This window comes from Anarhichas minor, unplaced genomic scaffold (assembly GCF_050575085.1).
Source record: "Anarhichas minor isolate MPS153535 unplaced genomic scaffold, ASM5057508v1 ptg000003l, whole genome shotgun sequence".
In the NCBI taxonomy this organism is placed as follows: domain Eukaryota; kingdom Metazoa; phylum Chordata; class Actinopteri; order Perciformes; family Anarhichadidae; genus Anarhichas; species Anarhichas minor.
Genome location: NW_027466449.1, coordinates 1,613,433 through 1,685,521, shown reverse-complemented (window position 1 = coordinate 1,685,521; position 72,089 = coordinate 1,613,433). Strand labels below are relative to the sequence as shown.

The 72,089-nt window shown below is 42.6% G+C and overlaps 1 protein-coding gene across 1 annotated transcript; it reads right to left on the bottom strand.

Moving 5' to 3' along the window:
• Window positions 1-42,614: 42,614 nt before the first annotated feature.
• ajap1 (adherens junctions associated protein 1) lies at window positions 42,615-69,589 on the bottom strand. The gene is made up of 5 exons (XM_076102093.1): window positions 69,471-69,589; window positions 58,899-59,662; window positions 44,871-44,958; window positions 44,490-44,732; window positions 42,615-42,687 (listed from the first exon to the last, which is right to left on the bottom strand). The coding sequence occupies exons 1-5, from the start codon at window positions 69,587-69,589 to the stop codon at window positions 42,615-42,617; spliced, it is 1,287 nt and encodes a 428-aa protein (XP_075958208.1).
• Window positions 69,590-72,089: the final 2,500 nt, after the last annotated feature.

Here is a 72,089-nt window from a genome sequence, read left to right as displayed (position 1 = left end):
GCTTTTCATCCTTAAGCATGTGTAACCTCCTCATGACCCAATTATTTAAAGGTCCATTAATTACGCCTAGATCCCAGGTAAAGACTTCACTCCATAATTGCAGCCTAGGTCCTTTTCTCACCTTGCTGTGCTAAGGGCTCCCGGCAAAATGGCACCCTTGTACAGAATGTCATATGTGATGTTCTATGTAACGGCGCAAACACGGACCAATTAAGAATTTATTGCATTGCAGCTGCCCAGCAATTACTGTATTTTGCTCTGCTTGCACTTAACGCGCAAGGAATTAAAACAACCAATCGTTTTCATCACTCTGGGATCTTAAGCATCTTAAAGTAAGTAATGAGTCCCTTGGTTATTTATATGTTGCTGTGTGTTCAAAATGTCAACATTTGTTTGCTTTATAATGAGAGGTTTGGGCCAGAGCAGGAGCAGTTTAATCCATTGCAGATGGATTAAACATACTGTAGGCAACATACTGTACCTTCTACAAAGCCTTCAAAGCTTGTGCTTTAAAATGACTCTGCATCGTCCATTGTTACTGAGTTCAGAGGCATTATATTTAGCTCTCAAGTAGCCCATGGAGTTGCAGAATGAGAATGTGGCTCTATTACTCAACACATAGTTCCTCTGCTTATGTATCAAGAAATAATTCATGTTTTTGGAAATAAATTCCTCTCAGTTTACCAATTGTGTAACTGAATCTTCAGTTACACTACAATCTTTTGTCCAATTAATTTGTCCAATACGGCAGGATAGCGCATGTTGCATTTAATGACACCACAGTGCTATGCTATGTTACACTATGGTCAGCTGGAAGAATGCAAAACGTTTTACTAACAGTTTCAGCCCAGTCACCAGGAAAAAAATGTTGCATTGTAAGTTTCTACAAACCACGAATAAGTTGAAGGTTGAGTAATGAGTTTAACAAGAGAAAAAGTGCACTAAGATCTCGTAGGGGTTGGTGAATGGTTCAAACAAACACAGGACTTTCACCCAGTCCGTGTGAAGGCAAAACTAAACATTGACTTTACGCTTGTTATGTAACGTTATGTAAGAAAGTCCGCTAAGGAAAGTTATGTATTCATGCTAGTTACATTGTAGCGGTTGCTACGTTACACTGTTACGTTATTATTTTAACACAAACCATATTTTTTCTAACTTTACCAGTTTTGCCACCAAAACATAAGCAATTGTTTAACAATATTGACCGCCTGGCATTGCGCGTTTCTGCAAGCGTGATATGAGCCTGATATCAAACTTATTCATGAAACTTATTTTTGGTTCAGAAATATTGACCGTTAATGTATCCTGTGGTTTGCTTACATTTTTCTATTAAAATTAAAATTAAATATTGCAACCCAGCCACGCCATGATGACCAACTCTTTTGTTCCAATGATTTTTGAGCTGTGTATGTACTAGGTCTACAGTGGTACAAATATAGAGCTTCCAGAAATTACACTAAATTATTGTGGCAGACTGTACTTTACTTTAGTGCAAATGGTAACACATTCTTAGCTTTGGGACTTACCACAGCCGTGCAAACTCACACCACTGCCCTGAGACCCTGAATTGCTACTCATATGTACACTGAAAACCTGATTCTGTGTTCACCCTGAATACAATGAACTACAATAAACTTACTAAGATTAAATGAAAGCATGAATGAATGTGACAGGGAAGTAATTTGATTATACTGAATAAAACAAGTTATCTAGATTTGTTTGTGGTTTTATGAGGCTTTTCTCACACACTGTTAGTAGCTATATCTATAAAAATGAATGCACCATAATTGTGAGCCAGGGAGGGTGATGTAGGATGATAACAACTGTTCATTCAAAACAACAATGGCGGCTTATAAAGAGCCAAACGTAGATGCTGCAATAGTGTTAGTGATATCAGAACTGGAAAGTATTGGCACTGAAGGTTTGTACTGAAAAATGTTTTCGCTCTCCCCCCGACTCGCTTCGGCAACAGTTTGATTGGCCGATGGTTCATCCAGTTACTGCCAAATATTTTTTGAAAGTGCCTGCCACAATGTTTTCTAAAGCTAACCAAGTAGTTTTGTTACCCAACACCTCAGGGGCTTGTGCATTGCTCATTGCTGGACAACAAATAACAAAACACCTTATCATAAGATACCTTGCAAACCAAGTTATTCGCTAGTAAATTGCGTTATCGTTAATATCATTGTGGTTTTCAATTCATTTTTTTTACTAAATCAGAATTTGAATGTCTGATTAATTTAGAGTTCCCAGTATGTGCCCAATCAACAAAAGATGTGTCACGGCCAGGCCGTGCCTCCTGCTTGTCCCGTGTGTATCTTATGGGCAGGGCTTCGACCTGGTCTCCTCCCGGCTTCCTAATTACAACTCACCTCACCTGCCCAGTCAAACCAGCTGCACTCCATCAACTCATCAACCCAACAGTATATCTACCCCGGTTCTTCATCCACTCTTCGCCAGATCGTTGTTTACAGCTCACGTGGTAGCTAGTAGTTCTTGGCCGCTCTGTTTGAAGATAATTCAGAGTTTTCCCCCAAGTGTTGTTTCAGTGCTTTAACCCTGTCTCTCTGTTCCTGCAGTTTTTTCATCCTCCCGGTTCCCCAGTCTGCCTGCCCTGCCCTACCTCCTCCTGCCTGGATTCCACCCTCACCCTCCCTGGACTTTCCCGCGGTGCTCTGGTCAAAAAATGTTCATCTACTTTTAATGATGACGCTAAAGGAATCTTGCAATTTAAAACGCAAAGCATGACCATCAAGGTGCTTGTCACATAACCTGAGGCCCCCTAGTTCAAACACAACAGGATTCTCTGTGAAAAATCAATAAGACTGCCGGATGCAAGTAAAGGGTCAAGACATCGCCAGTAGCTTATTCAGTTATGCAGGTCCTTCCCCAACAGCAAAAACGTGTGAGTGGATGACCTTTGTGCAGCGTCTCACACTCTATTTTACAACACCATCCGCAAAAGTGGTGTAATGAATTCGCTTGTCACTAGCTCCTCATTCCCCTCCCTTAGGCTGCTTCATCCTTCGCCGCAACAGAACTGCCTCTCTGACTGCACTTTAATAAGGCAATGGAGTCTTTGGCAGGATCAGTACATTTGGGAAATCCAGAGAGACACCGTTGATTGAGTGCCAGTGCCAATGCTGAAAAACCCTGGATTGGAGTGATGGCTGATGGGTAAGCGGTTTGATAGAGGGCAATGGCGCTGCGTTGTTTGATAAAAGATCATTGCGAATCACTGTGGGATGGTGGGGGGCATTTGTTCCCAGAAAGTTCAACTCAATATATTTTCCTACCCCCTGTTGATACAAAGGGCAACTCTGCAATTTGGCCTTTGCTTTCATTGTATCTCCATCAAGGATTTGAATCTAAAGCATGATGTTGAGGCACTACAGTGCATGAGTGCCATCTATCAATTAATAATTAACAAATTGCCCTTCAAAGGGCTTTTTCCTTTAAAACGGAATTGGCAGTGAGGATAGAAGTAGTCCCTGCATATGCTTAGAGGACATTTCATGAATGAAGGATAAGGGGGAATGCTATTTTTCTAACTGAATGAGGAAGGAACTTTGGAAGCACCTTAAATGATTAACCCTCTCCATCTGTGTGCTCTCAAGGCATCAACACATGAGTGGTTTGTCCTGCTCTTGCCACGAAGGCCAGTCAATACACTATCATAGAAATGCACATTGCAGCAGAAAAGTGGCAAATACAAAGGCTTCTAGGGAAACACTCTTATTTACATTGAAATAAAGAAATTCTGTGTGGAAGGTTGATAGTCTGTTGCTGTCTGTGGTTTTAGGTCATGGAAGTTAATTGAAACCATTTTTAGCGTTCGGCTGTACTTCGCTCCACCATCTTGTGTCACTTCTGGTTGCAAGAAAACAAGATGGCGACAGCGAGAAACCAAGATGGCAGCAGCCAAAAATCATTGCGACTTTGACCCAAAAATACAGTCTGTTATTCACTACATTTTTGTCTCAAATACTGTATATGTTAATTAACCTCCATCTGAATTTAGTATAGTCAGCAGTCATGTCAATCATGTATCTGCAAATAAAACCACCTGGCTTTAGTTTTCATCCTCAACCAAAAGGAGTTTGGGGCCAGTGTGGTTTTGAGGTAGCATTGCTTGCTTCAGGTTGACTGCTGCTGCCATATTAGATGTGTAGCAACTTACTGTATATGTTGCCACTGGCAGATTTATTGTTAATACATTCACATTTTGCAGTTAGCAAACACAAACTTAAGTTGCAGGTGGTTACACTGATTACAACAGAGTCTGATATTTCAAAGTAAACACACTTATTTTGATGAAACACGACAAAAAAAAGTATTTGGTGTAAAGCAGCTGTATGAAAACTGTTGACAAATTCTGTGAGGACCGCATTCTAAATTTTGACCACCACCACCATATTTGTCTGGAGGCAGAACTGTCACAATGCCTGGTTGATGATCTGGTTAGTTGCAGCCGCCATAGCTTGAAACAACTAGAGTGAGCGGTTCTTTGAATTACACTTATTTTAGCTAGCTTTACCTAATGAGCTAGCACTGAATGTACTTTATAACGTCATTATGTGTTTTTAAGTATGGAAACGGACCACATAGAGAAAGCTGTGTCCTAATTGGAAGAGATTTTGAATGTGATCTGCACACCAGATCAAATAAATTGAACTGGAATGTTGTTATGCTAATAGTAGCTCAATAAAGCGTGAGGAGTATTTATGCTGCATCAGACGTTTGGAGTACAGACATTAAAAGCATTTAAAGACGCAGTGGATTTTTCAGATTTTTCTTCCATTTGATTCTAACAATCAATATTGCCGATGACCCGTAACTTATCAGGGCAGGAGCAGTCAGGTGCATGAGTGCATGTTGACCCAGCTGACCATGATTGCTAAACTGGAGCCAGACTTTAGTGCACATAACGGAAACATTACTGGGACACACATAATGCTCTCCATTTCATTTGTGACCTTGTTTCTGGCAATTGAATGGTGTTCTGTAATTGCAAAATACAAATGACTCTTCATTTGTCAGTTGTCAATAATCAGTTTGTCTCTTCATAACCCTCTGGATAAACTGTTCACAGAATTAAGTACGCAGGAGTCAATAAATGGTTTATCCAGCATAATGCCAATGCGCTCACACAGGAAATAGTGAAGGAACTCTCTGTATTTACTTTGTGAAAATGTTAGAGTTGAGGTTAAGCATCCAATACAAGCAAAACATATTCGCCCAGGATTATATTTGTGTGGTGTACAAAAAAGCAGCAATAGGTAGAATTTATTAAGACAAGTAAAACAATCTGGCATTTAATTTCACCTAAATGTAACTTCAACCACATCTTAACCATACTGCTGTTGCCATACATGAGTTGAAGTATTTATTAATTCAAAAAAATCTTCCAGCTGTTTTTACCACTGTAGTAGCTGCTAACGCATGCATTATTTGCCTTTGTTGTCATAGCATGTGCCGCCTTCTTAAGTTATTAGTGAGGTTTGTGGTGCCCCCGATATACATCAGATTCTCTAAAAATAGTTTCAACAAATACTGAACAATATAACCTTCATGAAGGTTAGAGTCATTGTGGGGATGTTGTATCATACTTAGTTTTATATAAAGTATAGTAAAATATCATGTATGTGTACCACTCGTACTGGCAGCTGATTGCCTTTTTATGATGCCATTGAGTGTTTTGTAGAATGCTAAAATGCAAACATTTGAGGCAGACGGGTATCCTGCAGTTCAGTGATTTATTAACAAAGGAAATATACAAAAACTGAAAGGCAGAGCTGGGATTAGATTCAGATTCTGGTGGCTTGAAAACAAAGACTTTACGCAAATCGAACTTTGATAAACTGGCAAGTGACTGGGGATAAGGGGCTGGTATATGTAGATGGGTGTAGGTGTGTAGATGGGTGGAGCAGTCCGTCCGAGGGCATTTGGTGGATGGAAAATGGCAATGAAGGGTCAAGGGGCATCGTTAATGAAGCTGGAGAGGAGGGACAGAGAGACAAGACTGTGACATTTAGCTAGCATGAGACGGGCGGGTTGCACAAACAACCGGGCTGAGGCAAGTGATGCTTTGAGCTAAATGCTAATGCCGGCATGTTATTAGCAGGTATAATGTTTACCATGTTCACCATCTTAGCTTAGCATGTTAACATGCTGACATTTGTTTACATGAAACACAAAGTATAGCTTAAGCTCATCATTAATTTTGCAGGTGCCATGCCATAAACCAAGTATCGGACAGATTGAGATTCTGACTTGATGGTGGCCTCAGATGACTAGTTAAGGGGTCACTGAAGTGGGGGCGTGTGTACCAGATTTCAAGGCAATTGTTTCATTCACCACAAATTCAAACCATGTGGCGATATAGGAAAAGTCAGGTGCTGACCTAAGTTTGTAGGATTCATCCTCCATGGACCACAAATGTCCAAATTATATGTAATCCATGATACAGTTGCTGAGACGAGTAGTGGACTGGAACGACATCACCATCTCTAGAGCCCCGCTGCTGTGTGGCGAATTCAGGGGATCAGCAAAGTCATTAAGAATCATCCTCTGGAACTATGAATGTCTCTGCAAAATGTTGTGCCAATCTATTTTGTAGATGTTGAAATATTTCGCTGGATATGTGAAAGCTTTGACCGCCGCAGGTGCCACGAAAAGTTGTAACCAAAGTCCAAAGTCAGTAGGCTTCATCCACATTTTGATAGTTCTTTCCAATAGTTGTTATATTTCAGCCTACACCAAAATGGTGGACTGACCGACTGACAGAATGACATTGCCGTCCCTACAGCTGTGCTGCCTGCTATCATGTCTAAAAACAAGCAGGATTGTATATTCAGTCAGTCATTCGATGTTCTGTTTGGCGAGCAGGTTATTTTTGTCTGCACCCAGTAGGCAAAGAAAACATTGAATCAAAAGGGACAGTGTTGGCTCCAATAAATAATATAGACGTCAGGCCAACCACATCCAGTGAATACTGCAGTAACCTGGCATAGTGAATATACCTGTTCATGCTAACGTTCCAGTTCTTGCAATAATTTCACACAAACAAAAACACATCGAATGCATTAAATCCTGCTCCTCTGAGGATTCTTTGCCAGTAAAGACACTGAATGTGAACAGAAAATCTAACCTGAAAATAGGTTGGATCACTGTTGCATAGCAATCAGTGACAGTTGCATAACATGTTTGTTTGGATCAAATGTTGCAGGTTTTTAAAGAGCTAACTGGCATCTCTGGGTTTACAGTGGCCCTGGTGTTAGGCTAGACTAGTGACAATGACAGGCTGTGCTGACTCATTTTCCCTCTCCTCTCACTTCACCAGCTTAATTCTGCAGTAATTCCACTGAAAGCTGGGGTGTCAGACTTCTGTGCCTATCTTGCTCTCTGTCACCGTAGCCTGGCTGCCTTGAAGTTACATGCAATTTCTGTCTCTGTGGTGAGTCTGGGTGGTGGGGGGGGTGCTCTCATTCCAGAGCCTGATTGAAATGGAGCATCACAACCCCCCAGGAGCTTTTTATAAGCCCCTTGTCGGGCGGAGAGGAGCCTCGATTGGAGGGCTGTAGATCATAACAGTGACGATAGTGGTTTTACTATGATAGCACAGGGGGAAACAGGGAGGGCATTGAAATCCAGTCTATAAAGGCTTCATTCAAGCTCCTGGCAAAGACCCTTCATAGCCCCCCAAGTGCACCTGCCACTGCGTAGGGGACCGATGGAGAACCAGAGAGGGAGGCATGGAGAGGAAAAGAGGACAGAATCTCTAAGGGAGATGGCGTTGCCAGCAGAAGGGACCGTCCTTTGGGTTTTTCAGTTGGTCAGTAAAGGCAGAGAGGGATGTGGACAGTAATTTGAGCAGAGTGAGTTATCATCCACCGAATGCCTGCCCTCATATGCATGAGGGAATATGTAGAAGGGAACCATGACCTGAAACACTTATCGTTCTCCAGAAGCCAGAGACCATATACAGAGTCCACAGTTATTCATATGTGGTCCACAACTTATAGAAATGACTATTTCACCCCCAGCTGCTCAAGCAGTTTTTTCTCAAAGCTTTAGAACAGATAAAGCTATTTCTACAACGAAAGAAAAAGTGGAAAGGATGGAAAGGAATTTGTGTGAAGATTAAAAATACTTGTATTTTACTGCAGGGAAACTTGCAGCTGTGGGGCCTTTGCGGTCAAGCTTACAATGAGACACTCAAAAATCTATACGTTTAGATGACTGTAAAATTACGAAAGGAAGAATCTTATATTTTAGCAATGTCAAAAAACAGCTATAGCTTGTATTCTCATGGATAATTAAAGAGAATAATGGTGCATCATCACAATATTTCCAGTAATGACTGTGTAATTGAGTATGATAAGAAAACATGGATAAAGGTCTCACGCTTGTTCCATTATGCCTTCAAGGAGAACACTCGTCACTGTAGTACTGTATAGTACACAGCATGTGAATACGGTTGTATAATCTATAATGCTTTGTCAAGTGTGAGGCCATAATAAAGGGCTTATAATGCAACGTTTGACCGTTGGATGGCACTGCAAAGGAGGTCATGGAGGATAAGGGTTTATCCTGTGGGAACATGAATGGGTTTAGTAATTGTCCTTACAATCAGCCCATCAGATTATGTCATGTTTCTCTACAGTAAGTGGGGCCACAAGATTGTCAGTGTTTATTTTCACCAAAGCATTCATATCACAATCATAACGCACATGTTTCCTCGGCTTAGTTATATTTTGTAGTAAGTTGATCATTTGGAATTAAAGTAATGGCCAAAATGAATACAAATCCGTTGGTTTGTATGGAAGAGTTAACATTTCATGGTAAACCTTCCAATATAATTTGATAGTGCTTAGGCTCTAGTGGAGGATCAGAATAAAGGTCAGAAGGTCACCAAAAACATCAGCATTTATCTTCTGGCAACCATGAACATCCACACAAGATTTCCTGTAAATCCAGCCAAGTGTTTTTGAGATATTATGCAATGGACAAATGGAAATTTTGACTTGACGCAAGAGGAAAAGTTAAGGGGTCAGTAAAGTTATCCCAATTCATCATTCAATTCAACATGAATGCGTGTGCCAAATTCCATGGCAATCTAACCAAAATTACAAATGTCAACTTGCTGCTAGTGCTTTTTTGTGGGAACCATGAATGTACATGTAAAAACGTTGACCTGGATCAGTCTAGATCAAAGTAGTGGACTGACTGGCTCTGCTATCGCTATAAAAACAAAGGTCCAACTGATGTCTAATGCTCACACATTATGTAAGATGTACCATACCTGTTTCGCCACCAACAGTAGCCAAAGTCGCATATTGATTGGAAAAGGGTAACTCTTGCTTTTTCAATCGTTCGTCCTTGGTACCAAAAACAATTACTTCTGTTTTATCTTTGTTTAATTGAAGAAAATTCTGGCACATCCAGTCGTTGATTTGTTCAATGCAGTTACCCAATAGAACTGGAAAAATTCCCAACATCAGCACTGTTGCATCCTCTACCTACAATACAAATGATTCATTCAGGCACACTCTCTGGGGTTTGCCAAAGGGTATTCTAGGGAATGTAGGTCAGTTGAAGTAAAAGTACACAAAAAGTAACAGTAAAATCTCCCAACTGAGACATCACACAGAACAGGGTTTAATGCATGGTGCTCAGAAAATTCAAATCTTGACTTTGGCTTTGACATATTCTTTTGTTATTCAGTCATCATATTTGTATTTTAAAACACTTGAGGGGTGACAGAGCGGCTGTCAGCAAAGTGGCAAAGTTCGCTGAGTTTTATCTCTGTTTTTTCTTGTTCTAAATAAGTGTGGTATCAAATTTGAACACCCTCACCACTTTGAGCCTGTGAACAATAACAACATCTGAAATGTTCCCACATCTCAGCACCTGGAGGAGTGAGACTATTTGAATTCAGAGTACTCATGAATAACTGAAAGTACACCCTGATCTTTAGTCAGAGGTGCCAGGGTCAAATTAGGATGCAAATTAAAACTAAACTAAATTCAATAAATTGAGCGCCCTAACAACAGTGCATCAGGGTGGATTTGAATGATGTACGTTTTCCAAATTTGTGAGGGCCTCTTTGTGCACTAGTACTTACCCACTTGACATTTGATAGACATTCTTCAGATGTCAGTATAATTAGCACAATGCTTTTACATTTTCATGACCAACCAACAGCTTTGGCAAACGGAGTTAATTAAATGTTGAACCAGTGCTTTATGAGACAAAGACTGTTTTTGCAATTATTTTGCTTTTGTTTGGCTCTCTAATGTAGACTTCATAGCCAGATGGACGACTAAACTTTACACCCATATCTGATTGATGAACATGTCATTCCAAAACCAGTGGCATTAATATGCTGCTCTAACAGCCTCCATCCCTCTCGGAAGGCTTTCCACGACACTTAGGAAGCTGGCTGCAGGGATTTGCTCCCATTCAGAGCATTAGCGAGGTCGAGCACTGATGTAGAGTGATGAGGCCTGAGTCAATCCAAACCATTCCCTGTCTGGTCAGTTAGATATAAACTCATAGCAAGCATATGAGAAGACGTAAGGAATGTACAATCTTAACAAAGTGTTTTTTGTTTAATGACTTTAACCAACATCACTTATTCTATTCAATCTGAGTAGTTGCATTTATTAACCTCATGAAATCTCACAAAGCAATTATAAAGTCTACTTTTTACTAAATGTTGGGAGAGATGCTCGTACAGAGATTGTTATAGTGCTATCTGGAGGTGCTTTTTAGGCTGAGATAAGAGAATGAATTTGGCCGTGATTACTGATGTGCCTATTAGTTTCCTTCGTAATAGCTGCCCTGAGGATTAAAGAGTGTCAGCCTGTATTTTACTGTAATAACCCTTCATTTTGGTTCTGTGGCTAAGACTCCTGCTCCCTGTTGTACGTATACACTCTTAATCTATTCCATTATAATCAAAGAGAAAGAGCTAGAGGGCACAGCTATGTTCAAAGTAGATAAGGACAATGTGTCAGCATCAAACAACGGACAATGTCAAGATTGTTTTTAGGAGCTTGCACCTTGATGTGCTTAATGTTTTTTAATATCTATCTATCTATCCATCCATCTAATAATGTGTTCCTTGGTAATGCTCAGCAACAGTGGGTAGCAAGCTTGTTAGCTTTGTTGCTAAACATGTAGCTTACATTTAGGGTTGCCAGGTCTGTGTGACAAAATGAATTAGCATAGACGGTTTAAAATACCCCCCCCCCCCCCAGTACAGTCATGAAAAGAGGAAAATAACTATAAAGACCAAAACCCGGCTGTAAGCATGTTCATTTCTGCAGTAAAGTGGGGAACTATAACATGGGGATCGACTCGCTTTTGGAGCCAGCCTCAAGTGGCCATTTGAAGAACTGCAGTGTTCAGCATTGACTTAATTTCTCATCATTTCTCTTTGTCTATTCGCTCTCATTTCCCTTTTCCCTCCTCCCTGCCTGAATAAACAACATGAATATATGTTTTACTTTATATGCATTTACTGTAGTTAATGCAATACCTTATTCCAGCTGAAGCACCTCATCATGTTGCTTCACAATATTTTAATCAAATACTTACAGTATTTCCTCAAGGATGGAGTTGTAGCAGCGGAGGTAATGTAGGTAAAGTTTTTACTGCGCCCTCAAAGTGCGGCCTGCCGGGAGACATCTGTGTCTGCCGTCACCAGAAGGGCTTTTGAGGCCTAAGAGTAGATTTGTTTGCATTAATGAACGGGGTAAATGAAGCTTACATGTGAGGTATCTCAAGATTTAGCAAAATACGCTTTTATTGAACATAATAAAAGTCATATAAATCTTCACAGCAATTATTGACATTCAGTGGACAAAAAATATATCAACAACTCATATACAGTAAAATCACATAAAACAAACACTCCAACAATCCTAAAGGTTTGTGCCTATCTCCCCTCTGCCCATCACAGTCCCCCTCTACTCGCTGTTCACACCTCCGGCCCTTCCAACCTCTCTACCGTCTCCGCCCCATCTCAGTCCTCTACATTCCCTCCCTCCCACTTCTTTAAGGCTCCCTAACACTTCCCTGTCCTTGTCCCTAATCCCTTAAGGTTCAAGGTGGGTCTGAAACAAAGCCTTAGTGGTGCCACAGTTGACATCCAGCCTGAGAGCCTTTGATACCTTGAGGGCTCTGAAAGAATAGCTCTACTCACTTGTTGCCGGGCCACTGATGCTCAAGCGGTAAGGTGTCCTCCTTGTTCTCAGATCAGTCTTCACCTGTCAATATAAAAACAATCAACAGATGAGTGTGTGGGGAATGGGGGGCTCATGGTGGTGAGATGTTAATGAAATCAAATGACTACATTGCTTGCTCATGTGTCCTACCCTGTTCATTGAAGAGGAGTCATTTTCACAGTTTACACTAGAAACTGGATGGTCAGGCCAATGGCAGCCAGCTTGCTTAGTTCTGGGTAGGCCTGCCCCCATTCAACCCCCTCGGACGCCAACGAGCATCTGCTGCTTGAAAGAGGACCAATGTTGAAGTAGTTTGTTATTCTGAATAAATGGCAAGGAGCTGCACATTGGCCACGTTACGTATCTGCCTCATTGCCAGTTGGTGTCTGGGAGCTCAGCACACACTTCCTCTCAAGGCTCTCCAGCAGGCCATCAATATATTTTGAACTGCAATGTGTTTGTCCATACAAAAAACTATTTCAAGGCATCTAAAACAAACATGCCTGGCTCCTGAACCTGACCCGAAGCTCGTCCCTCTTCATGTCAACCTATCTTGCTCCTCTCCTCCTCATGGACAATATTATAAGCCCTGAGACACGCAGGGTTGTCCAGTTCTGGGTGGGGCTTTGACATGAAAGACCCAGGTGGCTGGTGGTCTCCAGCATCCTTAGTCCTCCAATGCAGGCCATTGTCACTGTCTTTAACACCTTTGACAGGCTGCTGAGATGTAGCAGCAAAGCTCTGTCTCCTCTGCAAATGCCTCCAGGACGGCGCTCAGTTAGCCTGTGTCCTTTACTTCCTAAATATTTTTGGAGCCATGAGATGAAAACATATTAAGTCAAATCATATCAGGTGCCCCCAAATTCATATTACCTTGATGTTCATGTTATCCAGGCCCGAGCACTCTGCCGGAGGCTTAAGTACAGCTGTGCGATCAGCACCGTTCCTGAAGTACAGGTGTATCCGCTGTAAACGGTCCCTGAAGGAGTCCATATAAGCCACTCCTGATGAAGCGCCCTTACAGCACATGGCGAGTCGGTGTGCAGCACACGCAACTGACACTAACCATGGGAGGGTGTCCTGTACCTGCTTGGCCACCGCATTCACTCGCCGTGTTCCGGCCCGATTCCTTTTTCGTGAGGCGGTCGAGACTCTTGAAGCCACCCGTCCCTGCCTCGTGTTCATGGATGGCAACAGGATCAAAGGCAACAAGCACTGAGGACCTTGTTCAAAGGCCTGAGAGAGTTTTCTGAACAAGTCCAGAATAAGATATCGACCTCCTGTGTTGATGGTGTTGAGTGTCAGCTTGCTTCTCCAGGTAGTTACCCAACATCAAATAAATGGCTGCCTCGGCACCCCCTGCTTCGCCGCTCGTTCGCTGACGACACAAGTGGCCGTACATTCCTTCTGGAACAATTTGTTTTTTTTCCTCCGGTGGCTATGATTGTTGATACATCTAAGAGATCAAGCCCCAAACTGCTCTATATGTTTGATGTGGTACTCACCATGGTCGGCTATATACAGCTAAAGGCTTGAATCTCGGGTTCCCCATCCACCTCATCAAAACCAGGTTGCCTATGTGTACTCAGGCGTGCTGTAGCGGCAGCTGGTCTCGCTGTTATTGGCCCTGCTCTCTCAGGTCCTCCTGCCTCTGCTCCTCCTCGTACAGCAACAGGAGCAGCAGCTGCACTTAGCTCCTCTCCTCTACCCTTCTGTCCTTCTTCTCCCTTTCACTTCCTCTGCCCCGGCCTACACTCTCATCTGATCTTCCTTGCCTCACCGCCTGTCCTGTCTTGTACGAGATACAGTCATTAAAATTGTATTTGGCTTAATTTAAAATCCCTTGAAAGCTTGCTATCTCCAAAAAATTGTGTATTAATTTGCTCCCATCGCCAGACAGCAGAAAGACCCACCTTTCCTTCCTCCCTAACTTTACCCACATAACCTCCTCATCATTACGTGCAACACACACACAATGGCCCTTTGATCAGCGAGTCTAATCTAATCATTTAATCATGTCATTTGACAAAAAAGCTATTAGTTTATGTGACCCATATCACCCAACGGGTGACTGTTCGTGTGACGTGTCTCATAGTCCATGCGTGTACGTGCTGATCAGTCAGTTTGGTAGGATTTAGGCACAACTTCTTCTTTTTTTAATATATATATATATATATTTCTTTTTATAGATACCGTGTAATTTGCATGCAAAATCGGTCTACCAAACCAGCAGTCCAAAAATTCAACCCGCAACAACATTTCAAAAGTTGCTGACTTGCTGGCAACACTGCTGACATTAGGGCAGATAAACACATCGTTTTAACTGTTACAACCTTTGCTCTCGTGATTATCGGTATCATCAGATCAGCTCGGACTCATGCCATGCTAAACTACAGAGTCATATTATGGGGCACTGTGTAGTGACGAAGGTGTTTACAACAAGGTTGACCTAAATAATCTAAATGATTAATGGGTGGACACAGATGTTCATTATAATCACACCACACACCTGACTTTTTCTCGGTGCCAGGGTTGAAACCACCCCCTCCACCACCCGTGTGTGTGTGTGTGTGTGTCTGCGTGCATGCGTGCGTGTTTGTGTGTCCAGCCGGTGACCCAAACACCTTCACATCAAACCCTCACCTCTGCCTCTGCTATACTCACACACACACACACACACACACACATAGATACACGCCACCCATCCCTTCTCATCCTCGCTGCTTCATCCTAAAAGTATAGTGCTATTCTTGGAGCAAGGTAACAATCAACATGGCCGAGATCGTTGGCCTCAGTTTTCCCCGTGGGCCAGACACAGAAAATAACGTTCTCTTTTCCCTGGCATCTGCAGATACCGAGGTAAATGAAGACATACAGCCCCCAGGTCCAGCGGCCTGCTCAAGGTAACCTCTGCTGTCAGCACACATTTACCAATGCCGCCCGTCGAGGGGAGGGGGGCAATGGGAGAAGAGAAAATAATATGCCACCGCGGTAATGCCCCTCGCTTGATATATTAATAAATAAATACCTCTGCCCGATCCCATTTCATTTCCATGAGTAATTTCACAAAGGAGGAATCCACCTTGCGAGCGGCTCCACGAGCTGCTAGTTAAAGTCCTAGGCTGCATATTTGGTCATACAACTCTCCCTTGGCAATTGTACTGTGTGTTTTGTCTCATGTCTACAAGGTATGGCTTTGAGACAGTGGTCCCATTTGTCCATATATATAATTATACAAGTATATACTGTGTACAAACTAATGCATGCATTTCTTTAAAAGTCCCCTTTCCTATCTCTACGCTGCCGCTAAGAATGAATGATGTAAGCAAGATATTGGCCACCCAATTAGACTGTCAATAGAATTCATTTATTCATGAGTCAGTCAACATTATTGCCGTTGTTATTCTAATCAATCGGCCTGCATTGGGATGCGCAGTGATTGTGTGTCAGGATAGTGATCTGAAGCACAGATGTGTTGACTTTATTTGGCCCCCAAACTAATGCCTTCATTTATCAGTAATCCACTGATCGTTTTAATCAACTGTCCCGGAGTAAGAAATCACTCGTGATGCATTCGTGATGCACTCGTGTTTTTTCCTCATACATTTTCATAACTGTGAAAATGACTCGTATGTCTACTGATATTTAGAAGTGTCCGAGGAGTCGCCAGGAGATGGCACAAATTCTAAGGGAACTGTGTTGCAGTTATTGACATTTTTACAAAAGAAAGCACATGCTCTCTCCGCAGGAACTTCAGACCTCGGAAACCTCACGACGACAAAGACAATGTAGCGTTGCAACAGTTCCAATGTGGGCCTTTCCCGACCAACAGTTCTGGCATGAATAAATCAAACTGTTGATTGTTTGTACAGCTCCTCAAATAATGTGCCGATTCATTCATTTATAGGATGTGAAAAAACAATCTGCATTCATATAATCCATATGGTTGCTATATTTAAGCTGTGTATGTACCGTATATGTTGTACTGTATTTTTCTCAACACATGGTTATATTTCATCGATAAATGATTTTAACCACGTTGAATAGCATAAGAGTTAGCAGAGGGTGAAGTGTCCAATCATTTTTTTTAGGTTGTATTTACATTTATTGATAATGATTGTTATCTTACAGCCTACCAGGAAAATGGCTTCTTGGTGAATCATCATTATGAGATTAAAACAATTTTAATAATCCTGGCATCATCGTTTTGATACGCCAAATCATGACTCTCAAAAACCACAGTACATGCTCATCATTGATTTTTTTGCTGAAGTCTACTTTGCTACAGAGAGGCTCGTTAAACCTGTGACATCACACTCTCCTACAGGAGTAAACTTTCTCCTTGCTGAAAGTAAGTTTCATTAATCACTCTCAAGTCCTACTCTGACGTACAAGCGTCCAAGGTTCCCTTTCAGAGCAGTTACAACTAGTGATGAAGATGCTTGATAAATACAGGCCCCGGGCATCTTGATGCAAACTTTGCAAAGAGGCTGGAGCAGGATGAATGTCAGCAAATCGCAAATAATAAAATGTAGACGGTCTTTTGGACAGAAATGAAAACTTCTGTCACGCATATCAATGTAAAGATATTTTTAGAAAACTGATGATATCCGTGCAGTAGAGCACCACATTGTTATAGCCTTGAGGGTAAATTTTGTCTTCAACTCATGTCTGCAAGCAGTGTGTACTTTAAGGTCACAACTACAACACGTAGTACAAAATGTATTCCTTTATTCAGTGCGGTTGCTTTTGTGTTTCTTTACCTAAGTGTTTAAAAAAGCCAAACATCACACCTGGACCCGGTGAAGCACTTCAGTGATCTCTGCCTGTGTGTTGTAGGTGACATGTTAAGCCTGCCAGATACAGTACGATATAACTATTCTTGGCAAAAGACATTTGACATGTCGCAGTAAAAAAAGCACGGGTGTAAACAATATGATGAAGGATGGCTGGATTCCATTTAGCTGCTTCACTTCCAGGGTCCTGCTATTGTGCGTGCTGTCACTTTGCCGTGGCTTACTAGGACACTTGAATAGACATTGTTAGTAAGACCTGTGGTTCCCTTACTATGACAGGTCAAAACGTCCTATTGAGGTCAGTACAGTTCTTACTGGTAAGAAGAGTAACACAGGAAGCAAAGAGATGTTCTTTTTTAAATGAATTGTCAATTAAGGAAAGTTAAATTGCATAATTTCCTTTTAGTCTCCTTGTTGTGTGGATGCGCTTTGTTTTCTTCCGGCTCCGAACAGAAGCTGTGTATGGGAATGTTAAGTTGATGACAAAGGGACATCACCTGCATTCACTGAGAATGCGTCTCCTCCAGGAAGCTTATCAAAACCCTCAATGCTAGATTTAATAGGATTGTGTATTATACACCAGGCGGCACGCCAGAGGCTCTGCCTACAGCCTATATTTTCAGCATGTACTCAGTGTGATAATTAACCACACCTCCTATTGTTAAGTATTTATTCTTTACGAAGGCTGGCAAACACTTAAATTTCAGCACCATGGACAGCTACATTTAAGACAGCTCATAACAGCAGTGCATTTTGGGAAATGACCTGTAACTTTCAGGAGCTTTAATTAAAATTTGCAATATACTGTCAATGCATTCGTCTGTCAGAGAGAATTACAATTCTGAGCTAGAACCATGGCTCCCTGCAAGTGATGATAAGGATTTGTTTCCTGGTCAGCAAAAACGGTCTCTGACGTTTGAGCAAAGAAATCCCTCCTCAAGCTCAAATATAATTTACACATTATTCCCTCCAGTGATAACACTATAGTTTCACAGCCTCCATGTCGAGTCTATCACTGTGGCAATGCGTTTTAATGTAGCCCTCTGAGAGCCTATTTACTCAGGACTGGTGTTATATCCCCTGATTTGTGATAACTGGGAAAGCTTTACAATTTGAATCCTGTGTGAGTTTGCAGTGTGTGCCAAAATCCAGGAGCAAATTCTGTATTGTTTCAGGAAGCAAGAGCTGCATATAAAAGGCAAAAGATGTAAATTATCTTGGTCACTTTTAGCGTGTTGTTTCTAGTTTGAAAACCTTGTGAAAAAGGCAGTTCAAAATGAAATGAAAAACCTGGAGCTGCTCCGATGATATCTAATTGAAGTGGAATGTGAAAATGAATCTACATGAACATAAAATAACCCAAAATACAGCGCTTTGTCTACAGTGTGGAGTCTCTTTTTGAGTGGCCTCAATTCCCTGCACAGAGAACTACATTCATGACCTGCTTACTCCAGTAACCTGGTTTTGGCTGAACGCATGAAAGACAAAGTGGGTTAAAATAACCTGGCCAAAGTCTTCTTCTAATCATGAGACTACTTTAACGTTAAATGCTTCTATGGCACAGACATAATGTCTGTCTTTGTATTTCCTTGTCTAACAAAGAATATGAGTGCCAGGTCGAAAACCTGTTTGTTCCGCTGTTTGTCGCAACAATAATCTACTTTTACTATCGAGTTGGCCTCATAAGTAATTAGATGTAAGGAGCAAAATAAGCGAGATCCAAGATTGTTTTTTATTATTATTTGATTATAGTCCATACTATTCATATGGGCTACCAACGTTTTACATTAGGCAAAACAAAGCAGTAATCTACTTTATAATCTACATGGAGACTTGATTTACCCTTTATGGGTAATGAAATGTAAGGAACAACATGTTTCCTTAATTATAGGCTACACCAAGCTAGCAACCTGTTACTAAACACAGCACTCCTCTGCTTTATAAATAATACATGAAGACATTGGTTTAGTGCATGGATGTATAACGACGTCGGCATCGGAGGGCGCCCCATTCATTCCTATTAAAGTTGCTCATTGGAGCATGAAGCAAAAAGAGTTCAACATCCGACTATAAAATTCAGATAAAATTGCCCAGATCGTCCATAGATTTTAAAGATAATGGGGCCCAGAGAGAATAGCGTTTCCTTAAACTCCGCCTCCCAGCTCTCGGTCCAACTTAGTCTCTGGCGCATTCACATGATTTATGATCTAATCTAATGACATATAAGAGCTATTTAAGTGTTCGCAATAGGACGTTGATTTACCTTCTTTTTTTTTCTTTTTTTTTTTAACATCCAAGGAGTTACAGACATCTCTTTCCCAATTTAGGTCTATTTGAAAGTCTCCTCGGGCCCCATGACACCACAAGACAGACCCTGAAGTTGCAATTCCACGGTTTGGCCACTATGTAGAATTTGCTTCAAAGAGAGGCGTTTTTCCACGGGCCTTGGTTTAATATGGTCCTCCAAGCCATCTCGAGCACATAGTAAGAGAAGCACTTTGTATGGAGCCGGTGTGTCCATTGCTAGCTAGCTTACAGCTATCGTCTAGACAGACGGTACACATTGGGAGATTCCATGGCACAGCAGTTTCACGCAAGCAGTGCGAGGTGAATCGCACATTTAGGACTCAGGAGAATCCTGGGAAATGAAGGGAAATTCACTATGAAGTCTGTCATTAAACGGTACTTGCCACTTGTGGCCACAGCAGCTGCTGCTGAGTATATTTTTTATACACTTGCTTTAAGTGGATGTTCACTAAATAGAATGTGAAAGCAGCACTTTCCTTTCTACAGTTTTTTAGTGTTTGGCCCTTGGATATGTCTGTGGCTCCATGCATTTTTAAAAATCCAGTACTGGAGATGTAGGCGTTCTACCTTTTTTCCAGAACTAAAGTGAAGTCAACATGGCAGACTGAGGCTAAATGGAAGATCGCATGCAAGCTTCTTCTTTTTGCCTCTACCTCATTTCCTTTCACTCGCTCTGTTTTCACTGTGTATTGCCGTCTTCCTGTTCCTGCCGACACTCGGTCTTTCTTCCCATCCTATCCCCTACATTGTCTCCCCTCTTCTATCTCGCTCCCTCTCGCCCTCCTCTCTTTCTGTCTGACAGCAGCAGGGCTCCTTTGGGAGGTAATTAGGAAAAACTCAACAGAGACACACACAGCAGCTGCTGAAAACAAGGCTTTCAATACTTTCTACTCTCCCTCCCTGCATTACAATAGCAAAAGGCTGGGAGTCAGGGAAGGAGGAGGATTAGGGAGGGTATGCCGGTACTACCAGGACATCTTCAGGGAATGATGTCACAGGGAAAAATGCTGCTTTGGTAAGCCCAAACCTTTATGCGCCACAGTACCTGGTGCAAGTTTCAAATGACTTGTACCCACTTTGTGTCACTTGGAGGCAAAAGGTCTTGCCTGGTCTTGTCCAGCACATTGGCAGCCCTGGCTGCAAAAGTAGGGCTTCACACTCAAAGTGAAGATGACATAAAAAACTGATAATGAGGCTATTCAACAGGAGACACATTTCAGCAATCTAGGACAAAGACAAAGATGCTTTCCTTCCTTCAAGCAATTTGTTCACTTGGTTGATGCAGAGAACTGCGTGTTATTGGCTCTATGCCTATTGCTCTACACAGGCTAGCGAACAAAACCGTGGGATAAATCCCTAATAAATGCACCTGATGGTCCTCCCCTCTGGGGTGATTTCAAGTGTTCATCAAGCCGCATGGTCATTTTGCCCCCTGCTTGTCCCAGTATGAATGACCTAGTTCAAATATTTCACTTCAGAGACAAATCGGAGGCTTTTCTTTCAACACTGTTGTTGACCATGAACTGCACTCCCAGCAACAGCCATCATAACTTTGACGTTTTGATGTCAATTCAAACCAGATTTCTTTTTAGTTTGGAGGGTAGGATTTAAATTGTGTAAAAAGAAATCAGTAAAGAGGTAAGCGTGAAACACCAAAGTATGGTTTACATTCTGTACTACCTTGTCATTTGCAATTGCCTTCGTCATTTCAAGTGTTGACTGTAAAAAGAAATGTTTTGCTTGCAGCATTGCCGTGAAGTGCTCATTGCTTTCTGTGACATTAGCATATCCAGCACCCAGTAGCAAAAGTGAACTGCAGTCAATGAACCGCACCCTGTAAAGGCTGCGAACGACATGCATTTCCAACATTTGCTAATTAGCCCTAAACATAAAGTACAGCTGAGGCTGATGGGAATGTTATTCGTTTTGCAGGTATTTGGTCATAAATCAGAGTACTGGACAAATGAAAGTATGACCTGATGATGGCACTAGAGGAATAGTTAAGGGACTGTTGATGTCATTACAATTCATCCTGAGGGGAGGATACGTGGAGGATACGCAATTTGGTGCACACAATAGTTGAGACATTTCACTTAATACCACAAATGTGAACCTGATGATGGTGTTAGAGGAAAAGTCAGGAGATCACCAAAGTCCTTAGGATACATCATCTTGGCACCATATACAGTACAGTATATATATGGTATATATATGTACCAAATTCCATGGTAATTCATCCAATCCGTTTTAAAGAATTGTATCTGAAAACCCAAAATGTCAATCTGTTGATGGTGCGTGCAGCAAAGTCAGAATATCATTTAGGGATCATCCCATGGGGGCCATGCACGTCTACACAAAAGGTCATGGAAATCAGACCAATAGTTCATATGATTAGCAGTAGAATAGTTGTTATAAAATATTTCAATCTGGACCAACAGACCAACGTTGCTGTTGAGGAGCCATGCAGCTTTAGTAAGAACATGGTTTACTCTGACTGAGAAAGGTCTCTTTCATTGAAATGCATACAAACCATGTAAAATCAAATAAGGCACAGAATTCATCGCTCAACAACTGAAGAGCTGCTCAGTTTCAGTGCTGATGGTCTGATGATATAATGAAGCTGTGCTCCTGATTAAAGTCTCATTTATGTATATATTTAATTTGTACATCTTATCTTGGTGAGATCTTTTCAACAAGTCAATCTTGTCGGTAATCTGAGTGACTTAAATTACCAATAAAACCAATTGTCTGTACTTGTCGTTCGCTTAGTTTTTAGTAATAGCTTGCTTTCACCAAACGTCTTATATTCCGTGAGTGTTTAATAACTACATCTGCTCTACTCTCTGTTCCCCTGCAGATGCAAAATATGTTATTGCAGAGGTGAGGGTGTGACAACACGGCTGCAGCTTGGCCGCTGTACGCTGAACACACAAGCATATAATATGTTTCCGGTTGTGTGTCCGTCCATCTGTGTGTTTGCTTGTCCGTCCATCCGTACGCCTGTCCGGTCTGTTCTTGTGAACACGATATCTCCTGTACGCCTGGAGGGAATTGCTTCAAATTAGACCTAAGGATAAACTGGTTAGATTTTGGAGGTCAAAGGTCATTGAGACAAAAATATTTTGGGCCATAACTCAAGAAGTGCTCTGACAATTTCACACATACAGTATGTGTAATAAGATAGGGGAGTCGCCGGTGCAGAGGCATGAAAACCTACTCAACATAAAGTTGTGGCACAGCAGCGCATTGCGTTTTGCCTGCGCTCTCCCTCAGCTCCACTCTCTTATTGTCTTCCTGTCACATCAGCACGAGCAGGCGGAGCATAAATTCCCAACACGCTCACAGTTACGAGGAACACCAGCTGTTTGACATATTTTTTTCTCTTTTTTTTAAGGATTAGTTTGGGTTACTATGAGCAAGAGATAATTACAACTAGAAGTATCTGATTATATGTTAATCAGACCATGAACCATTGCATTTTTAATTAACTTGGGTATTTTCATCTAAACACTCAAATTGACACGTCTTATTGACATAAATATGTTTATAATCAGATGGAAGCAGTGCAATGTTTTTAATTCAATTTGAGTCAGTTTAATCAATTGTAGATCACATTTTGAATTTATGAATTTTAATGTCTGGTTTTAATGCCTTTAATCGGATTTATAAAGAAAAAACAATTAAACATATACAATAAGAATAACCAAAGTGTCATACCAGTGAAGAAAAAGTACAATCACATGATAAGCACTCAATAGGGAGTGTTTTGAAAAGTGCCCTTATTTGTGCATTGGTGCAGGGACACCCACATCAAATCTGTGACTCAGCAAAGCCTTGCTTTTAATGACCGTGCAATAGGCCTACTCTTGGAAAATCCAACTCAGCAAGCAATTAATAGCAAATATATCCAAGGACACAAACAAAAACAGCTTCTAATTTCGGTAAACTGCCAGAACGGTGTGCTTTGAGAGTGGTCCGCAGTGATGTTATTGTGCATAATTTGAATTTAATGGGAAATATGTAAATATTAGAACCCAACAGCATGGTACTTTTATAAGTGTGTTTACATTTCTTCATTCCCTTTTCAGTCCAGGGTAATATGCTCGTTCAGTTCCAGGCTGATCAGCACTGAAAAGAATCTTTAGCGACATGAACGCCGCCTTCGGCCGCCATGTGGCTGGGTTGACATCTCTCCAGTGGTACAGACTTACTACAGCTGCCTTTAAGTCATTTATAATCCACCACTTTCACTTTCCCACCTAAGCTGTTAGTAAAAGCAGGTATAGCAGCGGCATGAAACAGTAGCTGTGAGACCCGCAGCAAGTGTTGACACAGCGGGTCACGACAGGCTAGACGGCAGTCATCTCATCACCAATCCATAAAGCCTGCAACGTTCTATTCAATCTGGTGATACAGCACCTCCGGGTCGATGGAGGGGGAGGGGGGGGGCTCGGTGTTGCAAGCGCCGGGGATGGAGTCAACGCTGCAGAAATAAATGACTGTGTTTTTAAAGCCTTTTCAAAGAGCAAATCTAGAATAACAATTTTGTCTGTAGTGTTTATGATCTCTGAGGTGCTCACACATCCTCCGGTTCAGAGCGACTAAATTACAATGTGTTTGGTGTGAGTACAGGAGCGCGAGGCTGATACACCTCCGCCTGTAGTCATTTGTGTTATACGTGCAGCGAGCCGCTTCACCGGATCTGAACTATTGGGGAGAGTGCCAAATCATTAAGTTATTTAATAGTTCATTGAGTCTCTACAGTTGGCTCGTAATTAAACAACATTCGATCCATGCGAGGAGGGAGAGGCAGTGGATGACATTAAGTAGATGAGATGGTCTTAACCCCAGCAAACTGCTAAGATCAACTGATTGGCAATTAATGTTCTCACCAGCTGCCGCTGATGAAACCTGCTGAAATGACTTTGAAAGCTCAAACTTTCCAGTAACACTGACTCTGGAAGTCTCCGTGTTTCTAACACACTGACAGTAATGATGCTCCTATCATCAACGACATCATTATGAGAAACAAATCACTGATTATCTCCTTATTCCTCCACATTTTTTACAGAATGCAAAGTGGTTTTGTGTCATGTCAAGTGTTACTCGTGTTCTTTTCTAAGCTGGACTCACTGCGCCAATTAAAAGTTTGTATTCTCTTTTGTGACTTTGTGAAAAATAATAGTTTCATTGAGAACAGTGAGGCAGACAGTTCACAGCATCACAGCACAGTGTGTGTGTGTGTGTGTGAGCATGTTTAGACAAAGCAATAGCTCTCATAACATAAATCAAAATTGGAAATGCAGTCGAAGCGATGCTTTGACAGATCGATTCCAAAAACACAGAGCCTTCTAACAAAAACCAAAGCTGAGTGTAAGGCTCAGTCTCATGATGCTGATGCTGATGATGCTGATGATGCTGTAATGACAGCAGAGGACTATGAGAGAAAAGGATCCGGAGCACAGGGCCCAATCCTCAGAAGGGCGGCTGCTGTATTGATCATAAACGGGGCAGCCCCATGAAAAAAAAGCTGAAAGGTCAAGCCGGCGGGACGCTTGTCTGCAAAATATGAAAATCTCCAACGTATCTGTTATAATAATCAGTGTGCCACCTCATCTGTTGCCTGCAGGCAATTAGCATCTGGATGGGAATATGTCAGACAAAGCAAATTAATTTCATAATGGACCATGATACACGGAGAACCACTTCCACAGAGACGTGCAGTAGACAGTCAGAGAAAAATGTGTATCTTGTTTTCTCAATTCACTGCATGTTATACTTATCCTTGTAAAGCTGTAAAAAAAAAAAAAACATCAGCATTATTGCACATAAAAAAAAAACTCTTAATTGTTCCTGTAATGTTTAATTTGATCTGAAGACACAGCAACTTCACTCCGCTCATCCACTTAATACCTCCCATAGTCTTACACTGCACACACACACACATGCGATGTTAAGGATTTGTTGCATCAAAGTGAGTAAGTTCAGTTTGCTTAATTCTATCATCCCCCAGGATCAGGAGCTAACGTTACAATGAACAAAACCGACAGGAAAGCTTTTGGCTTATAGCAAAGTGCAATTTCTCTTCCCCGCTCTCTAAAATATTAACATCAGAAGCAGCTTTGATCTTGTTGAACCCCTTAAGTTGAAACTGGGGTCAGCTCTGTATTTTTTCTAATACACAACCTGTACACTTTGCTAGATAAGGAGAAGTTTTTTGTTTTCTAAAAGTCGATCCCTTTCAGAGAGCATTTAGGGTTCGGAAAGTCAACTGTGTATATATTCATACCATGATGCGTGCTTAAAGGCCCATTTTCACTTTGTGGATTAATGTAAAGAAAAGAAGTAACACAGTTAGATCGATGTCAAATCTGCCGCCCTAACCTCTCTGCTTAAATAATGAGAGAGGAAGGTAGGTGCTGTGTAAACTACTTTCAAATCCAAAAATGAGTTTCACTCTCGCTGTCACTTCTGCCTCTTTGATCTTCTCCCGCCTGGTTGAAATAGAACTCAGCCAAAGAAAAATAAGTCATCTTCCATCAGCTGAAAGGAAACAAGTCGCAAAAGGCGAACAGTAATTCCAGCTGGAGCTCTCTCAGTCCGGCCTATTCTTCCCCGCTCCCGGTGTTGTTAGTTGGACTCCTGACCCGCCGGTCTGGCCATTCAGAGCCACTGGGCTGAGAAGGGAAGGTAATCAAAGTTCTGTGTGGAACGAGAGGAGAAGGACAATCGGGGCGATGAGGAAAGCGACCGTGTCCCGGAGATAGATGGGAAAAGGCGGTTCTGGGCTGTCCTGACTGAAGTCAATCTGTGTTCGGTCTGCGGGAGAGAAAGAAGCGGTGCGGTGGGGGGAGAGAGCGTGGGAACATATACTCAGCGAGAGAAGAGATGGCCTCTGAGCACCCCGCCTCTCCTGCCGCTGCTGAACTCTTTTAATGAACATTTAACTTTCACTGGGAGGAGAAATCAATACCCTCGAGAGGTGACTTCCCCGTGTTGCCGTGAGTTGCTGCTACTGGTTTGTGTGACCAGGTAGCTGTCTGAGTAGGATTGACAAAGGAATTTGTCTCCAAATTCAAGTAGAGATCTGTTACGGAGCATTGACACTTCTCTTTCTTCTATGGGCTGAAGAAAGAAAAGGTCAGTCGAACTGAGAGAGCGATGTGTGGACCCCTGCGTGGCTGGTTGAGGCCGATGCGACTGGTTGAGGTTTGGCATAGTTCGGGTCAGGATAGCCAACAAATCGGGTTACCTTTAACTTGGCAAGCATCAAGGCTTTGGCCAATCCAAGCTTTTGCATTTTTACGCAGGGCGGGGCTTGCCAAGAAAATCAGTAGGATATATAGGATAACGCATCATTGTAGGGGACGTGATTGGAAATATTTAACATGCTGACGCACATTACACAGCATCAGCCATATTATGTGCCGGAGATCACCGGAACGAGAAGAAACAGAAACCCTGCAGCCCAACTTCTTATCCTGGCTGCTTTCAAGCTGAACGGGATAAAGCAATTACATGAGTGAATGGCATTTACTTTGGCTTATAACCAAGTTGGAACTAAATGAAACACTCCTGATACAAAAGTTTTATTTTCTATTATTCTAGTGATTTTGTATTTTTAATTTCACAGCACAAGAGATGCTTTTCAGTGTGATAGCCTATTGTTACCCGTTGGCCTCGTGACAGTCTTTGTTCAGTGTTCGTACAGCGTACTTCAGAAGCTTTTGACATGTTCCTTATTTCCATCATGAGAATAACTGTTGAATCTGTTTCTGTCTTTGACACTTTCTCCCGTTCTTTATTACTATTTCAACGTTTTCTTTCAATGAGATCCTCAACGACACTTAACACGACCGATTTATTTGATTAATATTTTGTTTCTGAGAAAATATATTTTGTCAGTCATTTTGGCACGGTGGATGGCTCTAAATGACAAATACCCATCAGCCTCCGGTGACGTCATTTTATTTCCTTTACCGACGCTACTAAATACGACGGCGCTCACTTCCTGCACTCCACTTCAGAACGATTGAAGGCTTTTTCTACGTTTAAAGTCTAATTTAGACTTTCGTCTGGCCATTGCGGTTTCTGTGTGTGCACACGGCCCTGCAGTCTCCGGCCCTTTTATGGGGATTGGCAGCTAATAAGGATCAACCGGCACATGCCTTCATTTTACAAGGACAAAGGGATTCATCGCCGTAAGAACACATAGACGAACAATTCTGCGGAACACGTCACGAATCTGACGTCGCCTTTTCTTGGGAACTTTCTCAAGGACAAATTTAAGATGCGTTTCATTTTTAACGAACCTTGCAGCCCCTAGGGTTCACCAGCTTGGATGTCATACATTGGGTCTAGATGACAAAAAGACACCGTCACACCATCCAGCACCATCACATGTGACAGGTTTTGTGCACCCCGACAAAATCTCACTTTTTTTCCCTTGCCTCTGCTCTTTTGGTGTTTTGGTGACTCACCATGAATGTGACTAAACCTGACTGAGGTGGGACAACAGGCTCAGTGGGGGGGGGGGGGGGGGGGGGGGTGACGATCAAGAAGACAGAGTGGTTTTGAGTCAAGCTGCAGCTCTTCCTAAGCACATCTTTCTGTATGATATGATGTGGAAAGAGAGAAGTTTTTCATTTTAGTGTCAATGAACAGAAGCACATCTGCTATTGGCAGCAACACACACAAGATATTTTCAGCCTTTAAAATCCAAAACTGGTTGTGCCCTGCTTTTGTGTTGAGCCTCAGCATGTTTGGAGTTCAAGACCGGTTTAACATGTGGACATCCTGCAAGTACATTTGTTATTGTTTATGGTCATTCAGAACAAGGTTCAATAGTCATCTTTATCAGAAAGCTTTGTCAGCGGCTACAAGATAGAATGCGTTCCAACACCACCACTCACAAAGACCTCAAACCTCGTCAGCCAAACATCTTTTTGACACAATGGTTTTTCATCTCCGTGGACATCAGTGAGCAGCTGTGTCTTTCTTCCTCGACCTCTGAGCCGTTCATTCGGTAGCGACTAACAGATGAGGATGAACCCTGCTTGGTTTACGTCTCTCTGAACTCTGCGTCACACTCTCTGCCAAAGGCGAGGCAGCGTCCAATAGGAAGCTCTGCCAAACAGGAGGACCGGGCAGCTGCTGCGATGTGTTCAGTGTCAGCTACTATTACCAGCCACACAACACACACACACACACACACACACACACACACACATTAGCATTATACCTGCTTAATCACAATGCAAATCAATCTATTTCACAACAAACAGCATTTGCATTGTCACGCATATCCAACCGCCTCTTATTTAGCGCTTTCGTGTGCGTTTGTACATGTCTTTGTGTGTGAAAAATACCAGCGAGATAGAATACCGCAGCTCAGCAGTGCAAGTAGTGTGTGATAAAGCTATTCTATCTAGCGAGCGAGTCTGCGGTTATTGCATCCGTTCCGCATCTGCGAGCTCTCTCCTCTCTCAGCAAAGACGCTCTTGGAGAATTTGCAAGGAATTGAATCACTCTTTGGGAACACAGAATGGTTTGGCCCCCAACAAGGTTGTTTCACTTCGGTTGGGAACTTGTGCATATAGTATTTCGCTGTATCATAGACAGGTGGTCTGTTAAGAAAGCCGCCAGAAAAGACAGAGAAGGGGTGAGCTCATGCATGTTTTCTCAACATCTTCAACGTTCAGTCAAAACAAGCGTTTATTTTCCTCGAGTCGATATCCAGCGAGGATGTGTGGAGGCTGATCTATGTTTAGCCATGCAAATGTGGGGATTAAAACTTCAGGCAAGGCTGGAGAGCTGAGAAGCGTCGGCTGCTAAATTAGTCATTCCCACAGAAAATGCTTTCGCAGGCACATGGTGTGCTCACAAACGTGCGCTGACTGAGACCCAATTTTTTTGTTGCCGGTTCTCTGACAGAATATAATGTAGAATCGCTCCAACAAAGTGTTTGATGTCAAGAATAAACATTCAATTCACTGACTTGCCATGTTTTTCTATGACAAATGAGGCATGGTGAGCGATGGCCGCTGGAACTGACGAACATCACAGAGACCGTCGCCCGTCCTGCTTCCGCATCAATCAGCCCGAGGCACAAAGATGCCCCCCCCCCCAAAAAAAAGCCCATTTTGGGTCTTTTCATTGATGTGTTTCCCTCAAAGGTGAGCCATTTGTTCCACACCCAGACGCTCTATAATTGGATTGTAAATCTTTGGTGACGATTAATCATGCAACCTGCTTCAGAGGTGCTAATGAGGAGCTATTTTAGCTGCGTGACATCATCACAAATCACCTCCGGCGACTCCAGGCTCCGGGTTTTAACCTGTTTCGGAGAGTTTCCTCCAGTTGCAAGAGGAATTAAATTGTCATGTCATGTCAGCCTCATCTGGTTTCAAGTTTATTGAAGGAATCGTGAAAGTCCTAACTCCCAAATCTGTCTGTGCAAGGCTCTCTCTCTCTCTCTCTCTCTCTCTCTCTCTCTCTCTCTCTCTCTCTCTCTCTCTCTCTCGCTCTCTCACACCCTTTGGCATCTCACAGCCCCTTTAAGGGACATATTAAGTTGGTCTGTCACCCAGAAATGTTTTGCCATTTGCAGACTTAACAATGCATTACTGGAGGCACTAAGGATGAGTGTGTTTTTATTGCATGGCATTTGACCATAAGCGCTGCGTAATACTCTGGTGCTGTGAGTCCCTCTTTTTTTAGCTCATTATCACAGCTGTAAAATATCTCTTTGGTCTAACTCGGAGGATTAAGTTCTAATCACAGACTGAAGAAAAAGATGGAAGTGGCGACTGCAATGTCACCTCTAGGTTCTTCAAGGATTTAACCATCGCTGCTTTTCATGAGGCCAGAAAATCCCAAAACTGTTCAAATGAAGGAACCTGGATAACACATTTCTTCATGCTATTAGGTGTATCTGTGCATACATATGTTTATCTACATGTGCTCATATACAACAAACCTACTGACAATGCAATATAGTAACGCATCTTATTCTTAAAATCTTGCAATTAACCATTTAATATTCCGTACTATTCTTTTATTTTTTTGTTGTACTACATAATGATGTTTATCTTAAGGTTGGTCTTTTACACAAACTGGCTTTTTAAAGCTTTTACATTTTTGAAATGAGTGGTCTGACGTGTTAAAGCTCGATGTTTCATTGTCCCTTCCTTCCTCTGATGACAGACTGGCTCTCTGAGCCATAATTACTACGGCTGCTAGAGGGCTTTGTTACTTGAGCATGAGCAAACGTATTTCTGGGGCATTTCCTGAAACAACTGATGCTCTTGTTTTTCTTAAGCAGACATTCTCTTTTTTAGCAAATTCAATTTTTCTCTCTTTTCTGCATTTGACGGCTCCCATTTTTTATTTGTGTTGTATTTTGGAATGTATATTAGCAGTGACCATTATCACTGAATTCGGCAACACAAATGTGCATTTTGTGAATGTAACTAAAGGCAGGCTTGATGTTCTCCAGAACCTGTGGTTGAAACTTTGTGTCTCCTTGTCCTCACCGCATGGGGAAACTCTTATACCATATATATTTTGAAAGAGAGCTTATGAGCTTTACAGTTTCAGGGCAGATGTGTTGGTAGTTCTACCTGTTAAGTTAGAACTGACCTGCGCCACGTCTAGAACTGCAAACCAGACTAGCAACAACACACAGCTGCGAGACACAAGCTGTCTGTCTTTTGACTTCCTGCTGGAGAGGGTACGCTACCCGCTTTTCCCTGCAGCTAACCCCAGTTTTGGAGCTGGATTATATGAATGAAGATAATCAAACAGACACACTTTGAGAGCCTGCATGACGCTCTGTTGGAGAAGGACAATCAACCTCTGGCTCCTCAGCACTCCAGCTATTACTTTAGGTGAAGACATGACCAAGCTATATGACTTGTTACGCTTCCGGAGGTAGCAGATTTTGAATTCAAAGTTGTGGAACTGAACTTCCAGGGTTGATCAGCTGCATGCGATCAGAGGAAGAAGATGTGAGGAGGTTAGGTGTTTGAGACTTCTTCTGGTGCAGCCTTAAAACCAACAATTTCATGAGAGAAACAGAACTTTAAGCCCCTGTTTGGTAGTCTTCTCAGTCCTGCCCACACCTGTTTCAGCTGTCAGTCAGAAGCGGTCCCTCCACTCCTAACCGGACAACCAAGGAGCAAATAAACTTTGACTGTGCTGTCTGAACCTGCTGGTGGCAGAGTCTTTGATGGGTGCAGGTTTGCAGCAGGGATTAATCTCATCACACTAAAATATCTCCCTGGCAGCTGTTGGCATGTGTCGTCCACCCCATTGATCGTGCTCGTCTGTGCGGGCAGGACTGCATAATTCTATTTAATGTATGAGGCGCAAGGGGGGCTCCAGGCCTGTCACAGACAGTGCGGGCCAATCCAACTGGCCTCATGCTAATGCGGCCTGCCAGGTCCCCCCGAGGACAGAGCCTGGCTTTAGGGAGCACAGAGGAGGACTCATTCTGCCCATGCCGATTCGTCAAACGGGAGAGGAGAACTGTATCTCCAGGTGATCCCAAAAAACGTCCAGACAGCATGTGAGAGAAAGCAAGGGCGAGGCAGAAAGAATACGACAACCCAGAGACAGAGAAAGAGGGCACGAGAGAGTGAGAGAGATGCCTCTGATCAGAAGATAGGTTGTTAAATGGAAACACACTAACTGGCTGCTTGGGGAAATTAACATTTATTCTTTCATCGATGGAATCAGCTGAGTGTGTATGTGTGGGTAAAGGAGTTCGGAAATGCCTCCACCTTTGTTTGTTGTTATGGCATTTGGCTAACACCTGGTTTATCAAACCGCTATGTTCCAGCTTTTCAAAATGATAGGATTTATTAATAAGTGGGAAAAAGTGTGACGTTATATTTCCATTACCAAAACAAGTGAAACTTGCATCATTCATGCAGAACAAGAATTATTGTTGAGCTGAAATGAAATATGAATGCTTCAAAGCACTAAAGCAGTCTACTGGGAATCCACTCCACCTCTTTCACATGATACTGTCCCACGTAACACTAGCGTAAAGTGCATGAATTAATCAGATTCTGTTCCTTTTGACCCCTTTGACATCACTTTCCATAGGTCAAACATGCTTATATATCCTGGAACACCCCATTGTAGAGTTAGCGGCTCCCTAGCAAAGCTAACGTACATATACAGTATATCAGATTAAAGTTCTAGTTCCAAGTCTAGTTATTTTATAGTGCACGTTTAAAAACAACAAAAGTTGACCAAAGTGCTGTGCAGTGGGGTGGGGTGAGCTCTTTATCTTTCCGTGGTTCCAGTCAGCGGCATTGCAGCAGCTTTCTGGATGAGTTGCAGGCAGAACATGGAGGAGTGGGAGATACCAGAGTAGAGGGAGTTGTACTCGTCGATCCATAAGGATATGGAGGCATGGATGACTATATCCAGGTCGGGGCGGGAGAGGAGAGGTTTTAATTTAGCTATGGATTAGAGCTGAAAGAAACTGGATTTGACGACTGCATTTGTCTGTTTATCAAATTTTAGGGTGGAGTCGGTTGGTAGCATGGGGCTGGTGGTGAGAGGATGGGTTGAGTTTCTAATTTAATGGAGTCCAGGGGGGGGGGGGGGGCAAAGACTACAAAGCCTCAGATTTGTTGTCATAAACTGCAAGAAATTGAGTTAAAGAAAAAGTGAGACATACACCACCATAACTCTTGGTTATTACAACTTATGGAATCTTCAGATGGTCTAACTCCTGAAGTTTCTCGCCCCGTTTTACATCTTTTTAGCAGTGTTGCCACGTTCCCATATCTCAGCAATTACTTTGGTGAATATAATGTTGTTATCGTCGATAGGAATGATGGCCAAATAAAATACAAATGACGATTTAAAGGTTTAATAAACCCTAATTATCCTTTCAGATATTACCAGATCAATCAAAACTAAATGTGATAATGATTATAACAGAAATGTTAATCTAAAAAAAAAAAATACTAGCTAACATTTTCACTAGCATTTGTGCAAAGCTTTACTTTACTTTCTATTTTAAAACAGGACACTGAGGTGTAACACACTTTAGGACGTGGCGATTCATCAAGACACTGACCAGTCTGAACATTGATTTATAGGCTGAACAGTGTTCTTTGAGCAGTGCCCGAGCTAAACATGTACAGCTGAGGCTGATGAGACATTTATTACTTTGCAGGTATTTACTGTCGTCATAAATCAAAGTATTGGACAATCTGATGTATTCAATTTCACATCAGGAATTAGGAATTACCAAAGTCAGTAGGATTCATCCTCTAGGGAACATGATTGTAATAGTAATACATCCAGTAGTTCAGTGCTGAGGCTGTGCTTAGGCCTGTACTTACTTTTAGCAAAACGTCAGCATGCTAATATACTCACAATAACAAGGTTAGCATGCTGATGTTTAGCAGGCAATATTAGCCATGTTTACCATCGTTTTTTGGCATATTAGCATGCATTAGCATTTTGCTAATTACCACTTAACATAAAGTACAGCTTAAATTTGTGGAAATGCTTTCAGTTTAAGAAGTATTTTAGTCATAAAATCAAATTATTGGACAAATTAACAATTAGGCCAGATGATTTAGCTGGATGAAATGTCAGGGGTCATTAGAGATCATCCCGTGGGAATAATGAATGTCTGTACCACATATCTCTAACGTTTGTCAAGACATAACAAGCAAAATCATAAATGTCAACGTTGAGGTGGTTCCATGTGGGGACAAGTGAAGACATCACCAGAGTCACTGGGATTCATCCTCTGGGGACCATGAATGTCGATAGAAAGAATGTTTCAGATGTTTCAGTCTGGATCAAATTGGTGAGCCGGCAGACTAGACAGACACAGAGCCATGCCGAGAACCATCCCGCCAGATTGACACAAAATATAACACAATTAAGAACAGAAGCCATATACGTATATAGTGACTCAACTGAAAGAAAGAAAAGTCGGTGCTAGAGATGCCCGTGGCTGTTTCGTGTGAGCCGGTAAGATCAGGTTCCAACTTTGATCGAATGTTCAACAGAATTTGCAACCCTGCCGGCAAAAAAACATTCTGAAGTGAATACTAAACAAGCAGGCGCTGTGCTCGTTAAGCTTTAATCAATGCTACTATTAAAGGTTGACTGCTCGAGATAGGAAGAAGAGCCAGCTTAGAAGACATTTCACACCTTAATCAAGTATAAAAGGAGCTGTTGGAACACTTACGGTCCTTCCTGCAAACATGTCTCTGCTCATTTTGGAGCTTTTTACTCAGACGGACTATGGTGCCAGAGTTACTTTTGTCAGTTAAAGGAGTAAATAGTGCATTTGGGCCGATGATAATAACCATAATAATAGTGTCAGTAACATAACAAATGTTCCTGTGTCAATGACCCCAGAGAGACTCTCAGCTGATCACATTTAGACCCGTGAAGAGATAATCCTACATTTACAATAGCTAATCACACATTAGCAAATGAAGTGCTGTCAAAGTGGGATAATTATGGGACATTACACTCATAACACTTGAGCAATGCAGACCGTAGGCAGCCAAGCACAGCAGCTAATACCCTTCATGATATTTATTGAATAATAATAATATGATTAAAATCCTCGGGTATTCGTACGTTTTCTAAGATGGAACATTTTAAATATGCAGACAATTATTAGAGTGTTTTTTTAAAGCTGTTGCATGAATGGAACCGTGACCGTTATGAACATTACTTAGAGGACACAGCCAGTACAAAACAAAGACCAGAGCGAGTCTCATGATTGAACCAGGATCTGATCAAAGCTCACTGTGGGACAGCTCGGCTTGATTACAGCTTTGGCCGCCATTTCTGTCGGTTGTGATAACATTGTGCTGAGTGAGATCTAAAAACAGGGCGGCGGCGTACAGTCCGTCTTCCTGCTTTCACTTGTTCCTCCCTGTAGCTGTGCCTCGTTTTAGTTTAAAGGATTTTTTTTTAGGTAATAAGATTATAAGAGGCCCATATTTGTTAGTGCTGTAATTTTCTTGTGATACCAACTTTTTTTGATGAGAAATGATCGTCATAACTGTGACATTAGGTCTACTTATTATTTATCTGGCATTCGTGCTTTGTTCTCACCTCGTTATCTGCGTGCTCAGAACAATACAATCCCATCAAATGAGATGTAAATTATTGTTTGATATCTGGAGATAACATTATAGTTAAAGTTCTATTTATTCTTCCCACGGTATCTTGTTTGTATGAACACTAAATGTTCCGTTATTGATGTCCAACTCTCGCGGTGTTTGAAGAACGCTGGTCCGGTGTCAAACCGTGTAAAGGCCGGTGCGCCGTGGTGCTCTCCTTGGTGCTGATCTCCTTTGTTTGCAGTCAATATATTTGTGTATTTAATTTAACAAGATAATAATGTATTGATTAAAATGCTAACTAAGCATGCCATTTGATTTGACAAACGCATACAGAACCCAGCATGAATTCATATAGAAATCTTTTATTTTGTGCTGTTTGATTGGCCCTCATCCATCGCTGCCCTTTCCCCTCGGACTCGCTCCAAGAAACTCCCCGTGGCACAAGCCCATGTTGTTTTACATTTTATTAATAGCAACATCAGAGTACTAAATGTACAGAGGACGAATCCAATGAGAATCGCATTTACAGTGCTTGCAAATACAGAGCTTAGTAGTACAAGAGTAACCAAATCATAGTCACCTGGAAATCGAAACGTTTACCAATAAACTACAAAAGGAAGAGATGTGGTTCATAAGACACGGAAAATAAAAGTCACACAACATTTAGCCGTCACAGAGACAGACTGAGTCCCTTTTGTGGAGGTGTGTTGTGTGTGTGTGTGTGTGTGTGTTTGTATATACTATAGTCATAGGTCTTATACAAAAGTTAACAGAGGTACTCATTGATATATTAAACACAAATATAAAAAGTTTTAAGAGTCACAAAGTACAAACTCTTCATTTTTATGGCGACAACACAACTCGAGTCAGGTTTCCTTCATGGTAGGTATGGATTGTGATTGTAAGTCGGCTTCGATGAACAGACCACTGTGTGCCCGCATGTGACCCCCCCACCAAGAACAAATAAATCACAAACAACTTCCTCACCAACAGAAATTGAAACAATGTGATATTTATATATATATATATATATATCTTTTTTATTTTTATTTGAATCAACTCTCAGGGAACAAGCAAAGGATCTATATTTTCCAAATGTCCTTGCAGCGTCGGGGGCAAACTAATCAAACGGCCGATTTGTGTGACGCAGCTAGTCTCCATCTAGCAGAGGGGCATTATGGGAGAATTGAGATGTTGTTGTTTTTTCTCTTTTTTTTCAAGTCTTTGACTGTATTGACACGCACTGACGGTGACAGTGCCTTAGCTCTTGTGAATAGAAAAGTAAAAACGTGACTCAAGAGGAGTCAGAGCCCTCCGCTTTAAATACAGTAAGCGCACAGTACGTGATTCTTTTCTGAAACCGTGAGGGAGAAGCGGCGCGAGGAGCTACAGGTTTCTGACGGCAAAAGAAAAAGGATTGAGTAAGATACATATCAGTCTATGAAGATAAACGTCGTCCTGTCCGCTGCGTTTTACTTTTCGTCTTCAAATCAGATATTTCCTTCTTCCTGCTGAGTCTCACCTTGATGACATTTATTTGAAACTCACCAGCACGTCACATGTTTGTACACTCATCAGACACCCGAAGGCCATGACTAAACAGAGTCCATGCATTGATTCTCCTCCCTTGATATGGAAAAAAAAAAAAACTCGGCCTTGCAGATGTTCAGGCTACATCTAATTCACACACACATGTGATCGCTCTGTATGTCTAATATGCAAACAGGAAACACGGTCTCTGCAAATGAGCGGGAGAACCCTTGCTGATTGACAGCTTGTGCTGAAGGGGGGGGGGGGGGGGGGGGGGGGGGGGTGTAGATTTCATGGGCTGCTGGAGAGACAGAAACGGGAGCTGCAAAATATTAATTTGCTGTGGAAAAAAAATGCATGTCAAGTCTTTGGTGACTGTTTAACACTCCACCCCCCCCACCCCCCCCCCCCCCCCCCCCCCCCCCTCTCCCTTCCTTCTGCTGTTGCCTGCGCTGCCCTCAAATGATGTTTCGTGAATCAGATCTGACCAGCGGAGTGGAATCATTTCCCTCCCTCTTAGCTATGATACACCACGCTCGTCAGCCATCCCGAAATATATGAACTGAAAAGGCGAGGAAGCAGCGAGGCATTTCCCTACGTATCAGTTTGAATTCAGACAGGGGTAACAGGAGGAAGGGTGATCTATGCCGATGTCTGCAGATAGCCCGTCTCAAAGGTACATCTGAGCCGCTCCCTCGTCCACAAGTCCTTCAGGAATGCAGAATGAGTTGCTTTTAGCTCGCCTGTGGGTTTAATGAGATGTTGACGATGCAAACTAGCTTTTCGAGGCTAACCCTTGTTATTCATACGGTATGAAACAGAGAAAGAAATTCCAAATGTCAAGGTTTCTCTTTGTTCGATAATTCGATATTTTTTGTAGGTTTCAAAGAACATGGAAACACTCTCACACAATCATTCTTTAGCCTTGTATCGAATTTCAACCATTTCCAGTAAGGTCATGTTGACGTTTTGCAGTTATCAGCTGACAGTGTTACTAATGCAGAGACTTGGAAAAACACATTGTACCTTCTTTGATGAGACAGTTTGCAGCAATTCAAAGAACCGGCATGGTCACAAACAGCAGCCCAATATTTCTAAAAGTTTGGTGTTCGTAGGGAACTACTTCATGATAGTTCAGCACAGATCTCTCACGATCGTCAGTACTTAAAGACCAGTGTGTAGCATGTAGTGGAGTCTTAGTTGTTCTTAGCCCCACCCCCTCGTGTCACCGCTTGTTGCAACTACCAAGATGGCGAAGGCCAGAATGCCAGACTCGAGCCGTCAAAACGGTGAAAATATAGTCATGAATATTACATTCCATCTTTGCTAATAAAGCCTCCTCAGTCCTACACACCGGTCCGTTAGGCTGAAAGGATAATTCAGGTTCTGTAAAACTTGGGTCACTGCCGTCACTAAATATAATATTGTATTCAATCAAGTTCAATGTTCAAAAAAGAATCCAACAAGGCACGAGCAGTCAGGTTGTAAACTTATTTGAAGGGGAAAATAAAGGCAAACTGTAAAAAGGATGAACTTTGACTAACTGTGCTTGCCGTAGTTGTGTGCGCACACAGTTTTGCGCTTGTGTTTTACCCCGTTGGACCTAATTTGTTCATTTTGTGTGTAAAATGTCAAAATAGTCTGGTTGTCGCTTTGGCCAACATTTTTAGGAGGCTGACTATAAAAAAAACAGCTATCAAGGTTAGAAAAAAGCCCAAGTTAAAATAAACCAGAAATATCCTTTAAAGACTTTGATGAATGGCTTCTCACATCATTGTGCGTAACTCTTGGCATTTCTTAAACAGGTCAATCAAAAAGTACTCAACAAACCATCTTCCTCTCACAACGTCTTTCCCTGATTATTGTCATTACTCATAAATGCTAATATTAGTTTGTTTACGCAGTGATTACAATGTGGCAAATCATACATTTTATGGGGCAGTTGTATATACAAAAAGAAAACATGACAAATGAATGCAACCCAGTCTAGGTTAAGTTTAGTTGGTTTCTTGGCAGCTACTGTTGGATTTACACTGATTATCTTTTTTCTATTTTTTCATTATTCCTGTGATGAAACACTCAATATTAGAGTTGATGTAGAAATGATATTTAAGAGCAGAGAGTCATTGGTTTCTCAGCGTACCATGAACACAGCACGGTGTGATCACAACACCTCTTGGAACCACTCAGCACTTTCAGACGTCCCACCTGGAAACCCCTCCCCAGTCCTCTGAACTATTGCAGCGTCTACTGGAGTATTATACTGGCTAGCTAAAGATATAACACACGTACTGCTTGAAAGTGCAGGTAGGAAGCTTGGCACAAGGTTAGTTTTGTGTTTTTAAAAGAAATACTGTAGTTACACATGTAAACAAAGACACTATCCCCGATCTAGCTGAAACCTTCCCCAAAAAACTGGGTCAGGTCCTGAAAAATAGAACACACCTGTACACAAATAGAAGCAAATATATAGAAAATACATTTACACGTGTAGAATATACAGTTCAGTTTTTCGTAACCCTCTCGACTATTTAAGATAACACTCTTCATTGAAAAAAATATATGTTATGTCAAAGAAGCAACTCCGCAGCCTTGACAACACACGTGAGGCTGAATTGGTACGGGTCATTCATGAGAGCGTGGGTGTTTCATGTTGTGAAGGGGCGAACGCGGGAGCTTTGTGTGTGTTTGTTTTTTGCACCACAGTGTTTATCCCAGGCCGTCCTGGCGCCTCCTGAATGGCTCACATTTACAGATACTGATCTCACTGGGACAACCTGCTTCCTCGAATCCTTCAGAAGACGTATAAGCCTGAAAACAACCGAAGAGAATTACTGGAGATCCACCGTCGACGCGCTAACAAAAACTCTGCCGCCTTTTTAGAATCTGTACATATTGCTGTCTGCAGCCAAAAAACGCTTACAATTACAGAATTGTATTTGTGCTTTGAACAAACCCACAGCACAATAAAAGGTAGATTCGTAGGCGGCTTCCTTCAAAAGGCTTCGTAGCACAATGGTTGTCTGTCTTTCAGAGCTGGGAGGTTGATCATAAGATGATTTTGGGATGGAAAGGCTCCCAGGAGAGCTCTTCCTTCCTGACCATGGAGTTCCCTCATCTTGACACAAGAGACAGTTTAAAGCAATTTGGCAGCAGCTGATTGGCTCGTCATAATCCCCTCCCTTACAATACACTGGAGTCTTTTGGCTCTTTTGAAAGAACAAAATGAAACTCCCCCTTTCTCACACGTCCACGTCGCATTTCCCTTCGGCACAAATTCAAACGACCTATTTGTGCACAAACCTCGACTTCTCTGGCTGTGATAGCTGAAACTGTGATATGCTAGAACTACCCTCTGCCACACATTCGTCCAGAGTCCCTCCCTCCCTCCCTCGCATTTAAAACATCATTCTGATCCTGATGGACGCCCCTTTCACAGCTTCTTCTCCGTTCTGAGTGGAAGAACGGAGGATAATTTGACGTTCCGTATTCAACAAATTGGTTCATGCTCTTCTTGATTTACTGTAATTCAGACTTTTTAGCTTTTCCAAATGTGTTATTAATTTATCGAGTGAATCTGGGAGTTGCGTGGGGATATTCATGTACTTTCTGTGGAGGGATTCATTTTTCAATCTCTTTGCTATTCATGCAAATTGTCACATGAATGGTTTGAATTTGAAGCTCAAATTGAATCTATTCCACTTTTTTTCTCAAATCAGAAATCATAACCAATCATTAGAATTCATCCCAAACAGCGACTGAAACTGAGACCAACGTGAAGTGTGCAAAAGAGCCAGACAGACCTGAGGCAGTATGAATGTCCTGTCCAGCTCCATGCCGTCTGTTGTGGCGGTCCTTACTCCAGCTGTTCATGCATTGGCTGCTGTGGGATTCGTTGTGATCCAGCACCACAGAAACCTTTTTGTTTCTTTCTTCCATTAAGTCAAATCGAGGTGCAAATCGCACACATTAAGCGCTCGGATTGGGCACCAGGTGTACTCAGATGGGTTTCTTTGTTATAATCTCGGCCCGGGTGGGAGTATTTAATTAACAGCGCTGAATCCCGAGTGCTCCGGACCTCCACTGTTGTGGCAGACTGTACTGTGTAAAAAAATAGACGTAAGTATTCTTTTTAAAATGGGACCTATAGAAACAATGTTTTAAAACCAACTGTTCACTAAAGCATATACCGTTTCCCCCCCCCCCCCCCCTCATCTTCTCTCGCCCCAAACTAATAGAATAATGTGTCTTATAAATATCTTTTAGACTCTTTTTGCAACACATTTCTTAAACTATTTCAAAACATTTTCAAATACATTTGTAGCATTTTTTCACATTTGTTAGAAAACAAACCAAAATGTAGTTGGAGTCGATACAGGGTTGATACAGCGCTCTTTGTTGTAGTCCATCCGTTGTTGTTGAAACTTCCTTCTATCCAGGTTGTGGCACATAGTGGCATTATTGGCACATTGTTCAGAAATACAGTTCGTCTTCCACCCACCGCAGCTCCTTGGGCTCCTTTTTTTCAAACGTCAAATGTTTTCCTTGAGACACCTGTGACGTCCACAGTCCCGTCCCACACATCCTGTAAATAGACCTATATATAATCTATATCTAAATGACTGTACGTTCCTGGAAAGTATGGAGTGGCAGCGTTGTGGCTGCTCTGCTTGTCATCTCTAGAAAAATAAATATCTTCACCAGTGTCCAAAGAGTGATCACACTATTTTACAAAAGAAGCTGTTTTTGTGTGTTTTCGTTGTTTCCAACTGGAGCCTGCGGAGAACAAAATCACAATTATCACTCATGAATGAAACCATCACTGGAACACAGAGAGGGCTTTCTACTTTTATGTTATGGGGAAGTGGTATCCAGCTCTGGCCTGGGGAAAAACACAAGAAATGGCAATGCTGTATTTGAAATATCTACTGTACTACATTAGGTTCGCAGCACAATGATAAGGGGTCTTGTGTCTTTTAAGGCCGCAGCACTGGGGACTCTGACTGAGACTAATGTGTGTCCAGACATCGGCGAGGCGCTGTCCTCTCGCTGCACTACCTGCAGGCCATCTATTCCTTTTCAAATCTGGGTCAATAGCAGACGTTACACCTCCCCCCGGGCTTCCAGCAACACTGTGGGGCCAGAGCATGTGTTTAAGTTTCATTCTGGCATATATTAGCCATGCATAAAAAATATGGCACAAGTCAAGTAAAAGGGCTCATTCACTCCTGTTCAGAGTGCTGAAAACAATATGCTTTCGGTGTGAGGATGAGAGCGGCGACATACATATGAATGAGAGAGTTTCAGAGATGAGGAGGGAAATGATTAGTTGTGAGCGTATAGCTTATAAATACTGATTTATACATAATTAACTTCTTATCTCAACTAGACCTCTGATACCGCACTGAACTGGATTTCTCAACCCCTTTTTTTCATCAGAGAGGAGCGTAATCATGTCACAAATACCAAACATATGCCAAGTTCTCATCTATTCCCAAAGTGGGGCAGCGTCGAGGCTCAGACGGTGATCGGCAAAGGGGGCAAAGTGGCACGGTACCCACCGGAGCGTGACTTCAGGAAGTCTCTTCCACCCACAGGAAGTGAGCAAGGCCTTCAGCTCGTCAACAAGAGATCTCGAACCATTTCTCTGACACGAAGGCCACAGGAATCAGCTGTCTTTCAGTGGGGGAGGGCCTGCGGGATAAAGAGGCGGGAACGTTAATACTGACGGATGGCAGTTTGACAGCTTTCATATTTATATTCTGAAGGGACGTTATTTGCTGAGCAGGCGCGCTGATAGCTGTTTTCCAAGGACTCCGTAGATCCTCTCACAGACCTGCTGTAGCAATCAAACCTTTAGCGCCTCTGTGGACACGGTACCATCGGTCACAGACCAACACAACAGAGATAATCGCATACTGGAGCCTCTGGAAATCCTGGATTATCAGCAATAATGTTGCTGAAAATGTGGCCATCCCTTCCATGACTTTAAATAAATAAATACAGACACTTTGGACTCTTTACACCAGATGAATGATCCTATCCTCGCTGCCAGCATAATGAATCTGTTACAGGGTTTTGGATACGCAGAGTAAGTGTGACCATCTTTGCTGGCCCCGCAGCTTCGGTGACTGTTGCTGTTATCCACTCAGACAATAAACACTGTCGAAACTCTACAAAGCGTATTGTTACGCTACATACAAATGAAAGTTTATGCCTGATTTCTGTGGAAAAACACACCTGCCATGTCAGATTATACCACAGAGAGAGACACGTCTTCCCCCGCAGAGAGAAGCGATTTCAACTCAGCGATATGCAAACACACCGATGACTCACCGGTGTTGCATCTTGTGGTATGAAGCAGCACGTATTAGCTGGGTTGGTAAACATGGGATGTGTTGTGTGCAGATTGCTGATATCACATATATATACAGTATATACTGTCTGCCATGAAAGGCTGTCAGAAGGATCCGTTAGACAGAATATGGCACCGTCAAGGCTTCCTGTTGCCTACAGCACATCTATCAATGGACTCGGTGCACAACCACGGAAATCACTGGTAGGTTCAGCGTTTCGTGTGCAGCTTGAGGCAGGTGTTGGGCTGAAGGAGGAGGAACGGGGCGATGGGCGGCAGCGTTAAGGGAAACAAACCTCTGACTGGAGCTGATTGTGGTTCAGAGGAACAGCACACGCACGGGGACGAGTGGGAGGAATCCAAGCTAGAGATGCACCGATAACGATGAGACATCATTTCATGGGAAAGTTATAAAGACATGGATCCCCTCATAAAACCATTACTATTATTAGGAAACATACACTGATTTCTTAACCAGGTCCAATTCCAGACTGCTTTGAATGGGGGGGGGGGGGGGGGCAGTAAGAGATGCTGATCACCGATCGCAGCAATGTCTGGAACATTCTAATGCCACTATTATATTCGTATACACTGTTCTCAATTATTGCATATTTTAATGAGTTATGTGATAAATCATTGTAAAGGAGAATTAGGCTTCTTGTGCATCTTAGCCCACACAGTCTGTAAATAGCTATGAAAATGTAAAAAACGTGCTTATTCCTGACTGGTCAGAACTAAACTAATTAAGAATTCATTACATAACATTATATTTAAGTTTTTAAACATGATTTGTTTCATCTGACATTAGTTAACATAATTGGTCACTGGAAGAAATACCAGGATGTTTTAAAGTGTGAAATGACGGTGTGAGGCACGGCCTTTACTTTATGAACATTGCCCGTTTCAGTGGGTGTTTGAAACGCCTCTTAGAGTTGGCTCTGCTGTAAAAAGTGCAGTTTCATTCTTCTTCTGCGTCTTTTCTTTTATTCTTTTAACATTCCAGCCATTCCAGCCTCTAATAAAATCAAGGATAATAACTGTAGTGGACATAAAGTGTCTGTGTGTTTCCAGTGCTGGCTGACTGCACTAATGCTCCAATGTGCATCCGCATTGTGCTATAAACAGCCCTGAGCCGGCATACCTGTTCCCGTTGTAAGCAGTCTTGTAGACAGGCGTCTGCTGGATCATCTCATCAGTGTAGATGGGCACGGCAGTCCGGACGCACTCGTGTGAGCACTGCAGGCTGTCGTTGTAGGCAGTGAATATGTCCACCTTGCTGGGCACCCGGGCCGGGGTGAAGTCTGTCAGGTTTTGGCAGCTTTCTTCCTGCTGGTGGATCTTGCGCTGATGGCTATTGTGGCGGCCATTTCCCGACTGCGCACAGCTACAAAAACACGCACCAAAGACAAGAAACAAACATAAAATCATACCGTGTACCCTGCTGGATCGTCTGCCAGGATTTCCAGGCAAACGTGTGAGCTGGTGCAGTTAATGAATTTCAAAGTAAAGGAATCTTTCCTACCAGTTTTTAAGGACGAGTGTTGTGATCAAGGCTGCGATAACCATAATGAGAGACACAGTGATTGTGATTATCTGGTGAACTGCCAAACCTGCAAAGAGAAAAATCAACACGAGAGCAAGAGGATTAGATTTGTTGAGGACATTGTTTGGCTCCTGTTGCCCACAGCACAGAGCCATGCACTCCACTCCTCTGCTCTGTGCTGTACACACTCTACTAAGTACTCAGGGCGGCTCTCTTGAAAAGGAAGAGGGTGACATTTTGCTCTTCAGTAAGTATTGATGACACTGTCATCCACTGCTATTCATTATTTAAGAGGAATATGAATTATTCCATGACAGTACAGCCAACTGTAATGGATAACCAAGTTTTCTCGAAGTACTTATAAAACGTATTATTCCCAGTTTTATTGTTATTTGTCTCTCTTTGTAACCTTTTTTCCCCTGAACGTACTTCTGTGGATTTTATTCAAACATTAAGTGGGAGCAGGTTGTTTGATACGCTGTATCAAATCAGATATTTGATCAACAGGTGTTGCTGATAGGTAGTCTGAGCGCTTTGGGAAGGAAGGCATGTTTACGCAGGGCAGAGGAGGGACACAGTAAGTAAGCAGTGAAGCTGGTTTGTTTGACAGAGCATAAATGAAGTGCATTTAAGACTCTGGAAGTGTTTATTACACACTGAATTTAAAACGGCTTTAATACCAACATAAAGAAACACATAACTAAATGTGTAAATGAGTACAGGATTGTCGTATTGCCAAAACTTGACACGGACGATACGACAATCATAAACACATTTTATGTGGATTAAACCAGCTTGAAGCGCAAAATTGTAAAAAAGAAAATAAATGCGTCAGCACTGCTTGCACAACTCACATCTTGTCAAACTACACCATTCACAGAATTTGCCTTCTACCTTGTTTTGTTATTTTGGGTCGATATCAATTTTACAATGTGTCCACTGACTTTCTGAACGCAATATTCCCTCTCTGTTCGGCTCTGCTTTGGTCTCGACCTACTGCTAAGAAAAATATCGGACTCTTGAGCTGTGAAATGCTCTGCTATGTTCACCTGCTAGTCATAACACTTTGCATGTGCGTTGTTTGGAGCACACAGTGGCTTAAAACCAAACAATGAGCTAAACTGCTGCGTAAAGCTGAGGGGAACTGATGCACAAAGTCATTTGATCCCTTGTAAATATTAAAATATTGAATAATGCTGCTTTGTCACCCTGCTACATCCTAGGAGAGCTAATTGATGACAGTATGTCTGTGGTAAAGTCATGCTATGTACTAAAGTAAGTGTGTGAACTGCAGATAATATGTGACAGTGGTAAAAAAAAGTAGCTCCAGCCAGGACTCATCCAGCGGTCACCCACTTAATATTCATAATGCACGGGCTGTTTAAGATCTACTTGCACTTGTCTGCCCCATTATTTAAAAAATCATTATTGGACAAATTAAAACCCAATTACAGTGCTATCAAAAGGACAGCAGAGACAATGGTTGACAACTTGTTCAAACTCTCACTTTCACTGGTGACTTTTGATTTAAGAAGGATAATAAACCCATCAACCTCTGTATAATCAAACCAAGTCATTCCGCACACTTTAGTGACAGGTATCTGGTTCATTGCATTGTTTTGCAAAGGTGTTTGGACAATTATGTCTATTCTTTAAACTATGCATCCTTTGCTGATATGAATGTGGACCACCGGCTCTCCGCTTGCTCCCTTTGTTCTGTATGACTGCAGGACAAAAGCATTGTTCTTATTTAAACTCTTAAGACTCCTGTGTGTGCTGATCTCTCACTTTTTGCCAGAGGACAGTAATCCACAAACAAAACTGTGCGGTACATGTCTAAAGTGAGGATTAGTGTGAGCCTATTCAACGGTGCTGTACGGTGTGTGTGTGTGTGAGTGGGTGAGTGGGTGAGTGATACAGCATGAGGGCCACGAGGACACAATGACACACTGCAGCAGGTGACGTGCTGCAGGAGGTTGGAGGAAATAAAACACCCAAAAAATATAAGCCGTCATGATGAAAATGCCCACGTGTGCCTTATACATCTCACCTCTCCATCAGCCAGCTGCCTCGCTGCTGATCCAAGCCAATTTGTCTTTCGGAAAGGCTCAAAAGGAAGTGCTGCTCAGTCGTTTTGGAAAAGCATGCGGCCTCTCCTCTGCCTGCCTGCTGCCCGCCAAGCCTCCTCTTGGATAATAAACTTCTGCGGGCAGGGCGGTGCAGAGGGCTGGGCCAGGTCAACCTTAGATTAATGATATCTCCGGCTGGCTCAGGGAAGCCTTACCTTCCCAGCGCAATCAGAGTCCCTCGCCACGGCGAAGGCACATTAACTTATCTGGCAAGTCATTTGCATTTCCCTCATATCCCCCGTCTCCCTCTCCGCCCGTCTCCGGCTGACGTCGAGGCTGTTAGGTTGAAAGTGTTCGGTAGTAAATTAACATCTGTCCGAGTTCAGGAATAATAGAGCTCTCCCCTGACCTTGATCAATAGCCGAGCTCTCTGCTGAGAATTGTTCTGTTTCACATTGATGTCGGCGTCAAAGGGAGCACTTCCCAGTCAGGAAATTTCAAATGAAAAAGTGCACTTGGCGAATTTGTTCTGTAATACCACCCCTGATGAGATCACATTGTGGCACTACATAAGGGTGGGCACTGTCCCTACCTCTAATGGACACTCCTCTGCCCACGCAAGGGGAACTTCTGAGTATAATGCAAACTGTCAAGGAGTGCATGCAACCATCGATTGGCGAATGTTACGTCAGTGGACACAACGCACGCATGTTTAGCAGCTCAAACGCGAGCATGCTGTGTGTAGTTCACTCCGTTACATGTTCTCATTGTATTTAAGTCCAACTAGCTCATTAAGAGTTCCTCCAGGTTGCCGTTTGAAGCCAAAACATACGTACACTGTTCCCTCATACAGCTCTTTAATGAAACACAAAACGACAATGTGAGGTCCAGCCCAAACAAACACCAATATTAAGTCCATTATAACCTCATTTTCGGGGCATTACGTTTAAGGGTGACGAGATAATAGAGCAGATAATGACATGGCTGACAAATCTGAGTTTTTTTCATCCAGGACTGCCAGTTGGAGGGAAGGAGATTTGGCCTGGCCGTCTGAAACTCATTGAGCCCTGGCAGTCAGGTTGAAACGTCACCTTTGGCAGTTACCTTGCTTCAGAGATATACCCGGTTAGGTTTTGTTCGGTCAAATCACTGCCAAACAAAGAGAGGCTGAGAGGCAGATAGATGGAGAGAGAAGGAGACAGAAAGAGATACAGAGAGGAGAGGACAGCTAGCTCGTGACCTCGGTGGCAGCAGGATTTGAGCCCCTATCGTTGCTCCCAGCAAGAAATAAATTAGATTTTTTTTTTTGTTGTTGCCTCCATGGCCATGACAGTTTGATGAACACGTCAAAGAAAAGCAAGGCGGGTAGATGAAATGTATCCCTGCTACCTGCTTTTAATAAAAGAATCCCAGCGTAGACACAAATACTCAGTGTGGGGTCAATAAATGTGCCTAGCAGGTAATCTCAATATGTTTTTTTACCATTGTCACATCACATTACCTCAGTATTTTCAGGCCGAATACATCAAAGATATGTGTATTAATCCTTAGTAATACCATGTTTGCCTCAGTACAGATTCAAATATCAAATGACTACTTGTAAGAGGTAGTGACAACCCCAGAGAATAGTAACAGGACTCTGCAGTTGCCCTCAGCTTTAATTGACCTTCTTAGCTAATTGTTTTAGTGTTACAACCCTCAACCTTCATGGTTCAGTCTCACCGCCCTCATCAACTTGGTTTGCAGACACAGTAAGCAGCTCTTTTTAGGGGAAAAGCTCCAATAAATCCACTGTGTGCTACCTGGCGTGCATCACACAGCAGATACAGTTAGCGACTAGAAGCTAAAGGACCATATATTTCCCTCAGGGGTTGGTGGACACCAAAACAGCACTATAAGGAGAATGCATATTGGACTTGGAGTCTGCTGGATGCCGACCAGTTTTGCTAACACCTTTGCCAGAAGGTTATAAGGTGAGAAAAGGTCAATGTTATTTTTACACCTGAAGCATCGCAGCTTCAGGAGTCAGAGGACTTCACTCAGGATTTAACACATGTATTGAGTTGTGTCCTGGTCCTAAACAAGGGAGTGATTGGCTGATGTTGGTTACATCAAACTAAAAAAACAACATAACATGTTAGTAGCTGCTCTACTGACACAAGATAATCCCAAGATGCCCGTTCAGTGTGAGGGACACAGAGCTGAGTCTAAACTGTAACTCTTGCTACTTCAGCAACACTTATTTCCCTGCAGAATACCTCTGATGCAAATTATTTATTATTATTCATTTTTTTAAATTTTCTTATCGTTTATTCGTCACAACCCAGGCGTGTAAAGGCCTTAAGTCATGATAGTGTGACAGTGGGGGGCATGCCAAATACCAGGACCCTGAAACTCAAGCAGCTAAATGGAATTCAGCCATCATTCATGTGACATGCCAAGTTCATGACAGACTGCATCCTGCAATAAAAAATCAACATATTGAATATCAAATGAATGTACTTGTGGACATATGCTCCAAGTCAAAAAACCACAAATGAGAACATATTGTTACAGCCGGCCATAACTTTTAGTGACCAAAGACAATTTCAGCGTCTGCATCCATGACCTTGCTGAATTCCTAAATCTGCGATTTACACGGTGAATTATGTGACAGCAGGCAGTTTGTCCTCTGAGTAACAATGCCATCAGGCAATACTGGACAGATGATGAGGAAACTATTTAATTAGTATGCATGTATGTATGAGTTATTGTCAGTCTTTAGCGTGTGTGTGTGTGTGTGTGTGTGTGTGTGTGTGTGTGTGAGTTCACCGGACCTTCATTATGTAGCAGTAAGCCCTATCAGGCAGCCATTGCAAAGAGCCATTTAGGGCTAATGGTGCCTAAAGCCACGCAGCACCGGCTTGAAAGCTCCTAAGAAATGTGGAAAAAGGCCCCTCATTTGTAAAACAGATAGCTGTGGCTTACAAAAGTTGAGCCACCTCCCTCCCACACATCAATACAGGCTAATGCGCCGCGTGACCCTTTTCCGAGATGGCCTCTCCTACAACCCGGCACCTGAGCGCGACAGGCTGGCGGGAAGACTTCCGTCAAAGGTGGCGTGCTGATGGTGAGGAATTGCCAATTAACGTCGGTGTCAAAGTGTCAATCCAGGCTGATTTCCACTGAGTCACCAAGCAATCTAAAACACTCATTGAAGAAGAGGGTGCAGAGAGAGGGAGAGAGAAACAATTACTCTCTCATGCCTTTTTCTCGCGGTGTCAAAGGCGGCAGCGCCGCGTAACTCAGTCAAGCTGGACGGCAAATGTTAGAACGGCCACAAGAAGAAAAGAGACCATTGCTTCTATGACGGCGTCCCTCACAGGAGGACGCGCTTGTCTCGCGTGCCTGCCTTTGTTCGGAACACACAGCAGCTCATCCTGTTAGCAACAGACAAATGGAAATGACTGTAATTTTCGGGTGGGTGTGAAATGGCATTGCTACTAAAGCGGCTTCAATCAGTCATCCTGAAATCTGTGTACTGTCATGTTGGAGACGGGAGTTATTTTTTAGCGAACAAAGCTTCGCTGAATTGTTGAGCAGGTGACTGGAGTGGGAAACACACACCGTGCACCTGCACTGTCTGGCTCCGAGTCCACTTCCAATGCGTGCTCCGTCTTCCTCTCTGTCATGTCTCTCTTCAACAAGTCGTATTCAAATTCTGCCTTGTCCCCCTGGGATTGACAGAAGCTCTCCTGCATCCAAATAGCGTCTCAGTCAACATCTGCACTTCCTCTTCCTTCAGGCAGATGTGTCGAGCCATGAAGACAGAGAGTGAAACAGCATCTCTCAGTCTGGCCCCTTCGTCTCCTCTTGGCTCAGTTTTCTGTAAATCAGGCGATGGGGGGGGGGGGGGGGGGGGGGGGGTTTGACTCTGCACGCTTGTCACCAGGCATCCGCATTTAAGTCCAGAATTTAACGCTCGAGAAAAGCAGATTCATTTTTACCCACTTTCTTGAGAGTCAATACAGAGAGTAATGGCAAATTTATTGGATTGCCATGGTAACCGTTGGGAGAAGTGCCTTCTCTCCGTCTCCCTGTGTCTCTCCGTGTTGAAGAGGCTGTATCGTACGCCTCTACGGGTCCACCGCGGGTCACAATGCTGCATTACAATGTTCACTGCGCTCGCCTCTTCAAAAATAGATTCCTGGGACACTTAACATACATTTTACATGTCCTCACTTTGCACTACAGTGGATGTAGACTTACTTATTTACTCCATTCATTTAACCCTCCAACCCTCCTTTCACAAACTTGAACGCGTGATGTGAATTGCTGGATGCGGGACGGATCTATTTATTGTAAACACCTGCTGGCTCTTACGCCGGATACCATCTTTTACTGGAGCGATGTAAACGTGTCTGTTTCAGGACGCCACAGGACAGGACTGTAAGGCTCTACGGTGGGCCTATTCGATTGCCAGCTTGTGGGCCACATCCATTTATACATAAATCGGCTATATGACAAAATATGTAGACTGTTGCTGTCCTCCATAGCGCTCTGCTAGTGGCAGCATGGATTGTGCTCAGCACTTTGAAACCTGTTTCCAGCGAACAGAGCGTCAGCTGAGATGCAGCCGTAGAAATCTGATTGGAATCTCAAACCAAAAATTCCAAATGTGCTTTGTATCCAATTTGCAAAAATTACATTTCATGTATTCTTTTTTGCTTTTCATATTTCCTAAAATCAATCTAGATACAATCCGGAAATGGCAAAAACAGGGCTGAACACGGCTTTAGGAGGTTTTCAAAAATTCTGGCTAATGACAGTCAAAAGTAGGGAAGTGCTTTTCTGAACAACCCTGAAATGAAAAATGAACAATGAAATGTGCGTGTGGGCGAGAGAGAGGGGAGATGGAGGGAGATACTGGTAAGGAGAGAGAGAGCGTTATTGGTTCCTGTTATTGCCACTTGTTACGGTTCTGTGGATTGATAGCTTTTTATTATTCTGTTTCTGCACTCTATGATGTGTATGGCTCAGATATGTGACTAAAACAGTTTACAAGTAGTAATATACAATACTAATTTCTTTTTTTTTGGTACCACATTTGTTTTTCATTTGTTTAAAATGTCTCTACAGTATCGATCAGGAACACATGGTACCTTTTGCTTCCTCCACACAAGCCTGCCTCAGACCGTCTAACGAGACCTAAGTTATCAGTAGTGGCTCTACTGACTGCAGCTTTAATCATCTCGTAGCCATAATGGAGCTGACAGCTCCATCTGCGTAGAGTAGAGGGGGGTCGCAGTTACTAGCAGCACAGTCACCGGGAACAATCAGCGAGCATCTGGAGGCACCACAGCTATACCCCCCCCCTTTCCCCCCTCACCACCACCTCCTCCTCCTCCCACCTCCTGTATGTCCAGAGCGCTGTGAGAGCAGGATCAGCAGGAGGCCTCCGCTAAGCGCTGCATCATCCAGACAAACTCCTGACGGAGTAAGATATGCACGAGCAACACTCTGAGGCTGACAATGCACACGGTCTCAACACAGGGAATCACATGTACGTTTAAGTTATTAACCACCAAGGCTGAATTATCATGGCTGCTTTAGTACTCCGACCAGTGGCCTGCTGGGCTATTTCAACATGGCACAGTGCCTGATTACGGAATTACAGCCACCTTCAGCGACGCTGCTTTTCCAAATGACAACTAAGTTCTATGTGCTGACACTGTTCATTGGAAAACTGTGCATACTAAATGTGCAAAAGAAAATCAAACTATAAATTGCACAGAAAGGCCTTTTTCACTGATTACAAGCCACATCAACGTCTTTGTCCCGGGAAAGGGTGTGAACTTGTTGGATTTTCTGCAACAACAGAAGGAGTTGTCCCTTTGGTTGTCCTGCACTCTCAATGCCAACGGTGAGTGGGAGTAAAGACACATAGCCTGCAGTCAATAAGTGCAACACAGACGAGCTGTGGCGAGTTGTCATGTACTCAGTGTCATTACACAGTTGGTGTCCGAACAAGCCAAACTGGTGGGCAAAATGTCACAGAAGAAAGACTAATGAAACATGGTTTGTGAGGATTTAAAGTCCATGGACCATGTCTGCTCCAAACATAGCATCAGGCATTATAGGTAAATCAAGTTTTCTATAACACAACTGTTGCAGATTTGTTCTTATGTTATACCCCCAAAACTAATTATACTGGCTGACCTTATTCACACTCAACAGTCAGAATACTTTACAATCAAGTCACATTGCAAATGTTCCTTCTTAGGGGACAAAACGCATCAAATCACAGTAATATTGACGGAAAAATAATGTCTGACTACGGTTACCAACAACACACAGACTGTGTTGGCTCGACTGGGCCTAGCTGGCATCACATACATGGTGATAATAAAACGAGTGAGTGAGTATCTGAGCATGGTGAAACTCCTCTGCACAGAGACAAAAAGAGGTAAATTAATGAGGAGACTCTGGATGATCAGATTCTGCCTAGTTAGTCCAACGTGTGTGTGTGTGTGTGTGTGTTCGGACTTAATGTGAGGAGACATTTTATTTTAGGAGGCAGGAAACTTTGGCAACTTGTCCGCTGGGCTCTGGCGCTCGCTGCAAGTCTTTTCTGCCTTCATGGTGAGACGGATGCAACAGGCTGTCAGAGATGCATCACCACTCGATGTATTAATGATTACATTAGACCACAGTCGAGTGAGAAAGTGGAAGATTTAGACGACTGTGCTGCACTTCTATGTGAGAAATCCTTTCCTCCTCTGCTCTCTACTTCCTTCCACAAACAACCACTTGCATTCATGTTTGACAGTGATGTGCACACACCCACACACACACACAGTGTGAGATGATTACGGTCATAATACTCACATCACATGCCTTATGTGGCTGAGACAAAGTACACTAATGGCTTGAATTTGTGCTGGTTGCCCACAGTATTCATGAGTCAGAGTGAATTAGTTCATGCAGACCGTTTATTGCTGGGCTAGATGTTCCTGCTGTAATCCCACAGTTCCCGAGAGCCTGACTTGCAATGATACAAACACATATATGCATCTTCTGAGCTGCAGTGGCCAGAACGTTTATGTGGAATTCATTATGTGTATTATTCTTACCAAAAACAGCTATTCTAATTTAGTTGTATAAGGAAACAGAAATAGGTCATATCCAGGTAACGTATTTGCTATTAATAAAAGGAACCCAACATACAGAATAGGTTCCACACTATTCTGAACGGGATAAGTAGATACTAACATTTTTGAGTTCCATAGTATATTAACATAGTAATTGTTGGTTGAAGTTCTGCCCATAATAGACATGTTTTTGTGTCACCTGTCATTTCTACATCAGCGCTTTTAGATTACAATTAGCTGTGACGTCAGGGTGGCTGGGTGCATTTCTCCCAGAGGTGTTCTCTGAGCTGAGGCCTTTCTGTCTGAGATGCTGGATGACAGAGAGACAACTGGACAGAGAGACAGCTGGACGGAGAGACAGATAGACATGGAGCAGCTAGACACGGATCAGATAGACACGGAGCGACAGCTGGACAGAGAGACAGCTGGATAGAGAGACAGATAGACACGGAGCAGATAGACACGGAGCAGATAGACACGGAGCAGATAGACACGGAGCAGATAGACACGGAGCAGATAGACACAGAGCAGATAGACACGGAGCAGATAGACACAGAGCAGATAGACACAGAGCAGATAGACACGGAGCAGATAGACACAGAGCAGATAGACACAGAGCAGATAGACACGGATCAGATAGACACGGAGCGACAGCTGGACAGAGAGACAGCTGGATAGAGAGACAGATAGACACGGAGCAGATAGACACGGAGCAGATAGACACGGAGCAGATAGACACGGAGCAGATAGACACGGAGCAGATAGACACAGAGCAGATAGACACGGAGCAGATAGACACAGAGCAGATAGACACAGAGCAGATAGACACGGAGCAGATAGACACAGAGCAGATAGACACAGAGCAGATAGACACGGAGCAGATAGACACAGAGCAGATAGACACGGAGCAGCTCCCTTGCACACTGATTCTCTGATTACTGGGATTAATCAAATAGTGAGGAATTGCAACAGTATTTAAAGCGCATGATTTTGACGTTCACCCGTTCACGTGGGGCACCGATCACCTGGTGTTCACGGAGCTGCATGTTTCGCACCCTGCCCCTCTTGTATTTGAACACTCGTAGTTGGAATGTATGAGCAGTATTTGAACCGCTTATACATTTTCAGTGTAATACATCTCCATTATCATGACATGGTGTGCATGTGCACCAGCATAACTCCCAAAGTCAGCCTTTAAGGTTTGTTTGAATAATATTCAGAGCATCATTATAAAGATATATTGGAGTAATGTCTACCCGAGCAGAGCATTCGGTCTCCCTCTGTGTGCTTTGTTTACATAGCCGAATCGGTCGTGCTTTGAGTGTATGTCGGTGCACGTGAACGTGCCCCACTGGCTAGCTCTTGGCCTCCGCTCTGCACTGTGCTCTTGAGGCGGTTACAGCTGTTAAGGCCATCCTGACCGACGGCGTTGTCACGGCAGTGTAGCGCCCACCCTCTGGCTCCCCCTCAGGTAAACACCGTCTCTCAAACTGTCAGCACCTCTGCCGTTGTTTGCAGCGTTAGCGATGTTGTGCTGCGGGCCGCTGGCTCAGCCGTTGCCATGTTGAGAAGCTGTGTGGAGGAAATAGATACGCTCTGAATTTAGAATTCAGCGCAATTGAATGGAAGTTCACTCGCCATAAGAACCAGAGAACCTCTTTCAGCACTGCCGAAGTAGCCCTTTGTCTTAAGCACTGCCATACAATTTGTAATGAAGTCGTTTCACTGAGGCAGCTATTTGATGTTGGGAATTTACTGTTTAATTAGGATGACTATGTCAACTCAATTACCCACTAAAAGTATGCAGGTTAAAAGGATGTTAACATAAATATTTTAATATGCAGTGAAAATGATCTCCCGAGGTCCAAAATAACATTTCCCTTGCTCTCTCTCTCTTGATATCACAAAAGTAAAGTGTAAATGCAACCAAGATGCATTCGAGACCGCATTGCACGATAAAACCACAATGTAGCCATGTTATTACACTGTGTAGTACAAGGTGAGTACAAGTAAATATGAGCCATCCTTTAAGCCAGAAAATGTAATAACTATCCTTCCTTTTAAAAAAACAACACAACATTTCAGATAAAGTAGAGAGAGTTTCTCTATATTATATAATAGATATTAGTTGTGTGTGTGTGTGTGTCCTCTTTCCTCAGTTGTTTGCAAAGACACTTTGCTTAAATTATTCCATAAGGGACAAAGTATTTCTCGATTGGACTGAATACATGCCATAATAAATCACAAGAGCAGGAATCCAGTGGAGTTGAATAGTTATGAGCTCTGATTATCACCTGATTAACATCATCAGTTTAAGACGTTCACTTGAGTTTTTCCTACCTAAGTTTCCATAATCAGACTTAGATTGAATGCAATGTATCCATAAACATCTTCAAAGACAAAGCAGGAAAGATAAAAGAAAGAGACGGAGTGAAGCACCTCTCCTTCGCTAATAGTTTCCTTTTATCAGCGATCCAATGCTGTGCTGTCGGTGTGGTAATTATGTCTTGCCTTGGGGCCAATATGAGGCAGACACGGGTTAATGTGTTGTGAAGGAAAAAGGAACGTTTTCTGCAGCATTTAAGCACCGGGCTTTGCTTTGAGAAGACATTCTTTTGATCTGCTCTGATGAGACACAGTCTGCTTATTGATATAATAATGTGCACCCAGTCTGAGGAACCAGACCTCTCTTTTCCTCATCAGAGTTCCTTCCAGGATAAAATATGAAGCCATCGTCTTGAATCACTCGGTGGTCACGCACTCACCTCCCAATCAAAAGAAAATAAAGGGATCACAACATTGCTGACAAGGCAATTACATGCTGCCACTTCATTTCACATTCAATATACACACCTCCGTCACCATAGCACAATATGGATTTATACCGCTAACATTAAAACCTACTTTTATGATCATTTCTGTTCCCATTTAAGAATCTGAGTGTTTCTCTTTTTTAACATGAACAGCAATCAGCTTCAACGGTTGCTTGGGGGTTGGATGATTGGACAAATATATGTGCGATTGATGACATCCTTGTTTGTTTGTTTTTTTGCAATATATTTTTATATTTTTATTTAATGGTCTGCCTCCGAAGAGCAAGTATGAGACACTGCTCAGCAGCCAGAGAGAGAGGCAGCGTGTAAAAACAACATGTAGAGCCAACATATTTTCACTCAGTGAGTCGGTGATTGTTGGAGCAACATGGTTTGTTGAGTTTTATTTAGTTTCTGTCGAGTTTGAATTAAGAGTGTTTTACAGTGAGATTCAGAAGCTGTACGGTTGTATTTTTCTGTTTAATGAGGAAGATAGTTAATGTGAGTTTATTTTGATTATTTATTTGCTGAGAGAACTTGTGGAACGTAGCAAACTCGAACACAAACATATCGGCAATTTCCATTTGTTGGGCTGATTTTGAACATAATGCCCAACCCTTGTTCCCATTTAGGACCGTCAAACTCACAGCTTGACGTGACCTATGCATGCAGCTAAGCTTCCATCAAAACTATAAAGGTTGGTACGGTCATCTCAGTACGGCTCCACAAAACCCCCCAAAAACTCTCCACATCTCCAAACAGTATAACTCAAGTGTTTGGACTGAGACAACAGTAAAGTCCTAAAACAACACAGGTGAATTGTCACGTGAATTTATTTAGGCTTCATAATTAAGGCAATGTAGATATTTCTTTCATTTTTCAGAGCGAGGACTATTTTTCAACAGCAGAACTTCTACTGTACATTTCCACATTCCGCTGTGCTTTAAGACATTTTTCATTGTAATTGAGTAGGAGGTGGCCAAGGACTTTTGATCACCGTTACTGTTAGCTGCCTAATTTTATGACATTCATATTAATGCACCAAATGGGGAAAGGTGCAATTAGCATAGTGCTTGCTTCACAAGTTGTTAAACATGACTTGTGTTTTATGACTACCTGTATGGTCCATTTAAAGCGCCGTGTTCCTCATGGACTTAATGAAATGGTAAATCCAATATGTCTGGCTGGGAGGCTTGTGTGTTCGCTGCACTGGGACTACTATCCATAAAAACCACACGTGGTCATGTACAGTAAGTGAGGCACGAGCAGAACAGTGTGGTCAAGGGCATACTCTGTGAATAAGGTGCTGGTTTCCCAAGCTGCGATATTATATCAGAGATAATTATATCATTAGTCGTGTGCGACAGTGAAAAGGTAGAAAAGAGTTTGCAATATAATTAGAGAAAACCCCTAACCCTAACCCCGTGTGCCCTTTAAATATCATTATTATATTAGTTTGTTGAAGTTTAGTCTTACATATTGACTTGTTAGAATGGAAGGACTCCTTTATTTGTCCTTCCAACCTTCACAATGGCAAACATTCAGTTGATGCTCTGAACATTCCTGATTCAGTTGCTTTGTCTTGAGTTTGTCACACTGTGACAAAAGGCCCATTTATAAATGTGGTACAAACTTGACCATCGCATGAACAAATGAGGTCGTATGAACTTTGCAGAGCAGGAGCTTATTTATCTGGATGAAATCCATGGAGTTCATTTGTATGCCATGCAGGTTTCTTATCTGTTTTCAGTAATGATTTCATGAATTTGTAATTTGTCTCTCGTTAAAGGTGAAGTGAGCTACTGTTTCGTTAAAATGACAACCTGCAGAACAGAACTAAATGGAAATCTTTACAGCATCTGTTCTGTATTGAAGGGTGAATGTTAAATGTGACTGAAGCAAAAAAGATGCAACAAAGGCAGCTCAAAGAATGATTTCATAGTAACCATGGAATTCATGATAGATGATGAGCCGTGAAGCTGTTTTATGTCTTACCTGGTGTCTCCCCATATGGCTTAGGTTTGACAGTCTCCCCGGAGCCGACACTGGCCTTGGTGGTGCTTAGCCTCTTGGGCTCTGGTGTGGTCACCACAGTGAAAGTCCTTTGGGACAGCCTGGTTGTAGTGCTAGGGGTTGTGGCCACTGTGGTGGTTGAGACCTTGGTGGACAGCGTTGCGTTGGGATCCTGTTTGCCGTTGTCATCTACGCTATCTGTCCCCGTGGGTCCCCAGTCGATAAATCCAGCCACTGTGGTAGTCCGGCCCTCCTGAGACTTGTCATAGCTGTCCCATTTGAGCTGCCTCCTGGCTCTAAGTAACAACCTCACTGCGTCTCCTCTGCTCCCGCCAGACAAAGCTGCCGGAGCCCCCGCTATTACAGCCAAAGGATCACTCGTCTCCATTTGAGAGTATCTCAACCGGCACTCCTTACACGCCGCTTGTCCTTTATGTGCTGGCTTCCGATGCTTTTGGCCCTTGACCTTTGGCCCTACCCCTGCCCTGTTGTCTTGGGGTGGAGGAGGAATAGGGCTGAGAAGGCGGCGGGCCAACGGGCTCACCGTTCTCCAGTGAAGCTTGTTGGGCGCGTCCCACAGCGGCTGCCAGCGAGGTCGAGAACGAGGCACCGCTTTTGGCGTGAGTTTGACCCCGATGCCCTGACTTAGGGGGCTGCACACGGAGAAGTCCAGGGTGAGGTGGGTCATGGCCAGCAGGATCCACACCCGGTGCCCCACACAGCTGCCTGGCCTCAAAGCAGACGGACTGCAGAGAAGGGAGAAAGTGAAGGAGAGAAGGCATTTTAGATTCATTGTATGTTCACTATATGTTCAAACCGTACTAATCGGGTTGTCTCCGTCTCCCACCTTCAAGTTAGTGGTCAGTTGTAAAGATTCACATCAGTATTCACCCTCCATTTTGCAATCCCAGCAAAGTTCTACTCCGCAACTTCTTCAGCTCCGACTCAATTAAGCTTCGATGATAATTAGCTTCGCGGAGCGCCTCTTGAATTGCGGCGTAAAGGTCGGGGCACAAAGTAAACGTTGTACAACATGTGAAAGATTATGGATTTGCACTCTTTGCTCTCAGCAGTTAAAAGCAGTGATGACTTATCCTTGATGTTACAGATTCATATCAATCCGGGGACGATTAGGCCGACACACAAGGTCAGGCCTGGTTTAGCTGATCATCATATTCTGCATTATCTCCCTCCGAAACAAAGTCATCTGATTCCCAAAGGGCGATTTGATTATGCAGCGCAATGATCAGGGAGGTAACACGCAAGGCCAGCAGAAGACACAGCGCGACAAGAGTATCGCAGAAACCTTCACCTACACAGCTACCGCATTAACGTATTCAAAACCAAAGTATGTCCAAATAATGCCCTTTGTTATTGTATGAACCTGACGTCTGTTCATCAACAAGATGGCAAGGTGATAGATAGGCTGGCTGCTCAGGCCGGGACCCTGCAGCAGACTGATTTTTACAGACAACCTTCAGTGGCCCCTGGAACAAAGCTACACATTGATTCCTGAGGGAGAAACCTCATTATGGGCTATCTTTCATCTCTGCTGTCCTTGGCCAATTTAAGCCCACGCCGAGGACTCATTTTGGAAGCGTCACAGAGGTGATGACGGATGGAAAAGTGTGAATGGGTTCATCGGCTGTCAGAGGCGACACAACGATGTCCGTAGTTCGTATAATCGCCGAGTCATGTTCTTGCAGGTCTCTAACTATCGTCTAGCTGTACTGGAGGGACGTTTGACAAGACAAGCTGGACTACTGTTGGGAAGGCGGGGGTTTTGCGAGTGCGATACAAGTCAGAGGTGATTCTTCTCACACGCAGACCTACGTCATCGTGTTTGAATGTGAATGTTCGGCAAATGAGAGACAGTCAGTAAAGATCGCAGTAAACTCTGTGAAATTTCACACCGAGTGATGTGATGTATTATAACTGCTCTGCTATAGATTTAAAATATCATTGGATGTACATTTTAATAAGAAATTCAATCCATCCGACCACTTGCATGCCCTGATATCCTGTCAGTAAACTAAGGCTGTTCTTGTTCTCTTTGTTTGCACAAAATGTGTAAAAAATGATTTGGATTTGATGTGTGAACAAGAATAGAGGCTATATGTAGAATTTGTAAAAATGCAACCGCCTGAGAGTGATGTTGGTTTGTCTCTTCAGTAACAGCAACATTTAGGATATTCGTGGATCGCATTTCAATTTATTTAAACAAATTACATATAAGTTCTAATTCATTCAAACTTGATTATTTTCAAAAAAAGAGAGCCCCAATGTCTTTTTCTGCACACAATGTTTTTATGTGACTGAGTTTTATGGTTTAGTGAGTAGTTACAAAATACCGTTGACATTTAAGACAAGTCGAAACATGCTGATTCATGCTCTCATCAGTCGTTGACATGCTGCTAAATTTAAATGCAGGCATAATTGTGCAAACTAATAAAAGAACAAAAGGACTTAAGACAATTCAAGTGATGTTGGGTCAACATTTCTATACACACAAGGAGTGATTCTGAACCATGTTGTTATTATTCAGCCCACTTTTTATTTGACTTGTGCAGGACCAGCAAACCCCTAACTGATAAATAATGCAGAATGGCATTTTGATTGAGCCGTAAATGGTGACTGATGTGGTCATTAAAGAGCAGAGACAAGGTCAGTGTATTAAGGACAGTTAAAAATATGGGTCATCATAACTTGTGTTTTGGCTGTGACCTCAGACTGAGATCCTGGCACCTCACCAATCAACACACTGGAGGAGACTCAAGTTTAACTCTCCGTGTCACATTAATGCAAGATCTGATCAGGGAAGTGGTGTCACTCATCATACATAATGTGATCTGGAGCAGGATGAAAAGAAGAGCTGTAAAGCTTGTTTGTTAAAGGGTAACTTCGGTATTTTTCAACATGGACGGAAGCTGCTCATGGCCTGCAATGTAATCCTATTGGGGCAGGCTGGCTTCGTCACTTTCGTCCACTTAAATGTTTGCTTTTGCCATGACAGGCTCCCATTGTTATTGTTATTAGTGTCTGAAATCATGGAGTCTTGCTCAAGGGGAAGTCTCGTTCTGAGACCTCGCGAGGTGAATAGTTGCCGGAAGACAGCGGTGGAAACCTGAGTGCCGAAAGTTTGACGTGTAGGAGTATAGAAAGAGTAGCTTATCTAAAATATTTCCAATGTCACGCCTGAATATTAAGATGATTTCGACAATGTGGAGGAGTCGGCCACCTGTAGCAAAAACATGACTTCTCCTTGAGCGGGACTTGGGCACAATAACAAACACACTGGATCAAGCGAAAGGCAAGAAACACGTTTTATGCCTCTGTAAGGTCTCTTCCATAATGTTGTCAGACTCTTATAACAACAATCTGAGTGGCAAAAACAACACTTTTAGTGTACGGAATGGTACATTAACGCTGCTCACTTTCTGTCGCTGCTCATTTCGCAGTTGCTGTTTGCATTATTCCTCAATACTGGACCAATGCCAAAACCTGTTGTCCTCATTAGTCATTTAAACAGATACCCTTTAAGCACCTCGCTTTAATACCCTGTGGGGTTTAAACATGGACACAACAATGAGGAAGACTTCAGAGCAGCCATGGCAACAAGAGTTAACTGACCAGAGAGAAAACCCATAATAATACAGAATTGAGGTGAATCGGTGCATTGAGACTGGCCCTGTTATTATTGGTTATTATTAAGTTTTAATACTGTTTTCAGGGAATAAATAAACCGTGGTCAGGTCATCCAAATAATGCCCGTTATTTGCTGCAACGTTTCTGGAGCTGTGACGGAGCCGCTGGCTGACTGCCTCGAGACCGGCCCGGCCATCGCTTGAGCATGCTTCAGTGTGAATAGTCTGCAGATAAAATCTCACTAATTGTTGGTTTAGGAGGCCGTACGCAGTAGATACTCATTGAGTGTGAACAATGCAAACATTTGTATGCCATTTTGAACACAGCCTCTGTGTTATGTTTGTTCATGCAAACATCCCACACCTTAGGTGCAGCACAACTTTGGTCCAATGCCGATTTGCTTCAGATCTCGGCAGGTGGCGAGTGAAAAAAGTTATGTAGTGTGAAATAGACATTAACGCGATTAAAACGGCAACAGCTGAATGAAAGCCGCAGAGCGCTGACGATGAAATCAAGCTGGGTACAGATTGTTTTATAGGTGTAACATTGCAATGATTTAAACTCCCAACACAACATTTCGAAAAAGTGAGAGGAGCTTTGATGCTAAAAAATTCAAAATGGTTCTTGTCTTTCCCCAACAGTAAGCTAAGCAGTGATATCAAATATTAATCATGGTAGTTTTTACAGCTGCACCGACATCCTCTTCAGTACCACAATCAATCAAGACGCACTGTTGTGAGGAGCCTTCCATTAAAACATGAATAATCTGTCCAGAAATGTTAAAAACTACAATTGCTGGCCAGCGCCAGTGTATATATATGAATATATATATATATATATATATACATATATATATATATAAAAGTGTATGTGGTATATGAGCTTTCCCATTAGTCTGTTAACCTAATCTGAATAATTTCTGTTCCTTAATATCCTAATTATTTTTATGGCAGCTGTATTGTGTCCCTGCATTGTTGATTACTTGCTTTGTGTTTAATTATGTGTTAATTAATGAGCATAAACACAGATCGAGGTGATTAATTAACATCATGCCTAAATGACACAGTTAATACAACTCTTAGTAAACCAGATGGTGTATTCGTCATTCAAATGTTCCAGGTACTAATTCCGAGTCAACATTGTGTCTTTGAGTAATGTATATATTTATGAACGTATGCACACATCAGTTAACTTAATTCTAAAAGTCTAGTTGCAATGAATTATTAGTCATTTCATGTATTAATATATTTTCCCTGTCGTTGTTCATCTCACACAATGTGCCTACTGTTGAAGCATTGACACCCTGATGTTTATTAGCTGACACCCAACCACAAATACAATGTATTTGACATTGCAGGGTAAACACAGGTGTTAATAGCATTAAGCACGGCCCTGCTCCATTAGGTTGGCCCTGGTGCTCTGCATGCTGGCTCACTGTGACACACGAAATAGAATGGGACCATCATTTATTTAATGAATTACACCTGTGTTTACCGTGCTACAGTAGGACATGTCCTAATAACTGCCTATTGTAGAAGGAGGATGTCACACACTCAGGTCCCATTGAGGAATCATGTTCGCCAACACGCTGCAGGTTGCAATTCCGAGTGCTCTAACACAACAACGCATTCAATTATCTATGCAAACAACAAATAATGCATTATGTAATGACTTCACTAATTGTGTAATTTAAGTATTAGGTAGCTAATTAACAGATATTATTAGACTGAAGCACAAAGTAGAGTCAACAGCTCTAATCTGTTAGCCTATTGCTGAGCTAAACTAACTACATTTACGGTCCGCTTTAGAGTAAAATAGCACGGTGTGTTTTAAGCGGGGGGGGGGGCTACCTTGTGATTGACAGGTTGCTACCACGTCGTCCCATCTGGAAGTTGTACGTGTTTTCATCTTACAACTTTAACCCTGTCACAGTGTCTTTTCAGTCTGCCTGAAATGCCTGAAAATGTCTCATTCAGCGTTTGGTTGAACTTAGCTCCTCCCTCTCCTATCACTTCTGGTTCCAAATAAACCAAGATGGCTTCAAAACGGCTTCAAAATCGTAGTCCACAAACCTGTGAGTGATGTCAGGTTGACTACGTCCACTTTTTATATAGTCTATGATCAATATTACAAAATAAGAGGCTGAACTCTTACTATATTCTTTTTAACAATGTCAGTCTTTTTTCAGAATTGTCATACATAACTGTAAGTAACAATAATTAAATGATTGCTAGCGTTTCTTAAATTAGTTTAAAATAAGCCAGTATCAGGCAGCATTCATTATGGTACCCTCAGTAACATGGTAACACATTGACCAGTCTACATACACCAGTAAAGTACTGTATTGGTGCTTACATGTTCAATGTTGACATGGAGTACAATTATAAACAAAAAGAACAGCTCGTGCTGCAGATAAATTGGACTGGAAATAATAATTCCTAAGACATAAAGTTTCATCATGTAAAAGCAACTTTCTAATATTCTTTGACATCCCACATAATGAAAGTATAATTCAGAAGTGTACTGCACAGATGGCTGACAAAGTGCAGCGTTCACAGTGTGAACATACCAGATTGCTTTCTGGTGGGAATGTGTGTCTGGTGTCCTATTTTGTGAGCACATGCTCCATCATGGCGTCATTACGAACTTCAGTGTATAGTTAAGCCTCAACAAGATGGCGCGTGCTGTCCAGCGCCTCACATTTTTATCATCACAAAGCGTAGTGATCGTCCTGCGGGGCACACAGGCAGATGGGTTTTCAGTGAAGAACTGCATTTAGCTGAAAAATTGAACAACTGGTGTGTTGCGAGAGGAGGAGGACACGTCCCTATGCACATGTTTATTGGAAGACTGGGGGAAGTTGAAGTTGATTGTAAGCTACTTTATATGCGTTATTCGGGCCGTATTCTTTGACCCAACTGGCTGCTTTCAAGTCCTGGATCTCAATATGCCGAGTCCGTTCTACAGCCAGACATACGGGGGGTGAAATTACTCTGTGAAGTTATGGAGAGAACCGTTAATTAGCCTGTTGGCCTGGAGGAGTCAGGTTTGAAGGTCAGCAAAAGACTTGCTGGAATGATGATTTTAACCAGGACATGACAGACAGCAGATGAAAGAGGCAGCCTGGGCTTCTGCTCACAGACGCACCAGGCATACAAAAAAAAATTAAAAATCTCACACATACACACTCCTGGAGCCGACACACAAACATAATATTTTTTGTACAAGTCAAGTTTGCTGTTATCTCTCATTGTTTCTTGTACCTATTGATCCGCGGACCAAGATGCCTGCCATATGTTCAACTACACATTTATATACACAATTATAGCCAGAACTGAGAGGAACACTGTGTGCGTGAGTGTGTGTGTGCGTGTGCACGCGTGTCTGTGTGTGTGATCTCAACCTCGGCTGTCCTTCATCAACCTGAAGCAATGTAGAGTTTCAACAGAAAGCACGTGATGTAACAGTGTATGTGAGATGTGATATTTCGGAGCAATATATTTGGATTATGCTTCTCGGGCCAAATACGAAAATTCCCTCGAGGAGGGTTCACCAGGCTTCACTCCTCTCTCTCCTCTCTGTGCCAATTTAAGCTGTACTATATTCGGTAAATCTACTTCCAACTTATTCTGCAGCTTCCTACAAATGCCACTGTTAAGGGGGTTAGGATTAGGCCCTGACAGGCACTGCAAATTAAACACATGATCTTCATGCTTGCGAACTGCGGTCTGCCGCGCATAATTAGGGTTTCCCTTTTTTTTAATCAAAATATCATACGACTCAAGCTGATTTATTCATCTTAATTGCATTCTAGAGTTAGTCATCAATAAATAACATTCTGCAACTACATTTACAACATGCCTATGGCCAGAATGCTGTTAAAAAACATACAAAGTAGGATCGAAGCCGTTGCCAGCAGAGTTTAAGCACACGGCGTCAGTCTCACTAATGCTGTAACCAAAGAGGATATTTTTTTCTGTTTCCCTGTCAGTTTCCTCTTCAAAACCCACGCTGCACTGCTGCGCAAACAGGGAAAAACATGAGACTGAGTAATCCGTTGCACACGGCACTTAATACAATTTACCTGCCCTCGTAACTGGACACTTCATACAACCAACATAATGCCATCAAAAGACCAAAATGAATGAAAGAATAGCCTTTGAAGTCTGTGAAAAACATTCAGAGTATAATCCTGAATCAAATGCTTGAGCAAAGGGTGAGAGCGGTTAATGAAAAGGGCCATTCACACGGAGAGCTATGCCTTGAAGGTACAGGTTGCTTTGCAGAAGAGGATGTTGTCTACGTCCCACATGTCACATTGTTGTGAAGTGCCCTACTGTGGATTGCGCTGTTTTATGGCCGGCCTGTTATGTTTCTCACTCTCTCGTGATCCGTGAATTCGGCCGGAGCACTTTTGAGGGTTCTCGTTTTATCGGCAGCACAATGACTAATGCACTCCAGATGAAGTAATTACATTTCCCTCCCTCTCCTTCATGTGTAGCATCAGCGCAACGGCCTCATGTGCAGATGTTTGAAGCTGATTTTAATGTATCTCGGTAGGCGGCAACAGGCCGTCCATACGTTGCAGTAGGCTCTGTGCAAAGTGAAGTCACGTGAATGTTACATTTGTCAGATGCAATGCAGATCACCAACACTGAAAATGCCAAGGAGAGCATGAAATGGTTCAGGGTGTAAAATCAGGTCAGGAGTTACAAATCAGCTGCAGTGAAAATCCCATGACGGCCCATTTATCATGTTACTCTAAGTTCTGTGCTTCACTTTGTACGAGTACAACTGCACCATCCCTGCAGTAACTCTGATGCATGACTCATATCATGTGTACGTATGTCAGCAGTGATATGATGCACAGTTAGCTAACCTTTGTGTGTGCATGTGAGTCATACATGTTTACTATACAGACTGTGGAATCACAGGCAAAGTGGTCGTATGGATTGTAACCCGGTCAATGTTTTGACCTATTTTGGGCTGGTGTTCAGTTCACTGAGTATTGCTCCATAGAAGCTGTTAGGCTACTTTTGATATTAATACGCTTCATGCATTTTGGGTGAAACATCAGGGGTGAAAGTAGATTGAAGTTCTTGCTGGTACTACAAGTACAACCTTCAACGCTTCATATTGTTCTCGCCCCACCCCCAGCCGAAGTTTACGCAGATTTAATATCTAAATATGAACAGATAAAACAGATGAAACGATTATAATCTTCTTTTATCTTCAGATGACATTAATTATGCAACCGATGTTTTGAAGAAGAAGTTAACATCTTGCTGATGGTTGTTCCTTACAGTAGTTTATTCTTTCAGTAGTTACAGTAGCTCTGTCTATTCACTAGGTCGTCCTCGTATGTTACATTTGTTGGTAAGTTGAGGGTTAAATGGTGGAGCTTCCACAGAATAATGTGTAAATGTTGACAAAACTTTCAAAATCATAAAACTGTGTGAAGTAAAAATGCGCACGCACACCGTTTCACCAGCAGAGTAGAGAAGTCACATCTGTTTGACCTGCTGTCTGTGTTGATAGAATAAAACTGAACACCATGAAACATCGTAACTTATTTTGTAATTTTACTTTGGGGATTTTTGCAAGAAACGACTGCCTGCCAAAAACCCCACAGCCCTCGATATCAGACAGTCAGCTGCAGCAGAAGTTGACGTTTGGCACCAGTGGGCCAGCCGCACAGTTTAGGAAAGGCAGCAAGCACAGATTAAAAAGCTGCAGATCCTGTGCTGGACACAAACACACCGCCACTGGGATCAGTTTGAAGAAGTTTAGAAGAAAACTAGAATGACACTCGCCACACGGAGAGCGCAGGCGATGGTGCATTCAGGTGCTCCTCGGATGGTCTCTTTTTCCAGAGTTGGGAAGTCGTTCTTGTGACTCTGGTGTGTTCATTAGCTTGTTGTATTTAACTGCTTAAACAACATGGTAGCTGTTTCTGAGCTGTTGTTCCGAATTGAAGGGGTGTGAATGTAGCACAAACGCCCTATCTTACAATGTTAATGAAAATGAAACGTACTGTAATGCGTGTACAAACAAACAGACGAACCCTGCGGAGGTAATTAAATTAATGTTGACCTAACGTTAGCAGATGTGTTTTCTTGTTGGAAATGCAGACAGCTGCTGTCCTCTCTTCCCGGTACTGCTACCTGAGCATGATATTAATTTGGAGAAGTAAATACAGATCAAATCAGCAGTATCTACACCTAATCGGACAGTATGTGACCTGTTTTATCCAGTCACCATCACCATTTTATCCCCAAGACGAGGAAACTCATCACATACTTGAGGCTTGCAACATGTCAAGCATGTTCAAGAAGGCCAGCAAGGCCCAGGGCTTGATGATTGTCTTCCCCCAGAAAAGATCAAAGTGGTTGAGTGCTGTGTAGGCTATTATGCGCGGCGTTTCTGCAAACCCTGTGCCAGCGGGGCCGAGATAAGCAAAGAAACAAAGGGCAGGATATTGTCTCTGTAAATGAGGCCAACTTTAAAAGCTCTTCTGAAGCCGTTTCAAAAATCCTTCACAAGAGCCTCAATGTTTTAGTAATCATAAGAAGTCAAGGTTAACAAAGAGTGGAAAAACAGCAGAGAATACGTTAAAGAAGCACTACACATAGGGCTATTAAAAATGTCTCAGTTTAGAGCGAGCTTCTTTCCTTATAGTGTGTATAAATTATTGTCACGAGAGTACAAGGGGCTAATGAAGGATTAGCGTCATGTTAGACCCAGTAAAACAAAACTATTATCTCTGCACCTAATTATTGTGTTCCGCACCGTATCTCTGGCCCACTTCCTGTGTCACCATCGCACTGTGATCACTTGTGCAAAGTAGGTCTTAATTAGAACTTGTGGGGAGTTTTGCGGAAGTGAGGCCTCAGCAGATGGGCCTCTCACCTGAGGGAGGTGAAAAAGGGCATGCCTTCTTCAATCCGCTCGCTCTGCGTCCCCACGCTGCCATCAATGGCAGTTTTATCAGCACGGTCCTCGCCACCCTGCCACTGAGTACACATCATTTTCGAGCCAACACAGCCATTGAAAAGGTGCCACGTTGAAGAAGGTGACTCCACCGCTGATGAAAAGCCGGGTGAGATGGCAGACACTGTCTTCCATCGGTGGTTTGAAACCTCTCAGTGGGTTTTTTTTCCTCTCCCCTGGGAAAGGTGCTGCTGTTCAGCCTTGTGCCAATAATTCAGTTACAACAAATAACCAGCAGGTTTGTTTTTTAAGGGTAGCACTGGCAATTGATAGAGCATTTACACGCTGAACTATGGTATCCGTGTCTCTCCCACACACTTCTAAAAATGGCACTTGGAAGAAGGAAAAGAAGAAAAAAAAAGAGATCCACTGGGGACAAGGTTCATCAGCTACAGTTCTGTATTTCAAACTACAGTGGGTGGATTTCTCTGGTGGGTCCAAACAGAAACAGCAAGAGGTTAAAATGAGACTTTGTGAGCTGCACAGGAAGACTGCATCCCAACAACAAACTTCGTTTTCACTGACGTGATTTGTTCTTTTTGATTTAAATGTTTTCGGTGTTGTGTGGACTCCAGCACGACTTTTGGAATCCTTGTAATAAAGGATATGCGATAAATATCAAAGGGAGAATGTGGCACATTTCATGTGATGCAGTGCGGATCGTAAATGTACGTAAATGCAGTCAGTGCTATATTGTGAGAGGAATAGGGCGGGGGCCTTTTGTCCCCACCCAAGCAGGATATTTTAGGATATTCAACACGGGGGCCATTTCTTAGAAGTAGTCACTTAAAATGGATTTTCTATACGTTTCTTCTATCTTCTCCACGTTTAAAGTAATTTCGGCACTGCTGTTGTTCTGGTAACATAGCGTTACACCATGCGTCATCTGACGTTATTCGCTGGTTTATATATTCTGTTCACTTTATGTACGAGTAAGAAAATGGCCTAAACTAACGTTACAGACAGCTTTTTTTTCCCTTGCCCCACAATGATGTAAAAATACATTTGATTATCTCACTCCAGTGATGTAATAAATCCAGTTTTAAGTTGTAGAAATACTGATTCTTCACTTTAGGGAAGGGGTTGCTATGACATACATCTTAAGAATAATCATAGGTTTTTATAAACTAGCTTTGCTTTCCAACAGCGAAAAATGTCATTCCATGAGGATGTTATGGATGAGGATGGATTTTAGTGTTTCTGTTGACTCGGATATTCAGACATTTTTATGAGAGTCAGAGTATACAAAAGAAGAAATGCAGCAGAGAGAGGTCGAAACTGTGTCTGCATTAGACGTGCAATAGGATTCGTCCGGCGAACAATGCATCCTGTTACATGTCGGCACAGCTCCGCAAGCAGGAGAGCTCAGCTTTCTCTGTCAAAGTAGCACGCACTGAGGAATGTATGGATGTATGGATCAATACATGAATGCAGATGTCCTCATCGCATACGTTACTAAATATTGGCAGATAACGATCGTCAGTAAACCTTTATTTCACACTGTGGTGGTTAACGGTAAACTGTGTAATTAATCCGCGGCTCACTTGCAGGCCGAGCCGTGAGGGGGGATCCGTACGCGTCACGGATCAACAGTGGTCTGTTACACCACTAGTTCTGAGTAGGTGGAGGGACAATACGTTTGTCATATCTCAAACATGCAACATCACCTCTCTCTCTCTCCACCTTCACTACAGGGAGTTGTTCTTGCCTTTTTGTCTATTGGCTTAAGGGGAAGTCCTCATTGGTAAAGAGTCCTGAACCCTTCAACCCCTTTATTTAGAACAGCAGGTTGGTCCTTCAGTCACAGAAATGATCTTACCACAGTGGGCCGGGACTTTTGTGAAGATGACATATGCTTCTCAGCCCTATGAGCCCCATCCAATAGCCCATCCAATAGCCCTCTATTTTCTGATGATCCAGTTGGTTTTTCAACAAAGAGTTTTCTCAATTTTTCTTCAGATTCAATCAACTTTACTTTTCCAGACTCTTTAATGCCATCTACAATAATGCCCTAATCTGGTTCACATTGCCCAACACTTATCCAGTAGACATCGGCCAACACTAATCTGGTAGACACCGCCCAATCCTAATTCGGTAGACATCGTCCATCGTCGACTGCCACTGAACTCTGCATTTTCACTGTAGTATTTAGTTGCAGCTGTCACATATACTTTATAAAAATGCGAGGACACATACGTTGGTAAGTTGCCCCTGGTCATGTGAAATATTTTCTTTGAGAAAAGGGGAAGACTTCCTGTCGACAACATTTCAAGAAAAACACTAAAGGAACTTGATTTGTGCTTTTCTGTTGAACTGTTATAACTGTGTCTGTATCAGAAGCACTCTGGGCTGAACCAAACAGATTCTGCTGCTGGTTCCAGCACCATGAAGATGAGCCAGGCAGCATCTCCAGAGTGTATACAAAGGCTGTGTTTCCATTGGTAGTAGTCCTATTCAAGTTCGGTGAGGGTAACTGAGGGTAAATTCCTTTTTACTTTAAATATACCAATCCAAATACAATTCCTGCTTTCTTACTAA

Bases quoted from the DNA above. Each gene is read 5' to 3' on its own strand.
- ajap1 (XM_076102093.1), bottom strand. From the start codon at position 69,589: ATGATGTGTACTCAGTGGCAGGGTGGCGAGGACCGTGCTGATAAAACT. The intron at 44,733-44,870 runs GTAGGAAAGATT...GTGTTTTTGTAG, and splicing joins ACACTCGTCCTTAAAAACTG to CTGTGCGCAGTCGGGAAATG. The intron at 42,688-44,489 runs GTATGCCGGCTC...TTTATCCCGCAG, and splicing joins ACTGCTTACAACGGGAACAG to GCCCTCCCCCACTGAAAGAC.